General features: G+C 40.5%; 1 protein-coding gene and 1 long non-coding RNA gene across 3 annotated transcripts; one reads left to right on the top strand and one right to left on the bottom strand.

The window, feature by feature from the left end:
• Positions 1 to 1,852: 1,852 nt before the first annotated feature.
• LOC309874514 lies at positions 1,853 to 7,284 on the top strand. 2 transcript variants are annotated; one of them, XR_014316856.1, is made up of 3 exons: positions 1,853 to 1,939; positions 2,255 to 2,373; positions 6,908 to 7,284. It is a non-coding gene; the product is annotated as an uncharacterized lncRNA (long non-coding RNA). The 2 variants fall into 2 exon arrangements; XR_014316857.1 differs by lacking the exon at positions 6,908 to 7,284 and adding an exon at positions 2,994 to 3,282.
• A 17,750-nt stretch (positions 7,285 to 25,034) lies between these two features.
• MYL3 (myosin light chain 3) lies at positions 25,035 to 60,578 on the bottom strand. Its single transcript, XM_082753686.1, has 7 exons — positions 60,380 to 60,578; positions 38,784 to 38,811; positions 33,548 to 33,697; positions 32,224 to 32,397; positions 30,344 to 30,421; positions 28,668 to 28,703; positions 25,035 to 25,898 (listed from the first exon to the last, which is right to left on the bottom strand). The coding sequence occupies exons 1-6, from the start codon at positions 60,500 to 60,502 to the stop codon at positions 28,675 to 28,677; spliced, it is 582 nt and encodes a 193-aa protein (XP_082609812.1). The 5' UTR covers positions 60,503 to 60,578; the 3' UTR covers positions 25,035 to 25,898; positions 28,668 to 28,674.
• Between the last annotated feature and the right edge of the window lie 11,511 nt (positions 60,579 to 72,089).

The following is a 72,089-nucleotide window of genomic DNA, read 5'->3' as shown; positions in this document are numbered from 1 at the left end:
TGTACAACTGCATTCCAAGCTTTGGCCTGAGTTTGAAAAAAGGGTGAACCCAAAGCAAAGTACAGTATGCCAGTTTTGTGTGCTAGTGTATGCGGTTTGGAGAGGAAGAGGAGTTGTTATTACTATTACAATTCTTTTTTTTTAATTTATTTTAAGTACAAATATCTAGCTAAGATCCTCCAGGAAATGAATATGAATGAAAACAATTGAAATCACTGGAGAAACCATCGCTTACAATTTGGGAAGAAAAAAAAAAAAATACATACCAAAAATATTCATTTGGCATACACGTGCAGTTTTAGGGCATTCCTTCTTGACTGGTCCTAGCAAGATCATTTAGCTTAGTCAAATGTCTGAAGGAAATAACCAGCCAGATAGGCTAACATGGCTAAAGCATGTTGAATTACAGTGCCAGAAGTACACAAGGCAAGGATGTGGCTTGCTCCTGAGCCAATTATCACTAATCCCTCATAACAAATGTCTATCCATTATCAAGCCTGGTACAGAGAAGAGAAATCATGCCTTTCAGCACAATTCCTGAACGGGGCTGGAAGCTTTCAGATAAACAATTACTTTTTCTACAACCCTTTTCTTGTTTACCTGCAATCTTACCCTGTTTTTGCAAGACAATAACAGGATGTGTTGGTGACAATCCAGTTGCATTTGTGTGCAGCAGATGTTCTGAAGCATCTGCTTCCCAACGCAGAAGGAACTTCCAAAGCTCCCAAGAATGATAATTGCTTGTAAGAAATGTCTTTTTAATACAAGTTTTATTTTACCCAATCCTTTCAGTGGCAGCTTCCTGACACTGAGCTTTATTCTCATTCAATGAACAGAGTGTAAACATAAATAAATAAATAATAAAAAAAAAATGTTGAGGCCAAGTCTTACAAAGAAAAGGTCAAGTGCACAAAGGTGTGAAAGCTCCTGGAGGAGCCAAGGTATTACTGGCCACAGCAGCTCAGTGAGCCAAACTGAAAGCTAGCACGCAGACTTGACGTCATCCATTGACTCTTGGTATTTTGAAGGGACAGGATGAGCTAAAGAAATTAGTCTTGGTTATTTACCAGTCTGTAATTTATTAGGCTGTGTCATAGGCAGAGCTCCTCCTTTCAGAATGAGAGCTGGAAAGTTGATGTTTCTCATTTTGGATGCTTAGACTGGGTGTAGATACAGCTATGCAGTATTTCATTAAAAAAAAAAAAAAAAAAAAAAAAATTCCCGGGGAAGTGAAAGGCAGAATATGCACCCTTAAGACTGCAGTTTTGAGCCTTTAAGTGGATGTTCATTTAGGCAATTGGGGATTGGTTACTGGGGATAAGGAAACTTACTGGGCTGGAAAGAACTTCCAAATTCTGGAACATTAAAGTGATTTTTTATGTTTGTTTTGCTATGCCTTATTTTGTTTGCTTGTTTTGTTTTGTTTTAATTTTAATTCCTAATGATATGATAAAATATAATGAAAGAAACAAGTTCAAAAAATTCACAAATAACCCACAATGATTTGCTTTGCCAAGGACTATCTTTCCTGTCCTCTTACCATCACAAATTCATTTACAAACTGTGAGTGAGTAGAAAAAAACATTTCCAAGAACTGCTCTGACCTTTGTTCTCCAGATTCCTGGTAGAAACCTGTCTAAATCCTCCAGACCAAGGCAGGCTCCATCCCCCAGTGATGCTTACATAACATGAGGTGGAGTTCTGGCCCAAAACTTCAGCTTTTTTGCTATGGTCCCAGGGAAATCGATTCAGATCTTGAAGTCCAGCTGAACTCCACCCAAATGGCCTGTCGGTAAGTGAACCCACTGAAAGGCTGGAAAGTCAAAGGGTAAGTAGACGATACTTTCACATACACAGGTCCTACCTACCTGGCTAAACATCAGCAGTAACTCCTGGGAAATCATCACACCGATTCTGATTTGTCTTGCATGTATATGAGGTGGGTGTAATTGGAATTTGGAGCTGGTTGTGGCTTAGCTCAGCATACCCAGTGCTAAAACCTGCTTCAGCAGGGGACTCTCATGTTTCTATTTTGGACAGTTAACCTTAAATCAAAATAACTGGTTCAATTCCATGAATTCCCACTCTATCTGAAAGTTTGCTATGTTTGATCATTCTCTATGCAGAATTTCATACTAGAATGTTGCAAGTTTTACACAATTTCTTAATAGGTCTTGAAGTTTCCATCTCTACTCTTTCTTGGCTCGTTCCTTTTATTATTTCATTCAAAGTGAATGAAGAACTTGAAATGTAGTTTTCAGATATTTCGTTGATCCATGTCTGCACTGAGATTGCCAAAAGCATGAAGAATATAGATTACTGCTGAAATCTATATGGTGGAATCTACATAGTGGAACACACCGAAAATGTTGGGTAAGCTGAAAAATCCCATTTCTCTTCCTCTTCACCTATTTAATTTCCTTATAAAGCAAATCACCTCTTAACCCCATACTGAAAGGAGCAGGAACAATCTCTCAGACCAGAGCACACCAATGTCTGCAGACAGGACCACATTTCCTATGCACATGCTCTAAATTAACAGCTTGTGCTTCACATTCAGATATCGGAGAGACTTACAGACAATATTTTCTCAGTAGTTGAGAAGCTAAACCTTCTGAGCTGTGGAAGTATAGTGCTTCAGAGCACTCATCCTAAAGGAAGTTGGTCCTGTAAGAATGCCTTACTCATTGAGAACAAGAAATGGAAAATGCATTACAGAGAAAAAGAAAATTGTTCGCATATTTTTGTAGTGGCATTTATAGACTCTTGTCTACTACATCTCTAATATAACACAAAGAAGAAACAAGAAAAAAAAAGTGTATGGGATATAGTCAAATAGCATTTCCCTCTCACATTGCTTCCACAGGTCTGAGAACTTTTGAATTAATTCCCTAATGATGATCTTAAATCATAAAAAGTCACCCTCTTATAAAGTCTTCTGCATGCTGTTTACAACTCTTTAATAGTCAACACATTGTTCTGCTTTTCTTTAGGTAAAAGGAAATTAAACCAGAAATATTTTTGAGATGCTTTGTACTTGAGGCTGAGAATGTGCTGTGAGTGGCATAAGTACATCACTGGTACATGGATGACTATAGAGACTCTTACTTGTAAAAGGCCTGTCCAGCATCTTGCTGGCCACTATTCAGGGCAGAGTATTAAAACATGACATCCAGCATGATTCTGAAGAAATTTTTGCAGAACACTGAGAGTACAAAAACTGTTCTGGAGAGCCACCCATGGGAGTTAAGCTCATGTACACAGCGTGGGTAGCTTAGACACCATTATTTATTTATTTTGTAATTGTTGTTTTGTTTTTTGTTTTTTATAATCTTGAAATCACACTGTAAATACATGAAGACCCATGAATAAGGTACCCTCATCACTACAGTTCATCACATGCTGATTTAGAGCTGGGAAACTGAAGATTGAAGATTGAAGGTTGAAGAAAGTGAAAGATCTAAGTCCTGAATTTAAAGAACACTTGAGGAAGGAATTTGTCTAGATGTTGGGCTCTGAATTCCAGAAAAGGTCTCTGTTCATTGCCCGTGGGAATCTCCTCTTTGACATGAATTCAGTCCAAGAAAAAACAAAAACAAACAAACAAACAAAACTTATTAGGATTTATCTTTCATTATCTTATCATCAAATATAATACTTTAAATCTTTAAACGGATAACAGAGATTTATTTATTTTTTCCCCCAGTCTGGGCTGTCCTTGGCAGCAGATGGAAAATCTCTTACTTCTATCTCATATCTGACATTTCTCACCACACTGCTTTTCCTTTTTAGCCTCCTTGTTAAATGCAACTACCTAGCTGTAAATGCCACTGTATTTAAGGCAAGGTGAGCAGATACTCAAATTATAGAAGCAGCAGAGAGAAAATTGAACATATCTTGTTCTTTCTCCAATTTCCTCACCTGTAATCCACACTGTCTTTTGCAAGGCAATTTCATTGTGCACCTTTAGAAGTTATCACATCCCATAAAGAGGATTTCTACTGGACTCATCTCAGTGGGGTCGTTGTCCTGTCACTGGTCTTTTAAGTTTCTCCAGCACAGGGAGTGTTTGCATGCACACATGTGTGTGTAGGTTTTAGGTCTGGAACACTGCTGGATTCCTGTCATGCTCCATGATGACACCAAGTTGTCTAACTCTGCTTTGGAAACAGATAAATGTTATGAACTTAACCCAACTGGGACCAACACACAAGACTCCATGTCTATGCTATTAAATAATAGCATATTATTTAATAAGCCTGTTCTTGGTCCCTGGCTGATACAAATGAACTATCTCCCTCCCACGCCCTAAATAAGTGGCCACAGGCAATCTTCATGCTGGGAATAAGCTCATTTGTGCTATCCCCACTGTGCTCAAGCATTGTCTGGGCATTTGCTCTTGGACACAGGTCAAAGCAATGCTAGGGGCTATGTTAACAATGTAATAGTGTGAGTAGCTGTGGGACACTGCCCACATCCATGACTTGGCTCTGTTAACTTTCTATATAGACAGGCTGACTTCAGCACAAACAAAGTCTAGCTTCACAGGAATAATTTAGGTAGTATCCAGCTACAGTACAACTATCATGCAAGCAGGAGTCCTGGAGAATATTTCTTTTTTCTTGATTCCGTCTCTGTATTTTTCATAGATATAAGTGTGTATACAACTTCTGCAGAGGACTCAAGTGAAAAACAGTTTGTAGAATTTAGGTTTTCTTCTTGTCTTCTGTGCTATTTGATCAGTATCACTTTTAAATTTTTAGTCACACAACATTTAAATAATTATATAAATCATATAAATACTTATTTATAAATTATATAAATACTTATTTAAATAATTTATTCCATTAGGAGTTTCTGATGTGATTGAAACCATTTGAAAATCTTTTATACTGCAAGCTGTGATTCCTATTACAGTAGGTATAATGCAATGATTTGTTGCCATTACATAACAGTCAGTTCATCTCCCATTTTGTAAGGTCCCAACCCACAGAATTATCCTGTTGGTTTTAAACAGCTTTGCCTGAAGAACAACCTCACTGAAATTACGGTGACTTTGGTAAAGAAAGACCTGCAAAAAAAGACACAGAGCCCCAATATCTTACAGAGCAAGAACTTAATGAATTCCCTCTTGTTCTTAATGATGCAAGAACATCTGAAACCTCTATATGCTGTTGGGTCTGTTTCTTGTACAGGGAGATTGAAGTGCTCCAAATGAGGATGCATGGAGCTGGCTTGCTGAGCTTCCAGCTATGATAGATCAGCAGAAACACAGGGATAGTGCTGATTTGAGTCCTCAAAAATATTGAAACACGAAATTTCAGGCTGGTGGAAAATAAACTTCTTTTGTATCAGATTTATAGCTGGAAAATATCTCCTAAATTTCTGTACCTAATCTAATCCAACTGCATTCAGATGAAATGTAGATAAGGAAAGGACCTATATGAGGCCTGAACTGTTATATGGCACCTGATGAAGTAGGAACACATGTTTGCAGCAGTTCTGTAAAATCACGTCTGGTACAGCTGTAGACTTTCACAGCTCAAGTCTCTCAGGCACATCTTTGGAAGATGTGGATATTTCCAGAATTTAGGACCCAGCTGAGCATGCGTTTTGAAGGAGCTGTTTCACATCAAGCTGCTTACAGGGCTCACCAAACTTTTGTGTGCCCCCATTTCGAGCTCCATGTACACATTTTGATCTCCAGTCCCAGCTTCAGTCCCTAGAAAAAATCTTCATTTTACCTGTTGGTTTTCCTGTTGAGGAAGGAGAATATCTGTAGTGATGCCTTGAAAACACATATAGAGTCCCAGGACATGCTCCTGGTTTAGATTATCCCTAGTTTAGATTTTTCTCCCTAGCTTAGATTTTTGCTGGGACCAATAAATTAAAAGGTATGTTTAGCCTGAAAAAGAGAAGTCTCCAGGGTGATATCATTGCAGCTTTTCAATACTTAAAGGGGGCTTTAAAAAAGATGGTAAACAACTTTTCTCTTGGGCAGATACTGACAGGACAAAGGGAAATGTTTTAAAAGTAAAGGAGGAGAGATTTAGATTAAGAGTTAGGAGAAAAAAATCTTCACGCAGAGGGTGGTGAGGCACTGAAATAGGTTGCCCAGAGAAGTTGTGGATGCCCCATCCCTGGAGGTGTTCAAGGCCAGGTTGGACAATGACCCGGGCAACTTGATCTAGGGAATGGCATCCCTGTCTATGACAGGGGATTGGAGGAACTGGGTGATCTTTAAGGTCTCTCCCAGCTAAAGACATTCAATGATTCTGTGATTGTTTGTCCCCACCACAAAGAAAATAATTTTCAGGAACTTGCAGTTGCTCCTAGTTTAAATATATATATATATATATATAATACCTGTATATATATATATATATATATACCTGAATATATCTTATACCTTATACCTTATGCCTGAAGCTATACCTTCTTCCTTGAGATTATAATCAAATCAAATAAAAGGGGTACATCAGAACCTGTGCCATCTGCTCCTCATGGGTTATCTATGGATTTGGTATCTGAAATGTGTGCTTAAACCTCTATAAATTGGCTTGGGATACTGAGGCTTGGAAACTCATGGCTGGGTATGCATCTCAGCCTCCACCTTCTCCAAATTATATGCAATTACATTGCAAATGGTGGAAAAATATTCAATTCTTCATTAACATTGCACCTGTATTGTTGACTCCAAGTGAAGTACTGACAAAGGCAGTTGAAAGTTACAGTCTTCCAAGACTGTTTTGTTTGTTTTGTTGGTTGAAAATTTTTAATGCAGTGATTTTCCTAGCACAGCTCATCTTCTGATTTTTAAAGGAACTTACAAAACCTTTAACTGAAAATAATAAAATTTCTTAGTGCTTTGAAAATGTATTTTTTATTTCAGTTCCTCTTTTCCCAGGTTTTGCTGTCACTTGCTTCTTTTACTGTCATGGGAAGCATTTAGAGGATGAAAAAAAAAAAATGGAGAAAAGAAAAACAAATGGGGAAGAAAGACTCCATTTTTGCTTGAGATCAGAAGAAGAAATAAAGAAGGATTTGAATACAAAAATGCTGAAATATTCCCTTTTAAAGGAGGAGCATTTTCGTTTTTGAAGATGTTTGTAAGGAAGAAAAGCACATTAATTCTGGTGAGTGATGGCCATGTCCAAAAACAGTCTAAAACCAGTAGGTTATAAACCTCAGACTCTGCTCAAGGAAATCATAAATACACAGTCGCTCAATCACACTTGAACAAGAGCATCAATCTTTCCCTAGATGTTATGCAGTTTGCAACCTGCTCTCTTCCACCTCCTGCTTTGGTGGCCTATTTTGGTTCTTGACAGGCTGCCTGTCTGGTCAATTTATTCTTCAATTTCTCCATCCAACACCTGTTCTGAATCAAAACATGAAACTCCACAAACAAGCATGCCCAGACCAGACACAAGGAATACTCAGAATTAAAGTGAACGTTCTGCTCCATTAACTTTCATAAATGGACTATGTCCTTTGTTTTTGAACAATATTTGTAATGGCCCCTGTTAGGGACGAAACAATTTTGAATTGAGCTGTTAGTGATTCCCCATGTAATTTGTGTATATTAAAAACAATACAAAAGAAACAAACAACCAAAAACACCGTTTTTTGCTCTTTAGCTGTAAATTCAAGTCTGTCAAGTTACGCCTTTGGAAACAGTCTGTTTTAATTAATGTTGCTTGCTTGAAAGGTGCTTTAGGAGTCATTTGCCACCACAAAAGTGAATAAGTAAAATGTGGAAATAAAATGCTGGAAGAGAACATAAAACTCACCCAGCTGTGAGTGGGTATATGGGGTTTGCTTCATCACATGCTCAAAAGCAAATGCTGAGGCACTGTGTTGAATTTGGGTGACATGGTAGTGCACACTTTAAGTTTGCAGTAAGGGAAACAAAGCGATGCACTGAGAAAGATTCCTGAGCACATTCATATGACTGAAAGTGTTCATGTTTTTACTCACATTGCACTTAATTAACTTATCCCATGTCACTGACCCATGGTAAAAAGCATGCATGCTCATAATCTCTCCCAGCTCTGAAACAAAATGTTGCCTGACACTGTGCTAGTGTCTCTATTAGTGCTATGAAATTACTTAAGAGAAGGAAATTTACCCAAAGTTAGGGAGGTACAGGTTAGAAGTGTGTCTTGCAGGATACAGCAAAACTTCTGAGAAATGTTAACCACATGCACCAAATCACTGAACTCAGGGTACTTTCAGCTTGCAGATTCAAACTCAAGTTTTGTGTGAAAATATGCAAATGTCTGTATGAGAAAAGGTTGTGTAAGATCTCATCTCATTGGAAAAATGGTCGATGGATTCAGTGAAAGTTAGAGCGTGGTCCATCTGCAAAGCTAATAGGGATGTAATTCAGTTGTTGAAGTCTAAGTAATTATTTCCATCTAAAATGTCTTTCAGTATCCAAGACACTCATGCGGGGAGGGGGGGGCGAACATAGCACAGGTCCTGGCAGACACCTACCTGGAACAGAAACTTCAGATGGGACCCTCCTGAACATCTCAAATGAAGATTCTACATATCGATACAGATGCTTAAGCTGAGATCACAGACAGTGATGCCAATTTCCACACCTGTCCCACATATTGCCCCCTATATTTTGACACATGAATTTGCAAGATGAATTCCTGCCTGAAGGATTAATTCAATTCCCTGAGCAGAACGTATTAATTGTTACTGAAAATGACTTGGGTTCTCTTGCGTGACTTCCAGCTGCAGTTTGAGAAAGCACAGATCTCTTGTACATCCTGTGTCAGTATTGAAGACCAAAACTTTCTTTGTAAGAAAGCAAATATCTTCTTTTCCTTCACCCAGTGTGCTCAAAGAGCACTGGATTCTGAAAACTTTTATAGGAATATCTTTGGTATAGATCAGAAAACTGGTATATTCCTGCTTTTACTTTTTTCCCATTTTAATCTTTTTTTAACTGTTTAAGATATCAGAAGATGGGCTTCTTTCTGATGACTCTCAGGAGACCAAAAATAAGTTCAATATCCTGTGTGTATTGCACTTTTGTTTAATGATAGTCACCCATGGAACAATCTGGGAACCTAAAATTCTGTGTCTTGTGATATCTGAGGCACCTTTTGATACCCAAGATATCTACACAGGGCTAAAAGATGTGACACAAGACCAAGGGGAAACACATGATCATCTAAGTTTGTAACTGGAGACCAAGTGGGATAACTTTAGTCATCTAAAATATAATTAGATTTCTGTGACTAGATAGATGAGTCATTTCTGAGTAGATGAAGAAGTTTTTTATAGCCTGTGTTTTGCAGATGGAGAGGAAAGGCCAAGGGATATACCACATCCAGCATCAGCAATGAATTTTCTGGTAAAGTCAGGTGTCAAATACAGAGCACTGGAGTCTCTCAGTTGTGGTTTGGCCAAGGTTTTGAGGCTGAATTGTATATCCCAAGCACAAAAAAAGTTGTGCTCAGGTTACTGGCAATAGATCTTCATTCCTACTCAGAAAAAGGGTCATGTTCAGTCCGGTTCTGTAAGTGCCTTATGCCTCACCATAGTTTCCTCTGTTGGTTGTGCAGGGATCAGAGTCAGGGAAACTCATCTTGACATAGAGCCATGAATCCCTATCTAAAATCTAAGATATTATGACAGATGTCTAAATTTACCTTTGGTACTGTGGTGAGTGGCCTGAATAGGGATTACAGATCACAGCTTGACTAATGTATCCTACAGAAATGTTGATTATCTCCTTACAGAGATGTTCATGTGGGTCCCTACAATTTTGGGGTTAGGATTAACCTTCATCATGATATTCCCTGTAATTAGGATCCAATACATGTCTAGCCTCAGGAATATCTGGGAAATAGTGTGGTCAGAGTAATTGCAAAGGCATTTTTAGAGGTTTTAATAAGGACCACTGTATAAAACTTTCCTCTGTTGCTAATTTTGGCTTGCTATATTTTCTCAATTTCTTTATAAAGAAAGCAGTTCTAAATGGTTTATTTTCTGCCTTGCCTCCCTTTCCTGACCTCTCTCTTATTAAAATCTTATTAAAAATTAAAAAAATCTGCCTTGAAGAAACTCAAGTCTTCCACAAGTTTGGTGAGGTGTTTGCATAAGGGTTAGTTAAGGTATTAACTACCCAGTCAAACTTTATCTATGAGCAATGAGATACTATTATGATTTATTTCCCATTTAACATCTGTGGTTTTAATAGCTGTGAGAACCAAAGAGATACAGTGCAATAGAGAACACACATACACAAAGAAAAAAAAAAAAAAGAGAGAGACTAAAATGTACATATTCCACATATTCCATCATATTCTATGCACATTCCATGCAGCTTGACAGTAAAGTCTCAATTATAGTCAACAGAGGCTGAGACATACGGGCCTAAGGAAAACTTCCTTAAAAATGAAGTGAAGTTCTGGGTTTACACTCAAAAGCCCTGCCTGATTTTATGAAACTCAGACCTCTTAGCATGAGAATACTTCTGAGATAAAATAACTGCAACATTTTGGTATGCAAATTGTTGTCTCCTCAGAGCTCTACATGCACCAAGATGTTAATTTGAGGGTCATTTCAGGCACTCTGTATGCTAATGAACTGCCTAATAATATGTATTTCAAGGAAATCATCAGGAAGGTTCAGGATCATGCTGCTCCATTTTATTCCCAGGTAAATCATGCTTTGACCACCAGTAGACATCCAAATAGGCTTTCTTCTTAGCCTTACTCTTGATATTTTGGGGGGTGACTGGGACTTTAAAACATTCAGGTGATGTAAAAGGTTATTGACACCACCATGCAGATTCAATCACCTGGATTCAAATGACTATATTCAGTGTGTTTATACAAATGGGGTGTCTTGTATCCAGTTATGGTCTACATAGACCTGAGGTTAAAATCATTTGCCCAAATAGAGGCATCTATTGCCATTTCAGGCACACAGGTTTACCTGAAACTTTCTCTTGTCCCTTGTCATTGGTCCCCCAGGAGGCAGGATACTTGGCCTAGGGAATCTCAAATGGCTTCACATACCTGCACTGAGGAAACGGAACTGACCTTAGATCTTTCTTACACTGGGAGGGAAGGTAGGACACCTGGGGCAGACATGTGTAGGTGGGTCAGCATCTAGATTTGCATCTGACTCTAACCCAATATCTACATTAGGAACCTAATCTTCCTTTGCTCCCTCTATTATTAACAGAGAAAAAAAAAATGCCTTGAGAAGGCAATACAGAACAATTAATTGGATCCTTCCTCTAAACCACACTTTGAAAGAACCTGTCTGTCTCCACTGCCCACAAGGTAATATTGGAGTATCTAGGATCCTTCTGTTGCCATGATTTAGGCATCTGACTTTTATGGCATCAAAACTGTAGCAGTACATATCCCAGTTGATGCACATATGCTTAGAAAAATCTCTACCAGCTCTCTCCTCAGGGAATGGAAAGTTCTGTTCTTATTTTAGGTTCGTTCCCACCAGCTGCAAGGATGGGATATAAAGCTAAGTACATGTTTGGCTATAACCTTTGTGCTGACCAGGACCGATCCAAATCAATTTCATCAATTTCTAAGGCAGATTTGCCCTGTCCACGGTGGCCGTTGGATCAGCCCTACTAGATCAAAGATAAAGGGAAAAAGAGCCAAAGACAGATTTAGAAATAAAATCAACTAGCCATAGTTACATTCTCAATTAAATTGCTACAGGCCAACAGCTGCTCTTTAGGGAATTTCTAAACTCTAACACATGCCCCTATATTACAGTAGTAAAACCAAGGAATAATGTTGCTCAACAATAGCTTTCCTGTGTGTATTGAAATGGCCCAATATACTGTCATGCTTGAATTTTGTGGTTTAAGGATAAATATATAACTGTGAGGCTTTTTCTTTCTTTTTTATTTATTTACTTTTAATGTTTTATTTTTATTTTTCTGGTCTACCAACCATGATATCAAAGTAAAGGAAAATATTTTCTGAAAAACCCAAACAAGTCACAAAAAAAAAAAGACATTTCTCCTCATCCTCCTCACTGCCTTACTCCTTCAGGTGTGAAATCAAAAACACACCTTTTCTCCCACAAATACACTCCTCTAAATATGTCAGTACCACACACCTTAAACCAGAGCTGATGGAAGAGGCTCAGACGACAGCAATTTTAGAAGGATCTACCCACACTGAGTCTTGAGTGCCCTATCCATTCCAAAAGGGAGGGAGCCACAGCAAAGGAAGATCAAGTGAGGGAAGAAAAACTGAAAGGGCTCGTCAGGGCTCAGAAGATAACTTTTAAGTCTTCTGTGGTAACAGCACAAACACCGAGTGTGCTCATGACCCTACTGTGTTACAGGCCTCACCTCAGGAGGTCTCTAAACCTCAAGCTCAAAACAAGATCAGCTATGAGACCAGGCCAAGCTACTATGTCAAGTTTGATTCTGAACAACACAAAAGATGGAGAGTGTACAACCTTCCTTGAACAGCTTTTTCTACTGCTTGACTGTCCTCATGGTAAAAATATATATAAATTCCTCCTTGGAGCCAGTCTGAACAACCATAGTTTCACTTTCTGACTGTTATCTGTTGTCCTCCTGCCTTTGTCAATCTGCAAAGCCTGATTCCATACTCATGGTCAACTCCTCACAGGTACTGGCAGGCTGCTGGCTGGTCCCCACAAAGCTTTATCTTCTCCAGAGCACAGAAGCATAGATTCTTGAGCCTCTCCTCACTTCCCTAACCATCTTGGTTACTCTCTTGCTGAGCTTGCTCCACTCTATGTCTTTGCTATAAACGGGCCCCAAAACTGGGAGAGGTAGATGTATTCTACATTTTCACCTGAAACAACAGGCAAACAAAGCTGCTTCTTTCACTGAGTAGATAGATGTCTTCCACCCTTTCAAGATTTACTTGACCTAACTTTAGATGCCTGAGATACAAATGTCTAGTTACAAAGCTTTCCTTCACTTACATTTCTCTGCTACCTCCTCTCTGGTGATTTATCTGGACTGTTTCTCAATATCTTCAGATAAAATGAATCGATTAAAGCAGATTGTTTTTAGCTGTCTAGACCCCACTTATGTATCCCATATCTATAAACATTTAGGAAGAAGGAGAGGCCATTCACTGCTGCAATAAATGTTCTAGCCTCCACTAGAGGTTACCATACTGTCTACAGATAATGCTACCCTGCAATCCTATGACAAACTGAAAAGTCTGGAGACTTGCAGAAAAATATACTCACATGCCAACACCATGCAACTGTGAATGTGCTCTCAAATATGGATTCAGATTCATGCCTGACACACTCCTTCCCTTCCACAATTTCCCACTCAATGCCTTCTATAGAAAGCAGCAAAATTCAATGAATAAGAGATGAACTCCCCCAGAGCAACATACAGTACATTTGAACCCTCCTTTATGAAAGAGTTGGTTATTTTGTTTAGAGTGAAATAATGGAGGATTGGCTTTATTCCTATTGACAAATTTGCCTTTTACCAGATCGTAAAGTGCATACATATATTAGTGCAGATCTATGTGTGTGTGTCTAAAACAATGTTAAGCTTCAGTTACCGTTAAAAAAAAAAAAAAAAAAAAAAAAAAAAAAAAAAAAAAAAAGCAGAGTAAAATAGGAGAGTTATTCCTGGAGAGAAGCCAAAAAATACTGAGAAAATTATGGCATGCTCAGACACAGAGGTTTTTCAGAGGTCAAGTAGGTGAGCACTGGGTGGCCAAAGGCTGTGGAAATGTCTCAGCAGTTATGAGAGATCCAGCAAACCAGTTCAGCAATTTACACACAACCATGTTGCTCTGCCTTGCTTGAGAGAAGAGGTGATAATGTGGTGCAGAGACAGTGGGATAGAGTTTCATTCCCCCTGCTGCCCACATCATCCCAAGTCCCACCAGGGATGTGGCCCAGTGGGCAGAACCACCAAAAATTAGTCAGAAAGCAACCTAAGAGGTCAGCATGAACTAGCTGTAAATGACTTCTTCTGGCTGCTACCCATGGCTTTCTTTAACTGAGATCTACACCAGCTGCCAAACCCACCTGGCTTTGGGGGGATAAACATGCCCACATTAAGCTCTTAAATAGCAGCAGATGGAGAATGGAGCCGTAAGGTCTGCAGTGTCAAAAGTACAGCTGAGTTAGACTCTCTTTTTTCCCTCCTTTATATTTAGGAGAGACGAGTGGGGATTTTAGGGAATAATTCATCTGAACTACCTTCAGCAGAACCTTTAGGATGAGAAGACTCTTGCTTCAGTTTATTAACTGTATTGAGCAGAACACCTCTCTGACAACAATAAAAAGAATTCAAGGCATCTAGCGCAGGTGGAAATGTTGACTCGTAGTCACGTAAATCCCATAGCAAATACTGTATGACAGCTATTATGTACCGCTGTCCTACAGGATTCTGTCCAAGGACATTTGTTCTGTGCTTTGCCATCCTCAATCAGACCTGACAAATGAAATCTGCAGAGCATTAAAGGATATTATTCTCAGAAATTGCCACATTTGTGTGAGGGGAGATACATTGCCGCGTGTGTAGCAGGCAGAGCAGTACTTCAGCAATTTCTCATTACATCCCTGTTGTTCAGCCAATTGTTTGCAAGATGCCAATTATGATCCCTGTCTGTATCTTTCATTGTACTGCAGCAGATAATCAGGAATCACTGAAAAAATTATCAAGCCTCTAAATCAACCTGCAACTACTGGAGCTCAGAGAGGTGGGGGAGAAGCATGCTTGGAAAGAATATGGCAAAGGAAGACAGGAATATAAACTGGCTGTTCCTCAGACTTTTGTCAGTGTGTGTCCTTCATGAAAACCAGTAAGAAGTCACCAGTTTCAGTACTATCAATATGTATTTGCAATTAAGTCAGTAATGGTGTATATTTGAATTTCTATGTATAGGAGTGAGATGAAGCCTTTAGAAGACTTCATGGGTAGAAAGGGACTCATGGCATCTGATTACTGATGTCGGTCCAGATAAACACTCTTACAGATTTTGTGCTTGTCTGTTATAAATGGCTCAGGATTCAAATTAGGATTAAATAAAAAAATAGGATTTATTGAAAGAATATAAAGGAATAGAGGTAAGCAAACCTAATTTTCCCTTCCCTTCCCTTCCCTTCCCTTCCCTTCCCTTCCCTTCCCTTCCCTTCCCTTCCCTTCCCTTCCCTTCCCTTCCCTTCCCTTCCCTTCCCTTCCCTTCCCTTCCCTTCCCTTCCCTTCTCCTTCCCTTCCCTTCCTCCCCTGGAGAGGTTTTTGAGAGCTCATCCTCTGAGGAAGGGAAGGAGGGAGAGCAATGAACTGCCTTTTGTTTATGTAACCTCCAGGCAGGCTGGGGACAAGATGAGCATCTTGACCTCTTGGAAACAAACCCAGCCAAAATGGAGCCAACGTATGTTTAATGGTAGCACTGGGAGGGGGTGGTGGAGCATTTTTGGGTGTCTTTAGGATCTGTTGTCTTTGGCTATGCTGCTCTGTCGCTAGACACTTCCTGTCTCTCTGAGGTTTTGTTAGTTTATAGAGTATCTGTGTCTGACTTGAGGTTCACACTTCCTTCCCACCCGGGAAATTGGTTCTTGCCATAGTCAGCAAAAGAGAAGAGAAAGGAGAAAAAGAGTCTGAGGCTCCCTGACCTACTACCCCACCTCCATGTGAAGCCTTTAGAGCACTTTTTCCCCAGAACTGTTTCTGGAACTGATGTGCCTTATAGATTACAGACAAGTTATTTCCATTGGTTGGTTGTGAAGACTTCTCTGGGATCCAGCTGCCCTCTTTTCACTGGGCATCTTCTCTTTTACAGGAGGGAGGCCCTGGGACCTCCCAGTTGGTACAGACCAACTGTGTGAAATGGGAAAATAAGCCACGTGAGATGGAGATGGAGTTCAGGCTTTGCTGACCACCAAGGCTGGGCTGAATGTCCCTTATAACCTGTTCTGCTGTGCTACGTTTCAGAAATCACATCTTGCTCAGGATGTTCCTTGGGCACCATAAGCCTATGTTGGCTCTACCATCTCTCACCAACAAGGAAAATAGCAGCCTAACGAGGTGCATGCACACGTACCATACACATGGTTTTGTACCCTGAAAGCATGCTTGCCGTACTCATTAACAGGCTCTCAGCCCTGCCTGTACAGCTGCAAAAGGAGACACAGGCCTCTCTACTGAGAAATAGACAAAAAAGAACAGCAAAACCTGTCACATTCCCTCCCTTCCAAAACAGATTTTCACCCATAGATGGGAGCCAGACCCAGACACAGGCACACTGATGCAGATATGTGCAGAACTGGTTGCAAAGCCCCATGTGGCCATATACATGTGAGCACCTAATCCCAGTAAGCACAAGACGTGTGTGTGTCCATAATGGGTGTTTCTACTTCACCTCATATATTGACAACAGTTAAAAAGTGGTTCTCTAGAAAAATGAAGGACATTTCTATTGAAGAGCAGTTTTTTGATGCTAGTCTGCAAGCTGTGATTAACAGCTAATGTCCTAAAACAGCCCAATGGGGAGCTCATTCCTTATTCAGCCATCACAGGGTAGCAGGCAGTAAATGAAGCCAGCTAGTGAAGTCCCCAGTAAATTAATGTGGGGAAGGTCTACCACATGGTGAAGGGATACCTGACAACATCCCTCCCATCTTCCCTATTTTGGGATGGCAGAAATACCATCTTCTGTTCCCTGTGACACTATTCCTGGGAACAAAACGTCCTCCAACTTGGATTCCCCCTTTTATCCTGTACCTTCTCCCTGCAGGACTGATGAGCAGGAGCAGCTCACTACATCCATGGGGTGATCTTAGACAAAGCTGATCTACAAAACCATGCAGCTCAAATTATTCTGGTGCATTCCCATAAATCGTGGCTGTTTTCTAAACCTGATAGAATTTTATTTAGCTTTCTAGGTGGCTGCTCTATTTTAAGGGCTGTCTGGGAGTAGCGTGAAATTGCCACGCAGCCTGGGGCACACACTTTGCCACCCACAAATCAATATGCCCTGAACCAAATCTAACCTTGCAACTTCTTAAGACAGTGCTTTTGATTTATAATAGAAATAGAAAATAGTCCCCTGTGGCACATATTTTCAGTCTTCTTCTACATTTTTACATTTCAAAGCTTTGTTTTTACGGCAAACTGGGCACTGAGCAGAATTGGACATTTTTAAGTTATGTTCATATTATTTATTAATCTGAGTGCTTTTTTTTTCTTTTCTTTTTTTTTTTTTTTTTTTCCTTCCCCTTTTTCAGTGCTTGTGTAGAAAAACCTAGGGTCATTTGGACAGTAGTTAAGCAGTCATTATTTCTTAAAACTTTACCTTGGCTCTGAAGCAGACTCCAGCTTTGAGCTTGGAAAACATCACTTCAATGCACACACACACACACACACCCTGTTTTAAATAGCAGCAATTTGAAATTGGCTCGTGTGTGGTGTGTCAGTACCTTCTCACACGTGCTCCCTGGCTCCTAAACCCATTTATCATAAGCACTGTATTGTTAGCTGTGGAGGAAAGGTCCCTTTAGTAAAAACAGCCTGCCCCTTTAGGATGAGGAGAAGCAATGTGGTCTTAGGTGTCCTACAACAGAATCCTCCCAAGCTCTGCAGGCGTAAGCCACTTATTCCCTTCCCCAAAAGCTCCCCCTCAGTTGGTGAAGCTGGGCCATGAGTTCATCTCTGTGTGCAGACTGTACCAATAAATGAGAAGCAGTTTTGCCTGTGAAATGATCCTCACAGCTTCTGCTGGCAGAGCTGCACCACACAATGCTCACACTTACAAAAAGCATATATAAAGGGAGAAAAGTGAAGTATAAACAGTTTATTGCATCAGCTCTGGGTTTGAAGGAGTTCACTTTAGCTCCATGGTCATGCTCATTCTGGAGGCCAAAATTCTCCAGTATTTCACCTGCACAAAGTGTGAAAACCTTTAAGCATGAAATGCCTCTAAACAAGGACTTTGAGCATGTGTTTGAAGACCAGAAAGTTTCTAGCCTTTCGCGCAACATTTATTAGGGTGATAAAATGCTTTCACAACCAAAGCCCCCACACTTTGCTGCTGTGTGGGATGTGACAATGTGAGTCAACTGTAGTGTGAAGGCAGAAGAGGTGCAAAATGCCAGAAAGCAAAACATCAGTTTACGAGGGGTTTTGACAATGTTTCTCACACTCAAATTCATCTACGTTCTCCAAATCAGAAGTGGGAATTTACTCTGCCACTTATTAACAATTTGGACCCAGAAAGACATGAAAACTTGGGCTTTACTTTGAAGAATTTTTCCTCAGTCATTTTTCATACAGTTCCTGCACACCATAATGTTGCTTAAAATGGTATATATTTGTCAGTTACTCACTTCTCTGTGTAGTTGTGCCATGAATCACTGGGTAAGCATCATAAACATGCATTTTGATGAGAACAATAGCTTTAAAAGAAACTAGACTGTAAATTCTACAGTGCAGAAACTGTCTCTGTTCAGTTTTGTTCTGGCATCAAGTGCAGTGTGGTCCCAGTCAATGGCTGTAAACCTAGCCAAGAATCACGATTATTAGGAATTTTAAAGTTAATAGCCATTAATAATGAGAAGTAGCTGCTAATAGTTCAGTCTGGGATTTGCTCACCATACATGTGGTATTGGAACATATTAATATTTTGTATTTACTTGCTGCCTCCCGTATGCATTCATTTTTCTCACTCTACTTTCTTTTTTTCCAAAGGGTACAAAACTCCATTTGTGGGACAGCAAAAGTCCTTCCTGGCCTTTTTGGGAAGATGGCATTGCTGAACTGAAGAAGAGAAATTAATCTCAGAAGACTTGATGGGAGGCAGAGATCTCTGCAGTCCACTGCTGAGGGGTTTCCACTCCTTCACATCCCTTCACTCCAATCCACTTCCCATGGTGTCTGTGTTGGCATGTGTGTCCCAACTGGACAACCTGAAAGAAATTTCCAATGTCTCCATAGACCAGCACTATGCGTCCTTCAGTAAGATAAGGGTATGAGGATATGTTTGCATACAGGCATTTTGTTAACCTGGTAATATTATTGCCTACACTTCAGAAATGCCTGGCCATTCAGAAATTCACAGGCCACAGATATAACACCATACTATTTACATGCTACCAAGGCTACTCAGTTTATCCCAAGATCCACTCTTATGCAGAGCTACATCACTACTGTAAAATTTACCTTTAAAGTTGGGACCATGTACACAAGCTTCCAAGATCCAGTCTCCTCCCTGCAGCAAACACCACACCAGCCCAAGCATATCAAACAAGCATGTACTGTCTACAATGCGAAAAAGTCAGCAGAACAGCATTGGAACCCCCAGAATTTTTGTTTATGGGAATATGGAAGATTTTATGTATCTGGGACCTTGGAGAGATTTTATAAAAAATTATTCAAGGTCTGGATCTGGACAATGGTTTGCTTTGGATGGCTCTGCTCTGGAGACAGTAAATTAGTTGTCCAGACCAAACCTGGATTTTAGTTTCAAAATATCCAGTTTGGAAGTCCTCTTGCTCACTCCATTTCCACACATCATGCTATAGTGTTGCACAAGTGTGAGTCAGAGTGAACAATGATCCCAAGCAGCTCAGCATGATCATCCACTGATCCTCATTCAGTTCAGCAAAGGAATGATGTTCTAGGCAAGGACAAAAGAAACCAAATTTTATTTACTTTGGGGGAAAAAGGGGGGAAAAAAGTGGTGAACACATGCCATGTTTTCAAGGACCTGTCCTTTCAGATTGAGGTAATCAGAATGAAAACCATCTGATCAAATCTAGAGAAGTCTACATACCTGTGCTGTAAATTCCTTGGGGGAATTTAAGATCCAAAACTATTTCTGTGTTTTAAAAATATCTGCCTATGTGTTTCCTGTGGAGAAGACCCTACTACAATTCAAATCAGCAATGACACTTCAGAATTGGGTACACTGTGAGAAAAAATAAATGCCACTGGTAGCACAGAGACATGAGTCAGACAGAGACAATTCAAAAGATAACTGCATTGTTTTCTGCAAGCCATGAGTATTTCCATTCAAGAAATGCTTGGTTCTCAAAGACAGGTTTTGCATGGACTTACTCTGTGGATGTTAATTGTTGCCTGAAACTGTCATGTTCCAAATATCTTTGTTCCCATTATTTACCATCTCTCAGCATTAACAAATGTCAGTGGAGAAGAATTACTCATGAGTTCAGCACTTTCTGGGGAGTTTTTTTCTTCAGCTGAGTTGACTGGGATAGAGGTTTTGTTTTATTTGGCTTTTCTTCTTGCCTAAAAATTGCCTTTGGTAGGTGATATTCTAAAATACAGGCTGTCTGGTAGGAGGAAGGCATGACTGAGCATCATCAGATAATGAGTTCCTCAAAATCAAAACAATCAGCAGAAGCATCACTTTTTGTGAATTTATTCTGAATTTGGTGTGACCTCATGCAGCCAGAAGGTTTGCATGAAGTGTGAAGGGAGATGCCACATAAACAAGAGGTGCCTTCTTGAGCTGCAGCTACCAGAAAATTTTCAAGTAGTGCCTCAGTTTTTATATAGCACTGCATGCAGGCTGGAAGGGACTGAGTTTCTGCAGAAAGTTGCATGGATTTTCTTCCAGCCCAAACCTTCCTGAACAATTGCAATACTCTCACTCTGTCCAGCAGGCATGGTTTAGAGTTTGCGCTGAGTTTCTTCTCTAATACCAGCTTTACAGAAGCTACTAAAAGTTAACTTAAATTAAGCTAAATTAAATAATATTTAATTTCTGGATACCCAGCAAGAAGTTAGAATGAAAGAGAAAGGTGATTCTGTGATCCCTCACCTATAAGTCTGCCTAAACCAAGTGAATGTCAAAAGTTTTGAGGAAGTTTGAAGAAAAACAGGGAGTTTGCACTGAAACGGAACTTTGTGTTACATGATTATGGTATGTTTGATTTTATGGTATGGCTATGAGATTCTGGTATGTTTTATTTTATTTTACTTTTTTATCTGTTACTAGGCTCCCAAAAGCCTAGTACCATCAAACTAGAAACTTCATTCCAGAAATGTCAAATTACATCTTGAGATACTTTGATTCTGTGTTATCTGGATGTTTGCGTGCATGCACCTACACACCCATCAGTTCTACCTGGTGGGAGCAGAAGCCCAGCTGCAAATGCTAGTGCCATCCCAAATTAAATGACACACAGTTGCTTCAATTCAGCATAGGTCTACCTATACACATACGTACTTTTCTTTCTTCATTTCTCCTGTCTTTTATCTTTGGCATGCATCATAACTCTCCCATGGCACTTTTATTACAGGAAAGTGAAGGAATTCACAGAACAGCTAGTACAGAAACACAGGCATTTTTGGATGTATAAATGAAAACATTCATTTTGCTGTTCTGTTGGGCTTTTGACATATTTCAACAACTTTGCAAGATAAATGTGAGAAGAAGCCTAGATGGACACATAAGAAACTTTAGGGAATCCAAAGAATTTTCCATGTTAAATGAAACTGGGAAAAAATAGCTATGTTATATCACAAGGCACTTGGTGAATTCAGAGCTCACATGGTCTACGTTGTGAAGTGTAGTTGCATCTCTATGTATACACACATATATATATTTAAGATCAGCAGCATATAGTCGGATATTAATTCTACTTATAAGTTTGAATTTTCAGACCTCTTCACATCATTACCCCTCCAAGAATGTTGCTACTACAACCAAATAAATCAAATAAACCTATCACCCTAGCTTTATAGTGAGTGGTGGAGTGAGGAGGGGGTGAAGTAATATATAGGCAAAGTCTATGGAGAAACAATATTTGTAAGCAAATCAGTCAAGCTTAAAAGTTGAATAAGATAAGTCTCATCCATAATAATCACATATCAGAATACACAGAAGATATGCATATTTCTAAGGAACAGCTAGAGCCAGGAGGAATGGAAATGTTCTAGAGCATTGCAAATGACAAGACACACTCCTAATTAATCCACTGAAATTAATTCAAAAAGCCTGTTCCTGAAGTAGCTGTTTAGGATCACTTTATTCTCAGTGGAGGGAAAAAAAGGTATTTCTAAGTGGCAATAAATCTCATCATAAGAGCAAATCTATTAAAAATTCAAATGGGTCAGCTGTGAAAAACGAACCCCCAAAACAGTTCCAAGAAAAACTTCATAGTCTTTGGGCAATGGCAATATGGATGAAATTCATGCTTAAAATCAGGTGTAATTTTCACAACAGGAATGGCTGAAATAAAAATCAGGGTCAGAGAGAAAAATATTGAAAATAGAAAAATGTTTCATTTCAGAATGATACAGGTGGAACATTTTGATTTTTCACTACAAATAAGTAATTAACTAGATGAAGTTAAAAAAGAGTTTTTAGAGAGTGTCGAATATGTCAAAAACTGAGCTGAAATATATCACAAAGTAGTTTTATTTGATCCCCAAAATGAAATTGTTGATGTATTCATTTGTTTATTTGATTATGAACTTCACTGAAAAAATATATATATATTAGTATTAACTTTCTCTTTGGCTTCCTGATCAAAAACAGTCCATGCTTCATACCCCACTCTAATCCAAGCTTGGGTGGGTTTGAGGAGAGAGTAATGAAATGCCAGCCAATATCCTTGCTCCATCTGAAACCCCTTCTGCATGACTGGGTGTTGCAATGCAATTCGCTGCTGGAATGTACTATGTAATTCTGGCAAGAAGTCAATAGGCTCAAACTCCTCAAATAACCAAAGCATGGTACTAAGAAATCAGCAGAGCAGGCAGCAGCCCAGACAGCCAGTCCATTAGCAGCTTAACCACAGCAGATGTAAAGTCACCAACAAAACTCCCTAAGGAGACTCCCAAAGAGCCAGATGCTAGTGCTATAAAAAGATCTTCCAGAAACTTGGCATGTCTCCTGGCCACATTTTTTTAAAAGAAACATTCTCTAGATAGGAGGTTATTTTTTCTTAATTCAGGGTTGGGGAGTAGGGGAGAGAAGGAATGGAAGGGAAGGGGGAGATATTGCTTATTTATTCCGGTTTGCTTGTGAGTGAATCTTGTACTTGTGAAAACAAAATTCAGTGATAGCATGTCCTGGGATACAGTGGGCAGCAGGCACTGTTCCAGCCTTCTCCCACACACAGCTTTGCTTATGCACCTTGGGCTGACCTGCATATCCTTCCATGAAGAGCCCTGCCAATGCACTCAGTGAAACACGAGCTGTTATTTCACTCTGTTCTGCTTCACCAGGTTGCTGGCGTGCCCCAGGTGCTGTACTTGGGCAGTCCTCTTGCCTAGCATGCTCATGTGGTGCTCATTAACCCGAGTGGTTGTGCTTAGCCTGGTTGTTGTTGCCCCTCATTCTGCTCCATCAAAGGACTTGAATGCTCACATGCAGCACTGCCAGCCCTTGAAGCTTTCCTGGAATACCCGTGAGCATTGTGTAAGTCCCAGCTGCTGGATTCATGTGATTATATGGGTGTTTCACCTGTGATCAGCAACAACAAAGCCAGTAATAATATCTGACAATGTGTAGTCCTTATAGTACAGAAACGTCTATGCCACTAAGATAAGAATCGAATATAACACAAGCCTAGAACAGATAGACACATAACTCTATGTGTATCTGCACTTGTGTAGAGGAATGTCACCCCCATGCCCAGATGAAAAGCTCACTTGCATCTGTGGATGTGAACAGATGTCTTTTGGGGAATGTAGGGTGAAACATTGTGCAAGATTCAGGTATAATGTATCAAGGTCACTGCTTCATGGGAGTCTGAGAGGCAGGCAAGGTGTCCTAATTTTGACTGGCCCATCCCTAAACTAGGTGATGTAGGACTCTACTTAGTGGCAATAGCCCAGCTTGGAGATGAGTTTTGTAGACCATACAACAAAGGAGGGGAGGACAGAAAGGAGATGGTCAGAATGAGCTGATTCTTTTGTGTGGGCATCTGCTAGCAGAGTGTTTCCATTCTAAGCCCTGATGGTGCTCCTCAGCCTTACAAGTGCTAGAGCCCAAGGGTTCTCCAACCATCCCCTACCACTAATGTCACTACTAAACCACGTCCCTAAGCACCACATCCAACCTTTCCTTGAACACCCCCAGGAACAGTGACTCCCTGGGCAACCCATCCCAATGCCTGACTGCTCTTTCTGAGAATCAAAAACAGGAAAAAAAAAAGAAAAAGAAAACACAGGAGCCAATGATGAGAAGGGAAGTAGATGCCCACAAAGTGAGCCCCGAGGAGATGGCCCAGGGATGGTGGTGATTATCTCTGGTGTCTGTCCGCTGCACACTAAAGCACACCTGATGAGATACTGTTGTGATCTCATCAGTGGCCTGTTCAATGCATTTCTCTGTTTAGGACTGATGCTTCCAAGATAGATTCTCCAAAAACAGTCAGTCATGGTGATGTATTTTCTTGCCTCTTAGTTGCATCTTCATGTACAGTTAACACCTTTCTTTCCTTTTTATTTCCTAGGAACAGATTTCCACTTGTCAATCTCCACTAGAGTTTTGAATTCCCTTTAGCATTTTATTATTATTATCTTAATACTACATTTAATTTTCTAATTGCAGAATTGCTATCATGATTATTTATATGTACATTTTGTTACAGGTTGTGTATTATGTGTTTGATAATTTTGTGATCTCTCATACAAGTACTCTGGTCCTTTAGTAGTGTTCCAATGACTATCTTTCCTCCACTAAGTTTTCAAGATGTCTCTTTTAACAATACATCTTGCTTAAATGGAGTGTTGTTAATTTGGATTTTTTGTTATTTCCTAATGAACTGTACCAGCTTCAGTATTCTTTTATTTTTTCCCACCAAAGGACATAATGGTTGATTGTTGTTGTTGTTGTTGTTGTTGTTTTTCCTTTTCGAATGATTCTCCCCCAGAAAAATGAGCCAACTTATTCTGTTTTTTTGTTTGTTTGTTTGTTTGTTTGTTTGTTTTCATGCTTCTCAGTTTTCCTTTGCCTCTACTGAGGTTTTTCCCAAAAGCATTTTTTTCCTATTTCCCCTTTCCTCACACAGACGCAGAAACAACAATGAAACCAGGAGACAAATAATCCCATATTTTAATGCACGAAGCTACAGGACTGAGACGTATATCAGAACAATTTCCAGTTTGTATTGGGAAAGACATTTTACTCGTATCATAAGCCAGACTGTTGAAATGGGAAGATATCCTTGTGGAGAACAGAGAAGGGATCCATTTTAGCATACATTTCATACATCTTTGTTTTTTGTTGTTGTTGCTGTTGTTTTGTTTTGTTTTTCCTTTTACATCACACATATTAAAGGTGGTATTTTCCAAAGCTGAGAAACGTATGAAAAATTTTGCATTTGTTGCTGATTGATGGATATTCTATTTTTGCCACTTTTCACCAAAGGCCAAGAGTATTCCTTGCACTCATGAGATTTACACAGTTGTTCTAGTTTCTTTTCTCCCTTACTCTCTTACAGATGTTTTTTTTACAAATGCAATAAAAACAAAAAGAAAGGTCCAGTTGTTTTGGAAGGAAGAGAGGAAGGGAGAGAATGGTATAGAAGTGACAAATACATTTTTTGATTGACTTAGTGACAAAAATTTGCTCTCCCTTTTCTCCCCTCCCTCTTAAAAAAATTGCTGTTTATATTCCATAACAGAAAAAAAAAAAAAAAAAAAAAAAAAGACAATGCCCAGGTATTCAAGGTTCAGATTCCATGCTTCTGCAGTTTCCTGAGTGTATTGAATCTCCACAAAGGCCATCCTCTTCCCATGAAGAAACAAGACAAAACAAACAAAAAACATTTATCCAAATAACTTCAGGGACGGTACATTTTGTAGCTCTGTAATGGGAATCTGGGCTGAAAAATGAGAAGACATTCCAATACATCGAAATCCAAGGCCAGCATCTGGGGTTCTCAGTGCCTGTCTTGTCCTAAAATTGAAGTTATTTTTAAGCATCAGAGGAAGAAAGCGGAAACAAACACTATCATGAATCAGCCTCGGTCATCTTAACATATCTGTACTCAGCTTATAGGCAGCATGGCCTGCAGATGAGAGTCTCTGCCCTATGAAGATGCCAGCTGACCTCAGAGATCACACATGACAAAAAATCTATAGTCATTCCCAACCCTGCAGTCTTAACCTCAACATGCAAATGATGGATGAAACATGGGAAGCAGTAATATAGAAAGGTGATAGAAACGTGCCAGATGTGAGGCTAGGGTAAAGACTTAGGTTTACAAAAATAAATAAATAAATAAATAAATAAATAAACAAACAGTCCAGTTCCTGAGCCACTAGACAGTTTATCCTACTTCTATTTAGAATATCCCTACACAGAAGGGAAATATGCATTAGGCTCCATGGAAAATTTTCCTTCTTTGTACTGGCAGCTGGACTCAGCATCTATGTCTCGTGTTTGAATGAGGTGACTCACTCTGCATGCTCCATCTGACTGGATCTCCTTTAGGTCTGGAAACTGAGCCTTTCTGTAGGCATCCTAAGCTGATGGGAGCCAAGGAAGATGATGTCAGCCAGACAAATTCTGGCATATTCCAGGATTTCTCCTACAGTCACATGAGTTCAAGCCACAGAGCAAAATTCACGTCCCAACACCTTGGCACCTAGAGACTCCTGAGATATTCCAGAGTACCCTGCTTGGCCTCCAGTTGTTATTCCAGCAGACACAGATCTGTCGTGGGCTCTGAATCATATCTGTGAAGCCATGGGTATCTCAGACACTTGGAATATCTCAAACACCATGAACCTATAGGTGTGACACTAATTGAGCCACTGCGAACACAGTGTGGGCTGTCTCTCCACCTGTACTGCTCTGCTACTTGAGCTTACATGTTTAAAGTTAACTAGGGTATTTTTGCTGGTTGTATATAAGTAAAGTCAATACAGTGTAGTCACAATAACTATGCTCAGAAAATAAAGAAACAGAAAGACATAGTTCAGTTCTTATATTAGAATACAGATCTAACTTTCAACTAGTATGTGAAAAGACCTGGAAACATAAACCACTATATTATTGAACCGAGAACCATAGTCCGACTTAGTTCAAAGTCAGAGTTTTGGGATTTGTTTGTTATATGCTCTATGGCAAAGGCCATCAGCACTTCAAGGGTAAAGACTGCATTTATCTTCCTCTAAACATGCCAACAGCAACACAACAGGGAGTGGAAGGTGTCACCCCTGAAAGATGCTCATCATGGCTGATTGGCAAATCAGTGGCACATTGGTTCTCGATGAATCAGGGAGCCCTCAGCTTCCTCTCCAAACCCATCACAAGCCAAGACACTCTTTCTGGCCCCTGTTCTGCAGCTCCCAGCCTCTTGCCAACTTTAGAGCATAACACTGCTCACTTTTCTTCAGTGGCAGACACTGCCTTAGGTGATTTGGCATCATAATGGGAATACCCCATGGCAATGGATTTAGGAAAGGATTAAGGATTGAAAATATCTCTAAACAATAAGCAAGGATAATGCTAACTGTGGGAATACCCACTATGGCTGTGGGCCAGTCCAGAACTGAAAACTGGGATCTAATGCTGGAAAACTGTGTGTATGTTCAGAGAAGATAAATGTTTTTAAGAAAGAAAACTGGACCATAATAAGAAAAAGCAGTAAGCTTTTTAGACAGTTTACATTTTGGTCAATTATATCTTGGATCAAATGTCCCAAAGTCCTGGATTTGACTCTTACTTAACTCAGTTATGCCAGTGAGCATAATCAGAAGTCACCACACAGCAGACAGGTCTCAGTGGGATGGGATAATGTCAGCTCCAAAAGCAAAATAAAACCAGGCCTGGTCAAGACTGAGTAGAAAAATAAACCAAAGAAGAAGAAAAATAACCCAGAATGAATCTAGAGGAAGCCACTGCCTTTTCCACTTTATCAGACACTTTGCAGAATAGATAGAGTTGGTTAACTCTCAGGTCAGCCCTTCCCCAAGAGCTAAACCGAGGTAAACAGTGGCAAATGCCATTTCAAAACAGCTGGCACCTTTTCCAGGAATACAAAAATAAACGGTGACCAGACAATACTGGAAATGAAGTTCAGCTCATTTGCAATGGTGAGACTGAGATACCCTTAATGGCACTGTGGTTTGGAGAACACTACTGAATAAAGTCAGAAGATATGCTGGACAAAGCTCTTGTCTTTTCCTGGAAAACCAATCCATTTGCCAGGAGAGATTGGGAGCCAGATTTATGGAAGACCAATAATTATCCTCCAAGAGTAGGCTCAGAGACATAGGCATGCATTACTGCTTATCTATTTGTCTTCATATTTTTTGCCCACTCTTTCTCTAGTCAGCTCGGTTCTATCCCATTGCATTTTTAGGAAAAGTCTAGGAGCAGATCCTTGTAAGTGGACATCAAAATGCAAATCCTTTAAAGTTTCTGGTTAATCATCAGGGAATGGGCATTTTTCTTTGGAAATCAAATCCTTTTAGGATATATTATGTTGAACTTCTAAAACAAAGGTGTCCAGATTCACCAGACAATTTCATAAAGTTTACTGATTTGCTGTGCACTTGATAGGATGAAGAAGCTCTTCTATTTTTCTTGATCTACTTCCTTATAGTACATGTTGAAAATATTCACACTCCTGGATTAATCATTTACGCATTCCCCCAGCCTATCTCAGATGCCAAAACCAAAATAATAGGATATGAAAACAGTACAGAAGAGACTTACCTGGTATTCAGTTAGCCATGATATGTTTCACAAAAGCTGGAAACAAGAGAAAGAGCAGGATCATATATCAACTCCCCTTCATTAAACCCATTAAGGTCCCACATATATCAGTTAAGTCATTATTTAAATTCATTCTTCTTGCTTCCTCTGATGTAATGAAGACATCATCACTTTGTAAATAACACTCCAGATACCTTGGTGCTAAATGATTTGTAAATCCTTAAGATAATATATATTACAGTGCAGGGTAGTCAGCACTAAGTAGCCAGTGAAAAGGAACATTTGTCAACCCATAGCTTGCTTAATCCCTTAGCTCTGGCTGCAGTATGGTACTGTATTTCCAAAGTATACAACCATGAGAAATTTTGGGTCATCATCTTGCAAGGTTTCAGCACATTAATACTAGGGCAGGGGGCACTGAAAGTAGCTCTGGAGTGAACTTTCAGAACACACAATAGGTCACCTAGTTAGGTATTGTGACTATACCTCTGCAAGTGAATTCAGGCTTAGAAACAAACAAGTCATTTCAAAGCCAAATGGAATTGTTTTGTGATTGTTTGTTGTTGATGTTTGGTTGTGTGCTTTTTTTTTTTTTTTTTTTTGCTGGTGGTGGTGTTTTTTGGTGTTTTTGTTTTTTTTTTTTTTGCAAAAGGTTTTGGGTTTGGGTTTGATTTTTTTGCATTTTGAAAAAGCATTCATCATTAAAAAAGTACTCATGACTTTGAAATTCAAAAGGAAAGAGAGAAACACTTACTGCAGCATATTTTTTTCCTTCCCAATAATCTGGCTCTACAATTAATTTCTCTGAATTTGCCATAAGTTCACGGGTCATTTGGGTTGGCTAAATCTACAGATATCTACTTATTGGCTACTTATAAGAAAGGTTTCCCTTAGATCAGATCACTAGCATCTGTAAAACAAAGGAGAGCACCAAGCAAAAACATAACAGACACCATGAAGATGACAGACCAGTTGAATCACCAGACAATACAGCATTCAGTCACTAGGTAACCTTCAAAGAAGGACTCAAAAGTGTACAGTAACATGAAGATCATGTGTTCATGATCTTTACTAGAATATTGTATTGTAATGAAGAGCCTGAAGCAAGTATACTTGCAAGATGCATGAGAGAAACATGGTCCATTTACTCATGAACAAATCCTTTCATTCAGGTTTTCTACAAGCAGTGAAATAAACTGAAAGGTCTTTGGAAGGTCTTGTAGAATTCCTAGGTCAGAGGACCAATGAAGATCCTTGGATATATAAATATATATATATATATTATTTTATTTTATTTTATTTTTTGCTGAGATTTTGAAAGAAAATTTAATGATTTTCTGTAGGGAGCTCTCAACAGAGTACCTGATTTTGAGAAGACAAGGAAATATTGGGTGTAGGTATTAAAAATAGGGAAGAAAAAAAAAATAAATCAAAATAAGACCTATGCCTGCTTCCTGAAAAGGCCTTGGCTATTCAGCTATGGAAAATGCAAGTAAACTTACTACAGATACAACACATCAGGTGAACTATAGAGTCTCAATTAATCTAAAATCTGGAAAAGCATGCATACTTATTATGGGAGCAAGATTTTCCTTGGATTTAAGTCTTCACAGAAAAAATTGCAACAAAACCTTCTAGTACATGACCACTGTTCAGACCAGACTGGTTTTACCTACCTTCATAGTTGATACAACCATTGGCATCTTCCTGACCAGCCATTAGTTTATCAACTTCCTCTTCAGTCAACCTTTCACCTGGGGGGAAAGCAAAATGACTCTTGAGTACCTCTGAGCCCTTCTAAAGCATTTCTAAAGAACAGTTCAAAGAACCAGAGAATACAAAAGAGTGAGACAGAAATATGGGAGAAATTCTCTTCAGCTAATTTGTGGTGCTGACTGCTAGGAAAGCTTCTTTTGAAATTGCAAACTGAGAAAATTAGATCTGAAAACAGACAGAATAAGTATGGAAACCCACATACTCTTTCTTCTAAGAATAGGCTTTCTCTAAGTGCCAAATCCTTAAGGCTTTTGTCAGTCCTTAACCAAGTCCTCACTAAACAAATTCTCAGTAAAGTCACTCTCTAGTATGCCTATGAGTTTGAGGTTCTGTGATTCTGTGATTCAGGAATATTCCAAGATCAGTTTGGGGATCTCTGAATTGAATGAATGATCCATTTAATTTAATTTAATTATCTAAATATTAGGCACGTATTTACCCATAAGGCTTCATTCTGCTTGAACAGAGGAATCAATCCAATAGAACTCTCTATTCTGATATTAAGCACTGACAAGATCAAATGACTTCTAAAAAGGCATGGGAAACATTTTAAGGTAATATCAGCTGAAATATTAGAAATGAAAATAAAGTTCATTGGATGTGTCCTACTACTTATGTTTTGCTTTTACATCATTGATCTCTGCCACAGAGGAACAAGACCTCAGCTGATGTAAACCTCTGAAAATTCAACTGATTTGTTCAAAATCAAACAGAAAAACATGCAAATTTACAGAATACTTGGTTGTGCCTAGGATTTGAGCAATACTAAAAAATACCATTCTAAATATAATTGTCTTTCAGATTGAAATACTTCCTAAAAATGTTGGAAAATCAGATATTGCCACATTATTCTGGATTATTGGAAACAGAAGGACAACTTCAAAGTCATTTCTTTTAGTGCAGTGAAACTATCAAAACTGCCAAGAATGGTTACATTGCCTAATGTAAGCTTAGGTAGGATATCAGTCCTGACTTTTTGTTGTTATTGTTGTTGTTGCTGTAGGTGGTGGTGAGGATTTCTTGTTGTTGTCTTGTTTTTCTTTCTTTCTTTTTTTTTTTTTTTTTTTTTGGTCATCACTGAATTTGATTCCCAAAATGATTCAAAAGTATCAGTGATGAAAATGAATATAACATTACTTTTTATAGCATTATTATTACATATGTAAACAAAGAAACATGTGTCATGGAATGGAAATCCCTGAGCATAAAAGATTTGTCTTTTTGAATCAATATCCCAGGTCAAAAATGATTGCTGAAATCCTTTTATCTAAGTCAAATCTCTTTTAAAATAGGTCATCCTTTTTTAAAAATAGTGGACAAACCCTACTAGAAAAGGCTGATCTTGAGAAATGCTTACTGAATTCAGATGACAACATTTAAGTGCCTTCTAATCCAAATTTGAAACCTGTCATTAAGTTACATTAAATTTTCTGACTGTTATTCATGCTGTTTTCGTCACTATTCATGAAAAACAGAGTTTCTGAAGTCAGGATTTGAGAAGACAGTGAAATACTGATTCCTCCTTTAAAAACAGAGCTTTTGAATTTCAGAGACAATTCTGTTAAATACATGACAGTTTAAAAAGGTGCAGAAAAATGGAGACATATATTGTAAGAATAGATGGGTTTTCCATTGTTTGGATAATTTTATTTTTATTTTTGTCTTTATGTCTGAGGACAATATAATGACTGAAGTCTTGCCCAGTCATTTTGAGCAGAAAAATCGCCACAAGCTGTATGGGAAAGACCTGGGTGATGAAATTGGATAAGGTTCACCTTACCCAGAGTAGCTAAAACGTGGCGGAGTTCAGCTCCCATCACTGTTCCATTTCCCTCCTTGTCGAACACACGCAGACCTTCCACAAAGTCCTCATAGGTGCCCGTGTCTTTTGTCTTGGCAATATGCTGGAGCATGGGCAGGAAGGTTTCAAAGTCAATCATCTTGGAGTTCATGTCTAGAAAGACACAGATGGAAATTAAAGTTTTGGAGGATTCTGGGAGAGCTGGGGCATACACCATGGGCAGGTAACAGGAGTAGGAGAATCATGGCAATAAATTCTGGCTAAATTTTCTGGCTAAAAGTGAGAGAAGCACATAGGAATATTATAAGTACAGATGGAGTAACGGATAGTCAGAGATGGAAAAAGAGTTCCGGCAAGGACAAAAATATGTTTTTAACAGACCAATAAATGGATATCTCCTAGTATCTGACATATGTAAATGGCAAGGACAGAAAGTGGAGTTAGAATTTTAAAGCTTTTAATGCAACATAAAAATATGAACCTAAGCAAAAGACAATAAAAGAGGAGGCCAATCCTGATATGAAATCATCTTTGCTTTACATCTCTGTAAAACAGAGGTGTTTAAAACCATACTGGGACAGGAACTTCAGAGTGAATAGAGGATGGCAGGACTGGGTCTGTGAGTCCTGTTTTCCTGATTCTTTGCCTTTCAAGAGCATCACTGGATGTTATAGTCCCTTTTGACTGCTTGTCCCACCCGCCACTGTGCCATTTCCATATCCTGATACATGCCAGTTGTTGAATATGGGCCTAATTGTCAGTTCCCACTAACCTCAGCAAAAAGAAGAGATGGAGAAGTCATCTAGAATATGCCTGAATGTGGATATGGTCCAGGAGAGATTTCCTTTGCTCTGAACACATATCCTGTGCATGGTGAATGTTGAAGAGAGATATAATCGCAGTCATTACAGTGCATCTAACATATACTTTGCTAGAACAAACTGTGTCCTTACTTTCAATCTATCCTTTTGTTTCTTTAGATGTCTTCAAAGTATCTGAGTTTTTAGTAAAAACAAGTGAATGTCTGTCAGCAAAGCAATTTCAAAAGGTGAAAATATGTAATTGTAAAATGTATTAACACACATTGGCCATCAAATGAATTCAGTCTCCTACAATGAGACAATTATATTGACAGACAGATCTATTTTTTCCTTCACTACTTTTCTGCTACAGATTTTTAGAAGCTGTTCCATACCCTTCAGTGTTTCACATTTAATCTTTCCATTAAAAAAAGAAGACCTCATCAGCTTCATTATTAATTCTTGGAAAGATCTTTTTCAAAATGAAGACAGAGGACACCAACCTTCTGGTTTGGGTCTGCCAAGCACTTTCATGACCTCAGCCTGGGTTGGATTCTGCCCCAAAGCTCTCAAGACATCTCCGCACTGTGCGTATGTGATTTTCATCTCAGATTTGGGAGTCCGGTCAAAGAGTGAGAAGGCTTCCTTAAATTCTGAAAGACAAAAAGATAGAAAGAAATGCATGCCATGTTCTGTCAGATTAAGTCAAAGCAAGCCTAGACCTTCCCCCTAATTAACTCAGTGTAACCCCTTTATTTTGCAATTTGGGAACAAGTTTGATGAGCTTTGCTGTCACTGTTATCAGCAATGTTTGTGTTCCTCCTCCCCTGCATTTTCCGGTTCAACCAGAGAATGGAATCAGAGAGGTCAAATGCTTTTCTCATGGTATTTCCGTCCTAGTGAACATCAGAAAGTGCAGAAAACCTCACAGAGATGGTTGGCCTTGAGATCTTTCCAGTTCAGCAGGAGCAGTGAGGATGGCACAGAATTCAGTAGCAGTTCTGCTCTTGAGCTAACTGGATATTGTATTCAGCATTACACACTTGGAGAGTACTGACAGCCCACAGATGAAGGAGCACCTACATTAGCAGGTAACATGATATGCCATGATCAATTAGTGGAATAATCACACAACGGTATGTTGTTGGTGGGGGAAGGTGAATGTATATTGAAAACTTGTAATTGGTCGCTTATGTTTAATAATGCCAAGGAACAGATCTCAAAGAATCCTCTGATTTTTCTTTCTCCCAGCACCAGATCCAATTGTGTCTGGAAAATTCGGGTTTGGTTGTCAGCTACTGAGCCCAGGCCAGATCTCATATGTGGAAATGCAATCTTTCTCTCCAGTGCTTTCACACTTGCCTGCTTCCCGTTTTGTGCCCAAGCAGAGCCCTTCCCTTGAAAGACAGCCAGATCTCCTCTGCTACATCTTTGTGGGCATATCCTCGTCTCTTCTACCCAAAGACTGAGTCCTTTACCCCTGCAAGCAGAAATACCCTGACAAGAGCAGTGGCATGGGAGAGGATCCCTGTTCTTCCACTAATTAATGGGGCAGGCAGGGTGCCAGGGTAGACCCTCAGACACTCGAGTTGCCCAGGTCTGCCTCTCCCTTCTGGAGCTGCAGACACGTTGCAGACAGGAGCAGCTCAGGGTGCAAGCTGCTGTCCTTTACCAAACACACTGCATGGTGCGTGGTCTATGAGTGATCACAAATATCCCTTTGGATTTAAGCTGGGAATCCCTGAATCTGCACCTTGTCCTGCTGTTACTCTTCTGAATTTTTCCTCCCACTCTCTGAACACAAGGCTATCTTTCTTTCCTAGATCTTGACTAATTCATTTATTCAGCCACTTATTCTGCACACTGGATTTTCTCCATCTTTCTCTTCTCAATTCCTTATCCTCTTGATTATTCCCTTCTCCCTGTTCTTTCTTTATCTTCTTATTTCCCTTTCTCCTCCTTTCTTCCAATGCTGCTGTTTTTCCTCCCTCCCTCCTTCCTCCCTTCTTTTTCATTTTTATCATTCCATTCATATCCTATTCATTTCCTTCCTCATCCAATACTTTCAAGGAGGTATCCAATCTTCTCATTTCAGATTAATCAACACTCCCCTTGTTTTCTTTGCATTCTGCTCTCTGCTTTCCCTTGTTTTCTCTCCCTGCCCCTCTCTCAGAGGATCTTGGCCTCCCCTGTCCCCAGCTGGAGCCCAGGTCCCACCAGCAGCCCTCACTCCAGCAGAGGGCAATAGTGGATTTTCATGGGCTCCTTGCTGACAGGAGAAGGGGGACAGAGCCCACTCTGAGCAATCTCATTTCCTTGGGGGTCTCAGCAGCCAAGGTGGATGGGAAACACAGTAGTTACTCATCTGCCTGCCACCTACCTAATCCAGGATCCCAGCTGCCTGAGCACCCTTTGCTCCACCTCCCAAAGGCTCACAGTTCCTCACAGTCACTGACAGCTCACGTCTCTCTCTCAATTTAAATTCAGACGTAATCATCTCTGACCAGAGCATTGGCCTGTGGGCTTGGAAACTCCATTTTGTCAACATGCAGAAGCCTTTCTGCTTTTATTTTTTTATTTGCTTTTGCATTTGCTGGCTTAATGCAAGTTTCCATCAAAGCAATGAAACCAGCACAGCTATGGTCTCCTTTGTCCTCTCTCTAGCCATTAAACCACTGGCAGGAGCAGTTTATATTTTCATATGCCTAATTACTACCTATCTTCTCAGTTGAATAGCTCATATTCTTCTCTTTTCAGAAGAGGCCAGGAATTCAGTTTAATAAATATACATTGCCAGAACCACTGAACCTCACTGGCAGGGTAGGCAGGAGGAAATGTAAGGATGGATATGTAACACGTGGCTTCACCCAAAGACCATCCTTCCTCCTCTGATGGTAACATCTGGGGGGTTACCCTAGCACTGACTCCTTGCAGCGAAATAAGTCTGGCACAGCAGCATCTTTTCCTTAGCAAAAGAAACAGGTTCACAGTATCCTAGAGGGTACAGATTGGAAAGGCCTTAAAAAAGTGTGTTATCTCTTTGTTCTCCACCATGGAATCAGCAATATCTAATATATAGTGTGGATTTCATATTGAGCTAATTTCAACTGACTAACGGGTAAGTATCTAGTCCTAGTGAGACAGCTAGATCCCCATCTGGTAAACAGAGAGATAATGTTATTATACAGTAGAGGGTTAAAAAGAAAAAGAAATTATTATTATTATTATTGTTGTTGTTATTATTATTATTATTATTATTATCATTATCATTATCATTATCATTATCATTATCATTATCATTATCATTATTATCATCATTATCATCATTATTATCATTATTATCATTATTAATAAACACCATAAAGGTATGATAGGTGACTTTGACCTGATGACTTTCTCCAAAAAGTTTGACAGACCTAAAAGTGCAATACAGATCTGAAAATGAACTCAGTACAAAAATATTGCAAGTGAAATGTAGAAGAAAGGGAGAGATAGAGATATTGTAAGTCTGAGAAAGGAGAGAATGGGGAGGAGAAAACAAATTGAAAAGGCAATAATCTAGAGCTCCCATGAGTCCCACTTCTCAAGTCTGGCCAGCAGCCAGTATAACAGCTATATATTATGGCAAGTGGTGTTTGTTTCCTGACCTGTGTTTTTAACACAAAATAAAACAGTCTCAAGAACTGGGATGATGATTGCCCACTTCGTAAAACTGGTAGCTCACTTCCTGACAAGGTTTTCAAAGGTGCACACCAGCATAGAGGACAGTGCATGCTAGGGACAACCTGGGAGCAGCTGTGGGCCATGCCACAGATATAATGCCACACCTGAAGCATCTGAACTCTATCTAGGAGTGAGTATCTGTCTATCTTCAAGCAATCTTTGTGTCTCCTCCTCCTGTATGAACCCAAGAACTTTCTAAAGGTCAAGCTAAGGAGAGGAGAGAAAAAAAAAAAAAAAAAGAAAAAAAAAGGAAAAAAAAAAAAAAAGAAAAAAAAAAAGAACCAGAAGAGACAGAGAGGAAAGGCATTGAGGAACTGACAGATAAGTAGTGCTTTTCAGCTCATTCCCCAGGTGACATTCAGACCGTTAAGCACTCTTTCCAGTGATTCACGGCAGAACTGATGAAACATCTGTGGGGTTAACTGTAGGTGTGTTTAGTGTCATTCCCTGGTGCTAGTACACAATATAACTTTCTGTTATCCTGCTGTGGCTGACATGCAGGTCTCCCCGCATTTTTCACACGGATGATGTTATCTGCTTCCTGCCTCATGGCTTTCCCTTTGATGCTACAAGGATATCCTATTTCACAAATCCCAGATTCCCAGCTTTGCTCAGTGTGTACAGATACATCACACGGCAGCAGAGGCTGCTCTAAAGAAAGCAAATGCACATTTCTGTTTCTAGAGATATTCTACATCTGCTCCAGACTTTCTACCTTCTATGGCAGCCCTGGAATTGTTCCAGATTTGCCTTTTCCAAGCCATTTCAATGAGCTGATAGCTGATTGCTTTTTTTTTTTTTTTCCCCAGAATTGTCCTATTATTTTCAGAGTTTCTGATTGAGCCTCTAGAGCTTATTCTCCTCAGGGGAGGAGAAATAAAGTATAGACACTAGGAGGGTCCTATCCAATCCCCAAGGCATTGTCTGATCAGCAATCCAGCTGTTCTGTGATGCTGGAATAGCTCAAAGGTCCGTGGCTCAGAACTAGGCCTCTCCTGTCATTCTCCCATGATTTTGGGACTGGAAAAGGGGAAGTTTCCTCAAAACTAGTAGTTGCCTTCAATCATGAGTTATTTTTGACCTGTTGTTAGAAGATCAGAACTAAAGTCATGAAGTGGGGATTGAAAATCCCAAGGTAATATTGGAAGTTTGTAGCAAAGCCTCAGTCTCTGAGGCATTAAGACATTTGGTTCCAGTTCAAAAAATCCTTCCTTCTATATCTCCTTTCTCTGAATCAACCTGACTGGATGGTCTGTGATTTTTTTTTTCATTTGTTCTCATTAATTCATTTTCTGATACCATCTTTCATAGGCTCTACCAAGCTCTTCCAAGGGTTTAGAGACCAAAGCAAAACTCTGCCAGATGTTTGACTCCATCTATCAATTATCCTTTAAGTAACAAGCGGATTGGTAGTTGAGGGAAAAGAGGACAGCTGCAGCAAATAGTGTTCCCAGGACTTCATGCATGAGGTTTCAGTATCATTTTCTTGGGCTGGGGCAAAGGGTTCAGAAACTAATGCTGATGTTTTCCTTTGAAAGAAAAACCATCATCACTGTCATTATTTGATGGTTTCTGGAGAGCTGTCACAAAACTGTAACAAATTAAATTCTGATTGAATACAGGGAAAAGTTCTCAAAAGCATGGTCAGGAGACTTTCTCTTGAAAGTACTTATATTTTATTGGTGGGTTTTCTTAACTAAAAAGCATATCTTTGGACTGAGGTTTGGAGGGGTGAATTGTTTATTTCATTTTTGAGTTTGCCTCCTTGGCAGAGGAGCTGATGTTTCCTTTAGTGAAATAAGTGCCTAATTTGCACGGAGCATGACTTTCCTCCTTTTCCTTTGACCAACATAACAGAGGATTTGGAGGAGGGACAGGATAGGGACAGAACCATGAGTTAAAGCACAGCTATCTCAAGGGAGCTCCAATACCCACACCCATGTACTTCCCAGTGCACTTCAGCACCTCCCAATGATGGCATTTACTCTGCATAGAAGAGAAACAAATCTTCCTCACCTTCAATCTGATCAGGGGTGAATTCAACCTGAAAGAGACAGATGAAACAAGCAGATGAAACAAGCAGATGAAAACAGAAAAATGAAGCAAATAAGGAGAGCCCTTGCTTAATATCCCTGTACGGATGCTTGAAATGACGGAGGCATAAATCCAATAAAATAATTTTATAGAACCTGTAGATATCTCTTCTTTCCTCTTCTATTTTTCCTTACCAATCAGCCCCACCTTTAGCACAAAACAGCTGCAGATACCCTTTTTCCATTCTTTTCCTTCTCCTGTGTTTCTTCTGTAACCTCTTTCCCCTATCCTTACTTACTCCCCTACCACTGATGTCCTCTCCAGAGTCCATTGCTATAACCAGTCTGCTGCTGACAGATGTGACAAGGCACAGTTTACCACATATAATTACAATAAATTGCATAAGATGGCTGGAAAGAAAAAATAAAACCCAGACATTAACACCCTAAAGGGAAGGATGGTGCCCTTGGATGCACCCCTTCTGATCAATTCCTTGCTTGTGGATGTGGTCTTAACTTTTTAATATAATATTTACATTATATATTTATATTTTTATATTATATATTATATATTTTTATATATTTATATAACTTGTGCAGTTTTTACCTCCTTCCAAATAACTTTGTCAGAGAAACAGGGAGATTGATGCTCTAAAAGAAAAGCTCCACTCCCCCCAGTAAATATTTTTTTCTGCCTACAGGGAGTCAGCTACACCTGTCTCTTGTGGAATATCAACATAATTGGCATCTATGTTGATGGGGATATTCCTGTAAAGCAAGAAGACTGACAGAATGACTTTATGGTAAATACATAGATGAAGAGAAACTGTATTTTGATATGCACAAATTTGCATGGAAATATACACATATAAATATATTGGGGATCTACTTTTCTTTTTGGAGCTGTCCACCTCTCATTGTTTAATACCATATTTTATTCTTTGCCAGCAAAGCAGCCAGCATCGGAGTATAAATTTCATTCTTCACTCAGAGTGAAAACAACGTGACACAACCCTTCATCATCTAGTTGGGATTTCTCACTATAAAGGGTGGAACTGCTGTAGCTCTCTATCCCTGCTGCCAGGACATCCATGACATGGCATGGCAACACCAATTCTAAATCAGGATATTCTATGATTCTATTATTCTGTTATTTCTTTCTTCCACTAGGCTCTCTGTGGACAGCTCCCAGGTGGTTTTCTGTCTCCAGATACCCTGAGCCGCACAAGGAGCTCTAGCAATTATAGGATAGGACAAAATGAGTATCTACCGGGCAGCTGCAGACAGCCCCAAACTCACTCTACCCATACATAACATTACCCAGTGAGTAACTCTGTGCTGATGGGGATCTCCTTCCAGGCAGCTCTGCTTTTTTTGTCATGATTGGTGGCTGAGAAGGTCCCTGACCCTCTTGCACGGTATCCTGCATCAGCTGCTGGAGTAGCTGGAGATGGCCACTATTGAAGACAGACAGGGTCTTTGGTGCAGAGAGATTTACTGATTTCATCTGTCTTGGTATAAAATGGCAGAAGACAATTACTTAGGTAACTCATTTAAGCACTGAAACAGTTCTAATCCCTGGACCTATGCATATTCCCTCCCAGCCCTGCCTATCTCTCCATGCCATAGTGTTTCTGAGCATATTCTGGTTCAGGAGAAGAAAAACAAGAAAACATCTGGTGGTCTTGGAAGAAAAGACTCATGACTAATCCTGCAATTGTTGAAAACCAGACCACTGCTTTTGTGCCTGCCCCGTTCTGTCCTTATCTGAACTAGCTCATTCAGGGGATTATCACTTTGTTTGCAATTCTCAGTCACAATTTACCTTGAACAAAATCCAATTAATAACATAGTTGCCTAAGAAGCAGCCAGGAGGCTGTCTGGAAGGAAGCATTTAGGAAACACTAGTAAGGAGTCCCCAAAAGAACAGTGATGCTCTTTCTTTTTCTAACACACACATGGATCCACACAATTATTTTTTTTTTCATGAAGATTATAATCACCTATCCCAAGTCTACACACCTCATTTTAATTATAAGTAAATGCCCATTTGGAAACACATTTATACATGTGCATTGTCAGCAGATGGCCTTGCAATCAGTGTGTCTAATTATATAAATCTTTGAGAATTTGACTGAATCTAATTGCATATTGAGTTTATTTAGGCATCAATAGCCCTTGTGGGTAAAACAAGGCCAGAGCTGTTGGCAATTCATATTTAAATCACTGTGATGGATTGTTTCTGGGGAAGAATTCATCTCAGCTGCACTTAGATGTAGTCAGAGAGAAGTATCAGCCATCTCAAGTTCCATTTATACCAGCAGAGAGTAATGGAGACTTCAAGGGGGTTATCAGACTTGCTTTAGGTGTGTGTTTGGGGAGGAGATGGATCATGCCCTCATTTTCTCTGAGCGGATCAATCAGTTCTACAACAAGGACAAAAAGAGCACAGAGGGAGATGTCCTTTCCTGATCTGGTGAATCCCACCCAGAAAGCATGAGCTGGCCCTTTGGCAGGCTGCAAGCTAAGAGAAACTGCCAGAGTGGAAAAATAAATAAATAAATAAAATAAATGCCTGCAAATTCGCATGGCTGGATCAAAGGGAAGGGTTGAGCTGAAAGGCTGAGCATGCCTCACCTCTAATCACAGCCCCTAGCAAAACACCACTCAGAGCTGGAGGACCATGCGTGACAGCTGACAGGGCAGTGGCAAAGAGTTTGACCAGACCTACCACCCAGGCATGGCTTCCTCTCAAGAAAGCTGCAGAGATGTGTGGGTGGTGGCTGCTGCTATTTTCTCCTCTCTCAGCACATACCACCATGGAGTTGAAGGGAAAGGCAAGTCTTCATTTAGCTGGCCACAAGGTATCATTGAGAATGGATGGAATGAACTCAGGCTATATTTAGATTGAAGATGGTTTGGTTTTCCCTCTCCTCTCCCTCAGAATGGAGTGGAGCACACAAGACCAAAGCCATCTCCATGCAGTAACAGCAAAGGCTCTTATGTATGCAAGACCACTGCCCAAAGACCCCAGACAAGAGACATCCAGAAGACAGGCTGTAAAAATGGGGTCAGATTTAGATAATCAGTGGACAAAGGACCCCCAGTGCGTTGCAGCCACAGACAGTGGCCCCATATCCCTGCTCAGAGGCAGTTCTGCTTCTGCTGGTCTATTGCAGCAGGCATGCTATCTGGTGAAAGACCCCACCAATAGCTCTGATGCCCAGACCCACCCATCTCCCCAGGCATGTACCCAGCTTCACAGCAGCTCAGACAACAGCATATCCCTCTTCACCCAAAGCTGGAGGCTGCAAAAGACTAAGTGTGACTTCGCTTTCCCAGATAGGCTTCATATTTTCCAGTTCATTGGAGGAAAACTAGGATGACCGCCCTTGGGGGCTTGATTGTTTGTTTGTTTGCTTGCTTTTAAAATGCTGACACTACAGAAGAGTTAAGTTTCCTCTGTTTTTTTTTTTGTTTTTTTTTTCTGTTGGCCACTGTGGTTTTAGGGCAAAGACATTCTAAATGAATGCCAAGCACCCACACCATCAGCGGCAGAGCTGCTGACTGCTGGCCTCTTTCCTCTTGTCCCCTGCCCTGATCTGGGGACTGTGTTTCATGTTCCATGCAGACACCAGGCAGCTGAATTAAATCCTTTTCATACCAATTGTTATGCCAGCTTCCCTGATGTTTTACCAATCTTGGCTTCATTACCTGGTCACCAGTGGCATCAGTTATGGCCTTAATGCTCCTGTCCCCTTTGCTTAAACAATGACATTAAGCTGTTTTTGTCCCAGAGAGACCAAGAAGGATAAGTGCACCCCTTGGCGCCACGAACGTCATTCACAGCTTCTTATCTCGGGGACTTTTTTTATAAACCCACAGTATCTCAATCAAACACATAACTCTGTGCATGACAAGCCAGTAATAGCAAAGTTTGAAAGAAGTCCTATTAATAAAACCATTGCTAACCAACATCCGAGAGGTTATCTGGGGAGAGGTATTTAGACAATGCAAGAAAAGAGCCCCTCCAGAAAAATAAAGCAATGTTCTTCTTGTTTCATGGCACTCTGAGGAATCCCAATACAAACAGAAAGGTTTGTACTTAGCTGTGGCAGAGCTACTTTTGGATAAGGAAAAGTGTTCTTTTTTTTTTTTTTTTTTTTTTTGATTTATTTATTTTTATTATTATTATTGTGCTTTTGGGAGGCCGATTTAGGAAGCAGAAATGCAGCAGATGGAAAGAGGCCCAGAAGACCATCAAGATCAGTATCATTGTGTTGAGATTGCATTTGTATTTCATAAGCATGTGGGTTTTTTTCCACTAAGACCTTTTAAACCTATTAATACACATCATCTCCATTGTACTCTCTCCCGTCACTTATGCATAGAGCAATTACAACGTACATAAACTCCTCCACTGTCCATGGACAAACCTTGACACATGGTCAAGTCTCATTCCTTTGCTTTTTTTTTCTAGCCACTCCTGATTTCTCATCATCTCTGGCTTCTGAAACTCTTTTGGTACGTCTACATTTAGTTCACGGGCTTCCCAAGGACTTTTTTGTTTGTTTCTTTTCTGCTTATGTTCTGGTGGGTAAGAATGCATCACACAGCATAGACACTTGATCAGGACATGAGCTGTGACCCTGGGCAGTACCAGATCCACTTGGCCTCCATGGGGGAGGGTTAACATTGAAAGTTTTGCAGGATAGAAGCCCAGACATAAAATTCTACCCACACTCTCTGCAGTTCTGTGGTTGGTCCCCAATGCTTTCAGAAGAGAAATAGCTTCAGGTTGACCTGAAATTACAATTGTTGTTTTTTGTTTGTTTGTTTGTTTTTGTTTTGTTTTTGAATGTCAGAAAATATATTTTTTGGAGTTCAAGAGCTGAACAGTTGACCTTTTATAATATCTAGCTACACTGATAATGAAAATGAAGTTAGGATAGAAATTAACCTTTATCTGTAGCTGCATAGGTAAAGATTTTCAATCAAAAAAAGTATATTATTTACTTCAAGATCAGGAAAAATGAGTGAAAGTCTTAATCAAGGTCATGCAGAGGATGATGCCACATAAGGAAGTGCAAAACCACATTTGTCTCCAGCACACACTTTTATCTGACAGAATATGGTTACCTCGAATCTTTCTTTTATCTGGGTTTCCTAAGAGCTGAAAAAATAGAGCGTTATACCACAACTTTTGCTACTATATCTTCAGCAGACTTTATGGCTTCAAGGTCCCTATTTCAGCCTGAAATAAATCTGGATGAGGTCTGCCATGGTTTTTTATTACCTCTGGAAGTGTATATAGAGGCCTTGTGTGAGGAGCAGTGTCTGGTTTGGGATTAGGAAACACTGGTTTGGGTCTCGGAGTCACTCCATGAGATGTTCAGAGCTGTTACAGAGTTGGAGAAGGGAAGCTGAGGTAAGTGCGTGACACTAAAAGTGATGTGAGGCTGAAGGATTACGGAGAGACAAGAGATCAGCAGTGCAGCCATGCTGAGAGGTCGATTTGGGGAACCCATGTGGCTCCTCCATGAGGAAGGAATTACAACACAACCCTGAACTTCTATAGCTCACACTAAATCTACTCTGCCAAAGTGTGGTGCTCTGAATCCCTGCTGAGTGAGGAACCACAGCCTGAGATGTCTGCAGAGCACGGGTTCAGCTTTGTCCCATGCAGTGACTCAGAGCAGCCTTCCCTTTGGTGCTGATACCCTGTGTCCTCTGCCTGAGCCAGAGCTCTGGGTGACAGTCCCCTCTCAGGACATCATATCCTCCTCATTTCTTTGTTTCCTGTAAATACCTTTTTGGGTTTAATGAACAGGGCACTTTCCAGCCACCGTTCTCTTCCAAATCTGGCAGCAGCCTATAAACTGATAGTTCCTTTTTTTTTCTTTTTTTTTTTTTTGGATGGGGAATGCGTTGCCACAGTTTTCCAGAGCACAAGGGGAAATTCCAGAGCCTCAACAAGAGAATGACACAGATGCTCTGGAGAACAGAGACAGCTTCTGGCAACCGGCAACACCAGAAATATAAAACATTTTGTAGACTGACTGTTCTCCCTGTAGCTCCACGGTTTTGGATTCTCCAGCCATTTACTGACAGCTGGCCTCCCGCCTTCTCTGCAGCCCCCCCTTCACCAGCCTCACCAGCAGATGTTTGTTCAGATGTTCTCAACTGTATAAGAAATTATAAAAGCTAAAAAATACCCTCTGTTAAATCCTGGAGGGGAGCTTGGGGTGTAAGAGAGGTCAGACTTTGCCTGCACTGTCTGCTTGCAGTAGACAGTAGCTCTTGGGTTGGGTCTCTAATGGGGAAGAGAAAAGTCCCAAGGATGCAGCTTGTGGACATCATTACAACAATTCCTGGGGGCTTCAGACCCTCAAACCTCCTTGGCAATGAGGAAATAGGCCCATCTCCCAACCCAACAGGCATGGAGACAGGTAGATTCCTCCATTCCACACTTAATTCTGGGTCAGCACTGCATTTGTACCCCTTACAGTAAAAGCACCTTAAGATGGAAGGTCTCAGAGAGGGCAAGTAAAAGCAGTCAACAGACAATTTATTTGGTGGATACGATAGGTTGCAAAAATGTCCAGGAAGAGTCAAAAACTTCTGTATTTAGTTTGGTAAACAGCTTAAGTAAGAAAAAAAAAAAAAAAAAAAAGAGAGAGAGAAAAAAAAAAAAAAAAAGGAAGCATTATTATTATTATTATTATTACTCTTATTAATTTAAGATAAAAGCCTTTTTCCTTGGCTTTCATTCCCAAATCAAATGTTTTTCTCTTGTAAATACTGGCAGGTTTTTCTTTTCCTTTTCTTTTTTTAATTCAAGCATTTTTACATTGAAGTGGCATATTTCATGTAAAACTGAATCCCAGTCCCCCTCACTAGATTACTCCAGGCCCTACCAAAACAATTCTTTTCAGGCTGAACAAACTCATTGCGAGTTGCCAAATGAGAATTTTTGTGGGTTTTTCTTGTGTCACTGAAATCTCCTCCTGAAAATCCAAGCTGTTTTCTTCTAATATTTTAATTCCCCCACCAAGCCTGCAAACAAGCACCCTTTGCTGAACCAGTTTTCCTCTCAGATGACACGGTTGTGTAAGCCCTCGGCATTGCTGATTGACACACCAGTCATGCTTGTAGTGGATGAGGCCACGGGAGGCGTTCTGCTGGCCTAAATGAAAGGATCTTGATGGGTTTAGGACAAGAAGTAGCAGAAAGGCGCCTTCAAGGCAAAGTCTCCTGGAAGCCCAGGAGTCGGGCTTGGAGGTGGAAGCTGAAACCCTTCCTCTTCAGACATAAATAGCCTTGGCAAAGTACCTCCACCAGCAGCACCGGCCACCACAACCATCTACCATGTTTTTCATCCTCCAAGGTCTTGTCTGGCAGGCTTTGGCAGCCCAGTGGCACATGCAGAAAAGCCTTGGTGTCTTGGGTAGCAAATATTGAGGTTTCCCTTGACATAGCCTGACACCACCATACCACGCTCGTACTAATGCTCCAGCTCATACAGCAATACGTTGCAAACAATGCTCAGCCCCAGAGCTCATTGCTTGAGCTCTCCAGGTGTCATTTTTTCCCCTGTTATTGGCACTGCAGCCGTCACCACCCCAAGCCATCCCAGGGATGGGATGCCACCAGCCTCCAGCTCCCAGCAAATGCAGTCCATCCCCATATACTTGCAGCTCCTGCAAAGTCAAACGGCAGCTGGACCCTTTTAAAACATCACACTCCTTGCCCTGAAACTGTCCTGAAAAAAATAGGATTAAGCCACCTCTGCCAGACACTCATTGCGATAACACACTGGCAGTGGGGAGAGTTCAGCTTTTGTTTCTCGAAGCTGGCAGGCGCAGCATGCATACTGCTCCCAAAATAATCACACTGTAACTCAGCCCCAGTTTCAAATGGGCCCAAAGTTCCCCGTAGCAAATCCATGAGTGCAAACTAATCTGTCAGTGGGATCCACTTGGTTTCATGCTGGGGGTGGAGGGAGTTGTTTTTCTCTCGCTCTTTTTTTTTTTTTTTCTTTAAATTATTTTCTGAAACAGGACATTATTCATTGTGAGATGAAAAAAATATAAATCATAGCATGCTCTGATCTCGCGGTGCAACCGCAGCCGTACTGGATGTTCCTGCCCGACCCCAGCATCGCCAGGGAGCTCCAGTCTGAAAAGCTGAGCCCCAGCTGGGGGCTGGTCAAGAGGATGGAAATTTTGAAGCCTGACCTTCCATCGAAATTTGAAATTCTGATTGAAAAAAGGAAGAGGGAGAAACCCTTCCCTTCTCCCTCTCATCACCACGAGTTGTTTTCTTTTCAATTCACTGCAGTCTGCTGGGGTCCTTTGCTTGATTTAGAGGTTTATTAACTTACACAGAAAGAAGCCAAGTCTGAAATTTCCTACAACCACAGTTGGAGCTGATGTTTCAAAAGTTTTGTTTTGTTTTTTTTTTTTTTTTTTTTAGTCCACTTGCAGCAGTGTCAAGGTCCAAGATCTGATTGCATTAACAAGTGCTCTGACCCATGGCTGTTTTCTTGGGGCTTTGCAGCAGAGTTTCACTCAAGACCCATGAGACCTGTGAAGGTTCCCCAGCCTCAGACCCAGATGCCCTTTGGGACCCATTGCAGCCACCTCTTGCCTGGTGGAGGAGGCGATGACGTTGGATGCAGTCAAGCCTGTGCTCAAGAGGCAGTGTTTATAAGGTGCTGTCACCAAGCAGCATGGCACACAATGACATTTAATTTACAGACAGATGGGGGGGCGATTTGGGGTAGTTTCTTTGTGCAATCATTAAATCATAGAGAAACAGCATTTCTACCCCTTGCCAGGCTATGACTGTTACCTACCAGTCAGCACCAGCCACAAACAGTGAAAAGTTATTTTCCTTACCAACATTTTTTTTTTTTTTCTCAAACATTCAGTGGTTATTGTCAGGCTGCTCTTAACCATAGCTGGGTTCTTGGTGAGCCTGTTTTTATCTCCTTGCTCCCCGGTGCTGTTTTGTTAAGGCTGGGTGGCTCATAACCCAGTTTGTTTTTCTAAGGCTGTTCACAGGAACAGGCTTCTCGCAGGAGATATTTCACCCACGTCTGCCCAGTGGCTGGGATGTTCTGCTGCTTCCCAGAAAACACAATTGATGGATTGTTTCTGTTTCTATTCTGGGCTTTGGATGCATTAATTTGCTGGAGCAAACAGCTTTCACAGGATGGATCAGACCCAGGGGTATGGCTCTCCTACACCTGTTGGAGGGCAAGAGAGGGGGCACTGGTCTCCAAACTGGCCATGCAGGCACCTTGCAGGTATGGTTTGCGCTTACACATGGAATGGGCATTTGGATAAAGAATATGAATTGCACAGGGGCATAAATGGATGTAAACATCTGCTCTTCTACATATATGTTTGCATATATGTACATATCAATTTATACATACTTATGAATACACAAAGGCATATATATGCACACCCTCATTTCTGTCATGTATATATGCTTATGCATACATGCATATAGCATGTATGTATATACATACATACCACATGCAAGTAAAGTATGCACAACTCACATTCACAACCAGACGCATACATTAACTCCTGAGCCACCAGAGAAAAACAGAAGTGAGGGATGATCATTTATAAGGGACCACCATAAATCCAGAGGCGAGGATCTCCCTTGGCAAGTGTTTTTTCCAGCTATGCTTCAAAAGTAAATAAATAAATAAATAAATAAAAATGCCCAATCTCTCAGTAGAAGCCAACATAGATTTTTCAAAAAGTAAAACCCAGGTATTGATCTGGGATAAATCAGCACAGGACGTGGGTGGCTGGAGGGGTCTATGCTGATTGACCTCCACTGGGAATCAGTCCATAATGGGAACAGCATTCACAAGCAAAAGCCACCAAAACCCTTCCATATCCTTATCATTAGTGGCAATAATGCACCATTCCCTGGCTAGGGCAGGGGTTCTGGGAAGCAGCTATCTCATCAAAGGGAGTTGGGCTGCGTGCTGACCACATACCCTGAGCCCAGCACGATGCTTTCAGTTTAAATTTAGTTGAGTCCTTCTTCTCCCCGGCTGTTTTTTTTCTTTTAGGATTCAGATTGCAGATAGGATAGGGGAGGGAACAATGCCATGTAAGATGAATGCGTACAATGTAATGTGAAATTAAGTTCAAGAAGGAAATTTGCTAAAGAGTAAAAAAAAAATGCTGGCGATTATATTGGCATTGCCCCTCTACTAATATTACATCTATTTCCTTTCCCATATTTCTTTCCACTTCTTTCTACTGCCAGCTTATGATAATTTTATACATATATATATAAAATGAAATATTGTTAGGAAATATGCTTTGACATTGCTTTGTTATTGCTGTTTTTAATAATACCTGAGCTTTAACCAATCCTTTTGCTATTTGGAAACCTTACAGCAAAGTCTAAGCAAACAAACTAGTCCAGGAGCTGTGGGAGGAAAGAGGATGAAGGTGGAGGAGCTTGCTATTAGTCTGACATCAGAAAGCTCCATAGTTTGAATCCATTCCGAGCCACTACAGCTTTTAGAGGGGGCTGGGGTGCTTTGGGACCCAAAGTGCCAGTGCCTGTGCAGCGAGGTGGGCGCTGCCTTCGGCTGAAGCCATGTGCATGGAGAAGCAGAATTTCCTATGCTTCTGGGCTTTGTGTAGAGCTAATTGGTCTCCCCACTTTGGGCTAGTCCAGATCAGGCACTGAGTGCATGCCTCTGATGCAAAATCAGTGTAGATACACTGCCTTGTCCTGCTGCCATGGGGAAGAGCTCTGTATCAGCTTTTAGGTATTTGCATCACCTGCACTCTTCTAACACCTCCAAGCCCTTCACAGAAATCCGTCTCAGAGCTGTAATTATCACTATCTCCATTAGCTGCTGGAGCATAGAAGTGAAGGGATAGGTCTCTATCCAAGGTGACTGCTCCCAGGGGCACCGCTGGGGCATACACAATGATTTTTAAGGGCTCTTCAATCAGGGAGCTGCATTTCAGCCACCCACACTAGGAGTGTTTGGCTAAGGCTCTTTGTAGGCATCTTTAGAGACTCGTTGCCCTTGGCCAGCATGGTAGGGACTTCATGACACTTTGGGAACAGTGCAGTCACCAGCCTGCCCCTGGGAAGGGACGGGTGCAGGACCAGGAGGGAAGGCATCCACTCATCACTTAGTCATGTCCTCAGCCCATCTCATGACTTGTGAGGCTTCACTTCCTGCAGGGAATGATATTTTTTTGGTCACTAATGGTGTTTTCCATCCTATCAGCACTGACACCAGGGCAAAGTCCACCTGGGCACTGCTGCCTGAATGCTAACATCCTCGCAAAAGTTAAGAGAAAACCAAAGTTTTTGTTAAGAGCTACTCTCCTCCCTGCCTCCACCCCAGCTACTCTTAACATTTTTCTCCCTTCTCCAAGTTAAGATTTAGCTGGTTTACGAGAGAAATAAATAATCTGTCTCTACAGTCCAGCTTTCCAGCAACTTGGGAAAAGTTAGCACTTTGGCCAGGGCCTTCTCCATGCTCTGAGCTGTGCATTTAATTTAAATTTAATAGTTATTGCACGTTACACAAATGGTGATTAAAACCATATTGATTGAGGTTTAGCAGTTATGTGAGAAATGCAGATCTTATTACAGAGCTGCTCCGTATCCAGAGTGTGCTTTTAATAAATCCCTGCTATCCAGGGGCAGATTGGAGAGAGGAAAAGGACCAGAGAGAAAAAGGCAAAGCTGGGAGGCACCGTTGGGAGGGATGATGGCCAGGCTGCTGGGTAGGGTGGTTCTCCCCCTTTTCCCACCGTGGGCAAACACCCAGAGCACAAGACCTGCACAGCTATAGACTGTGCAAACAATCTCACAGAGCCCTTATCCACGCCACGTGCTGGAGAAACAGACAAACACCCTGGCTGAGATCTCAGAAGATAAATTTCTGTGGCAGGATGCATTGCCACGAGGGCTTTCTAGGTCAGGACCTGCTACAGAAACACTTGAAAACCCCAGAAGCTGTCCAAACAGGGCTTATTTATTATTCTCCCAACCCATCCTTTCGAGAAGCTGCAAAGTACATTTGGTGGCAAATTAGAAATAAACAGCTCTCGTGTTCTAGTTGGTCTGAGATAATGACTGAAAAGACAAAGCGACCCAGAAAAATAGTAACTGCATTTAAACCACCCTGCTGAGGGCAGTGCAAAGCCTTTCAAACCTGCTCTTGGCTTGGCGCAGTTCTGAGGGGCATTTGCATGCCTAAAGGCTGGGGAATGCTGCGGGGAGACCAGGGGCGCACAGACATGAGGAGAGCACAGACAGAGAGAAATGCAACATGCCGGGTACACGGGGAAATGTGAAGGGAGGTGAGAAAAAAACACCTCTAGCCACGTTTGCAGAAAAGCTTACTTTTAGTTTTTGGTGGCTAACACCCTCTACAAAAATCATCTTCTTTTCACGAGATAAAAAAAAGCCATGTTCAAAAAATTCTACTGTGCTCCTGGCACTCAGCGATCCAGATACAAACTCAGAAAGCTGCACGTTTTACTGCTAAGGCCCAGAGATTCACTAATGCTGCAACTCTGAGTTACTTCAAATTTTAAAAAGAGTATATGAAACTTGACAGGTTTTCATCTGAATATCCCTTAGATAAGGCCAAGCTGTTTACAGGTTTGGATTTGTACGTCTCTCTGCCACAGACTTCAGACATTGCAGAAAAATTATTGTTTGGCAGCTGCACAACAAAGACTTGGAAGAGGAAACTGCCCAGAATCATTATTTTTATTTTTTTTTTTTAATCATACTACTATGTATTTTAGGGTGCCACTGAGCAATTTCCAATTTTTCAGGGAAAAATTCTTTTTCATTAAGAATGAAAACAGCTTTTGGTTTTGTGTTTTACTTGATGACAGTTTTAGTTGGAAATGAGGGAGAAAAAAATATTCCAGATTGGTCAAAATGTTCCCTTTTGCCCAAATTGTAGTAATTTCAACCATTAAAAATTTCTGGGTATTTTTTTATATATATACAAAGGAAAGAACCCTCTAAAATTAGTAGCTGCTTCAGATCAAAAGAATCTAAACAGAGGATTAACTAAAAAAGCTGAAACTGGTAATTTTCTTGATCCTTTTCATATTCTTTTGAAAACCCTTTGCAAAAATCTGTGTGTTTGCAAAACACTCCAGTGTCACCAAACTGCACTTGCCAAATCTCCCCGAAAAACATTTTTACGAGAAACGTCGCCCAGCTCTGCGAACAAGAGAGATACACAGAGATAGCCAGACTTTCACTGGCCCAGAAAATCCATCTGGAAAGCAACTTCAATTTCCAGAGCTGTTTGGTTTTGGCCTTAAGAATGAGTGGAATACACCACAAAGAAACCCTTTTGCTGCATACGAGTGCATGCTTCCTCAATGTCTATTTCTTCACCCTTCTAGTTCAAGACAGCATTTTGCTAGCAGCTGGTGAGGAACGTCTCCTGTTTACAGGCTGAAAAACCAGAAGGGACAAAATATGATCATCATCCTCCATTTCTCTCCAGGGGAACCAAGGCACAAGCAGGTATTTGATGAGTGAGCCATGGTCTGCCTTGGTCTGCAAGAAAGACAGAGGATGAACCAAGGCTCTATCCTCCAGATCACCTTCCCTCTCCACTTGCTGATCTCACAGTCTCTTTTACCACCTGATCTGATTCCCTTTCCCTTGTTTTCCCATCACAGCCCTTCAAAACCTGCCATTGCACAGTTCTGCACCCTGTCCTCTGGGGATGCCCCCAGCCACAGGGACTTGAGTCATCCCCCATCCTGCCATCCAATGCAACATTTCACCAGATCAAGGCCACAAATTGTTTCCTAATGTTGAAATACCCCGTTTGCCTTTCAGGCACTGCTGCACTTCTGCAAAGCAAGCTGCCAAATTCATGTCAACCTGGGCCAGCTGCTCCAAAGGGAGGGACAGAAGGGAGAAAGGTGCTGTCTGTGATATTAAAAGCTGCCCCACAATGGCAAGTCTGGCTGGGAATGTCCCATGCTTCCAGAGTGACAGACTGTGATAAATAAAGGAGAGAATAAAAGAGCAGAGCTGTCTTTAGAAGTGTGCTATGGCAGCATGGCATTTTAACTATGCTTATCACTGGGGTCCATCCAGGAGAGCTTAAAGAAATTGCTACTGGAGCATTATAAGCATGAACAGCACCTGGTTTTGTGTACACGGCAGGGTGTCTCAGCCACTGACTCTTGAGAAAAGGCTTGAAGTAGCTGCATCCAACAGACCCTCACAGCTAAGGAGGTTCTGGAGAGGGAACAAAGGCTGCTGACAGTCCTGACAGCAACCTCTGGCTGAGCTTCAGCTCCTCGTGCATCACCAATGGCACACCTCTGAACCTCCTGCTATGCAGCAGGAACAAGGCAGGATGAGAGAAAGTGTCATTTATAGAGGGAAAGTCCCATGCCATGGACCTCAGCTGTCCCAGAGGAGAGGAAACCCCTCCAGGAGGATGATCCCCTTCCAGTTCCCACCTGCAGGAACTGCTGTCCAATGTGAGCTGAAGTCCCCAGCTCAGATCTTTCCTAGGAAGAACCACTGGTACTGAAATTGGATTCCCCACAGCTTCATAGGGATGATAGATTGGGAGGATGTGGGATTTTCTTTCAGACATGGTAAAGAGAGTTCAGGATCCTGAGGATCTCATTCTTTCCTGGGCAGCCCAGAGACAGTATTTTGGAGTTGGTCCATCATTTCTTTTGGAGCAGAGACTCGGGTAGAACAGCGAACATTCAGCAGCCAAAGTCTATACAATGGAAAAGTTCCCAAACCTGCAGAAAACCAAATCTGCTGAGCTATATGGTGTTATAGATGCCACACAGTTTTACCGGTTTGTGACTGGCACAGCCCATGTCTGTCAGTGGGCTAGTGATGAGCCCAAAAGTTTGCAGCTCTCTTGAGGCAGGGCACAAATATGAGATGGCAGGACTCCTTAGCTGCCACCCAAACATGACTCAAGTGTCCCTACCCTTCTATGGGCCCTCTTTACCACCACCTTATTTGATCTACCTAAAATGCTAATTTTAGGGTGAAATTAATGAACTTCTGTAAATGTCTCTTTCTCTTTAATGGGAGCCTGAAGAAACTAGCTCCGTCTTGTATATTTAACTTGTAGATGCCTGAAATATGGCAGAAGAATGCACCTTTTTAAACTTTCTTTCTTATTGGACTCAAAATGCTTTCCCCTAACCAAAATCTTTGGGCTCAGTAGAGCACATCCAGATCAAAATCAGAATACAGAATGTCAAATCAGATCATTAAATAATCTTAAACTCTATAAATTATCTAACTATATAACTAAAGTAGATAGCTATATAACTAGATACACTCAGTGACATTAAATGCTAAAAGGTCATGTCAGAACCTTTGGCCTTCCTCACTCACCCTCATATTTCCATTTGGTATAAGCTGAGCAGGACAGAACACCCTGCCCAGCTGGGGTTTGAGTAGAGTTGAGTAGAATTTATTCTTTTCTCATTCTTGTGCCCATCACAAAGATATCTGGGCACTCTGGTTCCTTAATGTTCTTGTGCAAGAGGGAAATAAGGGTACCTGTTAGTTAGTCATGGAAAATTTTTAACGACTCAATCACATTTTCCAGTGACTCTCTGCACGTACATGAATTGTTTATTAAGCTCCTGTGTTTAAGATAGTAACTCAAACTTATGCAGCCAAAGCTTTCAGGCTGGAGCTCTTTTTTCGTCACTATAACCAGCTGAGAGATATCTCATCTATGCTAAAAGTCCAGATTTCCTCACTAGAAGTCAGACTTGACTTCAATTTTCAAATAAAGACTCATTCTATCCTAAGAAAAATATCTGTTATTTACAATAAGTGGCATGTGAAATATTATTCTAGAGTTAGGGGAGTTTGTGTTATTGTTATGCTGAAAAGGAGTTTGTCTCTCTGTGTCTGAAGATATCTGCCAGATCAATGCAATTTTAGAGCACATGCCTAGGAGGCATTTGCAGCACACTAAATTAAAAATAAATCACAATAAACTTGCAAAAGTTCTCACACCTTGCCAGAGCACTGGTCCACAGCAAGAACAGTGAGTCAGAGGAAAATCCCATAAAAAATTGAAAGTAAAAACTTCCCACTGACTCCCAGGAGTTTGCAATGGGGTCTTTTGTCTTTGCTGAACTTTCAGTCATTTTGGCCTGGGGCCTCCTCAAAGCTCACTGCTCAAATTTCTCTGTGCTTGAAAGGCTCAGAAGAAACCACTGGGAGAGAAAGAGGCCCAGCATGGGCTAAGTTTAGCCTGGCAGGTGTCTGCCCGCTTCAGAAACCTTCAAATATGCGAGCACAGGAGGGAAATTGCTCTCTAAAAGTAGTTCTACTGAGATGCACTGCAGGCCAATAATAACAGTGGTGATGACAATGGGAATATGTAACACCTGTGAGGAATGAAACCGAGGGGAAAAATAGGTTGGAGAGCGAGAAAGATGAGAGGGTGTTGGGAGGTAGAGCCCATGTGGAGGCCACGTACAGCTGACTCAATGCCTGATCTTGGAGGCTCAGGCATGCACATGGACAGAGTTCCTACTTCTTTCTCCAGAAAAACGTGACCAAATTCCCAATGCGATCTTCAGACATCCTGAAAGGTTTCAAAGTGACCAAGACTGCATCTTCCCTGTGTCTTACTATAACATAACATTATTTCACCTTACAGTCTGGACATGGTACAGGTACGTTATGTGGGATATCCAGGCAGATTTTCTTCTGAATCAGATGTGTCTTTATTAGTTGGATGCCTTCATTATGTCTCAGAGCATCATTTCCTCAAAGACTATGAGAAATGGGCCCCACAGTGATTGCTGTGCTACACGGGTGGCTCAGGGACAGCAGAGGGAAGAGGTTCATCAATATGCTAAAATTTTAATCATGCCTGTCTTACCTTGGGCCCAATATTTTTATTTTTTATTTTTTCTAGCAAGAAAAGGCCCCCCCTTTCCAGTGCAAGCCCTGTTGTATCATGCTTTCCAAGGATCTGTGTTACAAAGCACCCTGCACTCCTGCCACCAGTCAGCCATGAGTTTACCTGTTGCTGAGCCTCATACAGAAATTGGAGACTCTTATTTACACACAAAAAATCCTTCTTCCTCCAGAGCTACACTCAAAACCACTCTTAAACTATATAAATTCAGAAAATCAGGGCATGTGCATCACAACTGCTGATTGCACACACAAATGCCCCAAAAACATACCTACAAAACCTGTGTCTCAGGCGTGCCGCAACACAAAGGTGTCACATGCAGCACTGCCTTCACTGTTGTCACATTCAGATATTCAGTAATTCAGATATTACTCCCATAAACTGAATTTCTTTAATACAGCCACATTTTAAAGAGAGTCATTTGTTTTCTTTCTCTTGCACATCAATGCAACATATTTACCCCACAAACAAAATCCTTTTTAGACACAAAGTAACTCTTGCTTTTTAATTCCCCCCATCTCTAAGCCCTTCTCACACATATGTTCAATGCTAACTCATAAATTTCTCCTATGTTCATACTTACTCTGGAATATAGTCCTTGCAGTCACTTTAGCCCCAAACAGATTCTTCAGCCATGTACACAAACTGTTCTGACAATCCCACCTAGAGGGCATTTGTTGTTGAAATGCCATTTGCCTGCTTATTTCCCTTCTGGTTGCTCCCATCCCAGATGCCCTTACATTTTTTCTTGCAGAAAAAGACACTTTTATTTTTGACTGTCCCTGCAGATGTTTGGAAGCCTGCAGAGCTTCTCGAAGGGACCAGGTTTCACAAGGCTCCAAGACCAATGCTCCACAAAAATAAGCTCTGACTGTTTTTTCCCCAGGCACCCATATTACTGCATGCTGCTACAATAAGCATATCAAGTAATGGCACAGGACAACGTGGCTATTAAGGTTAACTCTATATAGCAAGCTGTGCTCCTTCCAGATTCTCACACAGGCCAGCTGTCTCTGTGTGACCTTTTTGTACCCAGAACTTTGGGAACATTTCACCTCAGCTAACTTTGGTTGCTGAAATGTTGGCACCCAGCTACCTGTTTCATCCCCTTCTTTAATGGATCACCATCTCCTGAAGCTGATCCAATCCATACCTATATAGGTGCTGAGCATGAAGGCAAACAACAAGCCTTTAGAGAGTTTTTCTCTGCTGGTTATAGATGACATTTAGGGTCAATGACCTACTTTGCAATGGTCTTTCCCATTTTTTGTGTTCATTGCGTTAAAAGATTTTTCCAGTTTTGTGTTAGCCTAATTGTTTTCAGGAGAGAAGAATTTAGTTCTGGCAACATGTGCCCCCCTAGACAGCTTTCAGTTGGGAATGAAGGATACCTATATGGAAACGACAATCCTCTTGCTACATAATCTCCCAAGGACAATCTGTTCTCCAAAGTGAAGCTCAGAGGCTGTTCTAGTTAAACACTTTCTTAAAAAAAGCATTCCCACAAATTCAGCCAAACTCTTACAGAAAAACAAACAAATGGAAAACCAAACAAACAAATAAACAAACAAATAAATCCACTTTTCTGTGAGTTTCGAGCAACATTTAATCACATCCCATCTATTAAAAAAATTGTAAGTATTTAATCAAGTCCTATGGAGATGTTAAGTTAAAATCTTTACAATAAAACTTTAGAATAATTCTACTTACTTAAAGGTACCCCACATCTAGGTTAATTCAGATCCCCATACAGACCCTAATCTTGACCAAGAAACACCAAAAGAAAAGATGAGAGAATCTTATATGATTCTGGAGTGCAAAATCAGGCCGATGGACCATTGTCATGACAGCATATTGCAAAAGTGAGGTAAAATTAAATGAGAATTATTTAACACTTCCATGGAAATATTATAGTTTTGAGACTTTTTAGTCTCTAAAATCAATTAAAAAAAAAAAAAAAAGTTTAAAACTCCAAAAATAAAATTGCAAAATAGTGTCTGAGAACGAATATTGATAATTGAGACCTTTGCATCAAAACACAGATTTTGATCACTTTTGACATAAGTTTGTTTCTCTTTATGTTTTTTAGTGATAGATTGACTTGAACTGGTTTCACTCTGGAATGCAGAAATGGGATATTTGGAGAACTTCAAATCTCATTAATTCTTTTTTTTTTTTTTCAAATATTGTACAATGATCTAGGGAGGTATTCTGATCTACACCAGATGGCCTGAGCTCCACCAGAGCTAGGTTTATGGAACAGGAAGCAGTGTATTTGCCAGACCCAGCCCCAGTGAGCAAAAAGCTTCAATTTTAACAAAAGCATTTTTGATGAAAAAAAAAAAAAAAACAATTGAAAATTCCCATGAAAATTTCTTTAGAGAATATCATCTCCCCTTGCTATGAGTTTTGGGAAAAAAAATACCCCAACCCCAGACCATGAATCTGCTAATGTGTTCCCTGGTCTGAGTATGTATATTCTAGGTAATAGCATACTCTCCACAAAGATGAAGAGATATTATCAAGGGAGCACTGGATTTACTTATTTTTTAGAAAATCTATACATATTTTTTAGTGCTTTAGAAACCATTAAGAGAGTCCATAGTTTCAAATTGTACTGGAGGGAAAAATAATAATTTGGATGGATAATTGTAGAATGAGTAGTATTTTTAAAAAAAAAAAAAAACACAGACGTGGATTGATTTCAAATCCTATTTGGATGAAAATGTATTTGATGATTTTTAAATTGCTGTGAATACAAAGATGAATATCTATTTTTTGTGTGTGATCTTTTTTATTCCTTTTTTTTTTTTTAATTTATTACAGCTCAACTCTTTACTGGACTTAGCTGCCCTTCATACCACAGCGTCATAGTATCCTATGTGAATATTGCCATAAAGTCATGGTATTCCAGCTGAAGGTGTCAATGTCCTTTAAGAGAAGTTATTGCAGTTGCCCCCTCCTCCTTTTACAGTGCAGGAATGTTAAGCACAGGGACAGTAACAAAGATCTGCATACCACCATGTACAATTTGTCCAAGGTCATAGTGAAAGTCCTGCTCACAGCCCACAGATGCTGATGCCAAGACTCCAAAAACTTGCCCAAAACTGAATTCCTGGTAGTGAGACTTCTTCTTTCTGGTTTTTACTTAAATATTTATAAATATTTAAACTGAAAGGTTTGCAAGGTCCTTATGATTTACATGCAGACATCACCAGGCATGAGAAAGAAACCTGTGAGATGCTGCAGAGCTCCCCTTAATTTCTCCAACTTTAAGGATTTCTTTTGCTTTGCAAAGAAATCTTACCGTGCTTCACAGTGTCTATCTGCCACATGGTATTTACTGTGCAAATAGTATGGGAAAGCCATTCCTAAAGATATGCACAGGGGTTTCTGATATTCTCTGTGAATGTGTGTGGTGCACAAGAAGCAATGGGGAACTAGTTATTTTTAGATCTTTATTTGCTTATTTCATTGTTATAAATCAAGATGTCATTTTTCGATGGTCCATTTCATGGTTATTTTCACAAGAATATGCTACATTTTTTCCTTGTCATTCTTTGAGGGAAACCTCTTTTTTTACACACACAAAAAAAGTGTCTCTGACTTACCTGTTGAAGAGACAATTATTATGGTTAAAAATAGCTGAAAGGGAAACAGCTCTCCAGCCTCATTTCAATGGAATTACCTAATTCACAACTTCAAAACCTGGGAAGTTTCCTACATTTTGGCAGTTCCCTGTCAAAGGGGTAAGTCACTGAAAAGGCAAAGTGATGTTAGACAGGCAGCCCAGAGACTGATTTCCACGGACTAAAGTAGTGGCCTAAATACTGTCAAAAACCTGTTTCAGAAATGCCCTTGCAAACATAATCTTGCCACTACATGTTAGCAAGAGTTCTGGAAGCCCTGCTGAGATCAGCAGTGGCTCTTTCCAGTACAGACTGCACTAAAAGAGGGGGAGAAGGAGAAGGTTCATGTCCTTTGGGGGAATCCTTGGGACAGGCCCTGCAAACAACAGATCATTTGGGAAATCTGTTATTTTACTCGAGTTTCTCTGACTTCCAAAACACATACACACACACACAAACACTGAGGAAGCCTCAGGTTGGTGATGTCTACCAAAGCGAAGGACTGCAGGAAGGCAGCAATGAATCCAGAGAATGTTCTGAGCCCGCTCCAAGTGGCCTTGGCCAGTGGCTAACCAATGGCCAGCCCTGAGTACAGTCAAATTTTCTTGGCACCTACCCATAATATTCCCTGCAGATGAACGTTAGGTTCCCCATTAAGGCCGTCAAAACTTGCAAGCAATTAAATTTTCTACTTTGTGTATTAGAAGGGACAAACAGGTCTGGACATCCTCACAACAAACAAAATTCAGCTTTTGGGCTCTCCGTTTAGCAGAGCCCTCAGTGAATTTGCTCCAACTCCTTCTCTACCTGTGGCAATCACCTTTACTGTTCACCTTCTGCCCAAAACCAAGCACTACTTTGGGTGAATGTCATCTCATAGCACTGAATGCACCATCAGCATCACCACCAACCCAAGCCCCACCAGCCCTGGCTGCTTCCTCCCCTACCAGGTTAAAAGATACATACTTTGATAGAAGCTGGGTTAAATTCAACTTCTTTTTTGGGTTCTGGTTCTGCTGGTTTAGGTGCTGGTTTGGGCTCTTCCTTCTTAGGTTCAGCCTTCTTAGGTTCAGGCTTCTTTGGGGGCATGCTGGCTTGCTGGTGGGCTGCTTTAGGAAGGGAGAGAAGGAGACAGACAGGAAAGGGGTGGCTGCTGCAGGATAAATCACCAGTGCACACAGGTCTTTATCTCTGTCCAGTCTCCTGCAGTCACACATTGTATCGCTCTCAGACCTGTCACATGCCAGAGCTTACAATAGGGCCCCTGCTATAAAAGGACAAGACATTTACCCAGCTATTTTAGAGCCATCCGATAGGGCATTGTAATGAATTAGCACTTAAATGGAAAGAGTTGGGGGATTTTAGGGCTGAGGCTGGCACTGGCTCAAGTATTTTTGGTGTGCGTTTGCACACGTGTACGTGTGCAAGGGGGAGGTTGGGTTGCGGTCCCATTCCCAGTGATGGGTTTTGGCCTCCCCAGGGCTGTGCTGATGCCTTCTCAGCTCACCTGCTGCAGACTATCACTCTTTTTAAGGCTGGATGGCTCCCCTGGCTTTTGTTGTGCCGTGGTCCATCAAAAGGCAAGCCCTGGCTTATATTTAGATATGAGGATGGAACAATATGGGATATTGACCATCATCATAACAGCTGCAGGGAAGAGTTCATGTCCCAGATCACACAATGGTCTTTTCCAGGCAAGGTGCAAAGAATCAGTATTGCTTATAGCAAAATGCATGTGACAAGCAGGGATATGCACACACACATGCACACACAGTCTGGGAAAAATAACACTGGGTGTCTGTAAGTATAGCCTCATGGCTGAGATTTTCCAAACTATTTTAGGGACTTGAATGCCAAATTCCCATTAAAATAACTAAGATAAGGGTATCCATTCAAAGCTTTCCTAACCCCAGCCTTACTTAAATAACCCTTTCAGAGCCAGCTGGAGTTAACAGTTTTCAGATCGGTGTTTGTTTATGTCATTTTTCTAAATCAGAATATCGCTCTCAGAGAATTCATTTCACATCACTTCTATATTGTGCAGATTTTTTTTCTCCCTCCTCAAACAAGACAACTGCCTTCCAAAATGCAAATCATTTGAAATGGGGCTCTCTGCTGGTCTTTCAAGTAAATATGAGTTGAATCATAAATGTCTCTCCTTTACCAAATTGTTATGTTATCCTGGTAATCTACCACTCATGCCCCTTTGAGACCTGCCTGTCCCAACACCGCAGTCAGCTTGACCCCCCCAATGCCCGCCCTCCTTCACACCTTGATTCTCTGGATGGCTCTGCTGGAGGAGCACATGGGCTTTATCCTGCCCAGCAGCTCACAAATCATGGCACTTCCATTACTAGCAGCACACAAGCAGCTTTTTAGTGTGTGACATGGGTACTACACAGAATGTTGCCACCCCATGAAGTTGTTGTCTCCACCACAGCTTCACCAAGAACATTTGGAGAACACCAGGGAGTCTGAGGAAGGGTTGCTCTTTGGGTCTGAATACCACGGAGTACACTTCCAGGCACATTGACTATTGACAAAAGCCCTCGGGAGCAAGCTGGAGAGGTGTTTTGGTGGTTTGGTGTTTCAGGGACAGCCTGGAGAATGGTATTTTCCCCTGCAGCCTGTCACATTCCAGGGAACTTGATTCTGGTCCCCTCTGTAGAGCTGGTCATAGAGAAAGGATGTCTCTCCACAAGAAGCTGTGCAGAGCTCTGGCTCTGTCCTCTGCCAGACTGTAGTCCTGCCAGATCTCTTCACCACAGTCAAGTCCCCACCCTGATAGACCCCAACAGTCCTGATCCACATGTTTGCATGGTCACCTGGGGAAGGATTTTCTGACATTAATTTATCAACCTATTGATCTCCTAAAACTCAGTGCAGCCAGGGGAGTGGTTCAGCTTCCCTATGCTAAAAACCTACATTTGGTCCCTGGGTTTGTTTGGAGATGCAACAGAGATGCACCAGCTGATCCCACCCAGCCTTCAACTGCCATTGCAGGTGACATTTGTCTCCCATGGGGTTTTCACCAAACTGTACACCTGCCAGTCCCATACACATCTCAGATGACAGAGTAGATACCAGAAAAGGCTGAACCCCTATGTAAGCTGTAAGCAAATTAATCCCATCCCTTGTGACTTACTGAACTACAGGACACCCACACCCTCTTTGAGAGGCCACTGTAGAGTGATGCATCTCAAACGATGCCAGCTACTTGCATTTAAGTGGTGACTAGGGATAGAACAAGAGGCAATGAGCACAAACTGAAGCACAGCTAAACATGAGGGGGCACTGGGGCACTTCTTTCCTGGGAGGGTAACAGAGCATGGGGACAGGTTGCCCAGAGAGGCTGTGGGGTCTCCTTCTCAGGAGCCATCTGGACACATTAATGCCCTCTAGGGGACCTGGTTTGAGCAGGGAGGTTGGACTAGATGATCTGCAGATGTTCCAACCTCAACCACTCTGTGATTCTGTAAAAGGTTTTTGTTGCATTTATTTCTACAGTGAATTCAATCATGGCTGGAGGAAAGTAAGAGTTTTCTATCCAAGGAAACACCAGGGAGTAACTTCACCATGTTTCCAATACAGATTTCTTGATTGTCCTTGCAGAAGACAGCACAACCCTAGGAAATTCTGCACTCTTCTAATTCAAAGCAGCAGAACAGCAATGCAAGTTAGCTTGTGCCCTTGGAGCACACAACTACCAGAAACACCAGAAGAGCATCTGAGCAGGCACCAGCTTAAGCTCACAAGTGTGTTTTACACATGTGAAAAAACTACCAGGTCTTAATCCTGAACCAAAAAAAAAAAAAAAAAAAAAAAAAAAAAAAGGCACTGGAAAATATCAGACAATTAAGATGTCAGCAGCAGTTCAACAGCAGCACGGGATCTTGTCACCTCCACCTCTGCAAGATAAGAAGAAGCTGAAGAAGCTATATTAACAAGGAAGGTCATATTCCACTTTCTTTTCTGAATTCCACACATCAGCCATGGCTTGTTAGGTTGGATTTTATTTGTTTGTTTGACATTTGTTGGTGTTTGCTTGTTTGTTTGTTTTGTGGGTTTTTTTCCCCTTCAGCTGTTCTCAATGAAAAACATATTAGGGACATTGGTAAGGAAGACCCAGAAAGGTGGCTGAAAAAACACCACAGTCTGATTCACAGACAAAGCTTGTAAAATTCAGTAGTCTTACAGTCATACAAAGATTACCTGAATATGTTTTGCATATATTCAATATAAAGTATATTCACGATATAGATGGCTCAACACTGCTCAGGAAAAAAAATAAAAAAATAATAAAAAAAAAAGCATCTTGCACTTCTGTCAAAATCAAAACTATTGGAGCATCATTTGCCACCTATTGTAAATTGTCAGTTCTTTTTTTGAGGGGACATTTTTGGTAATGCAAAGAATTCCCAATTAATTATTCGGATTTTCATTCATTACCCTGTCTGTGTGTTCTTCTTCTAGACCCATGGTACTTGCCATCCTAGCTTTTGGTTTGTTTATTCATATAAGCCTATCAATTACCCAGATACTCTCACCAATTACACTATTTCTCACACCTCAAGGTATCTTTTTGCTTTGTTTCTTCATCACAGTGTAGTGTAGATGGAAGGCGATAGCTTAATCTTTGTGATTTCTGCATATATGAATGCATTTAAATATACAATGACAAGGCAAAGTAGGGAGGTGTTGTGAGTTTTAAGTACCTGTAGGCCTGGCAAACCACTGCTGGAAGGGTGTTTTGGATCAATTCCATAAATTAAAGACACTCCAATGCCCTGCAAATCCTTCTGTAAACAGCCAGATCAATGCAACTAATCCTGTCCTAAATAGCCGATTTATCTCTTCCATGAGGGATCCCAAGAGTCCCAGCAGCTGGAAGACAAAAAGACAAAAAAAAAAAAAAAAAAAAAAAAAAAAAAAAAGACCAAATATTCCTCTTCCTATTAATAGGTTTTGAAGGGAAGAGGGGTGGAATGTGCTTTTCAATTTTTCAGTCATGATCACAACAGATGTTAGTGGCAAATCTCAGTGCCAAAAAGCTGTTTTAAAGTTGCCATGGAGTCCTACATAAGAGGCTGGGCTAGCTGTGAATTTTCTGAGATTGTCTTGATCGTCAAGATATGATAAGTTTCTCCTGAGAAATGGACTGGGATCTTCTTCAAAGAGAGCAGAGCTCATCAAGAAATTTCCCACAGAATAAATAAATAAATAAATAAAAAGACTTATGAACAAAAAGAAAAAAAGAAATATATATACATGAAAATGAAATATTCTGTTCAAAATACAAATCATTTAAATTTGGGAATGTCGCCACATCACCTTATGATTCACTTGTCCTTGATATGTCTGTCCCTCAGGTCTTAATGCATTTACTGCAATTTGCCACACTCCCCCTCAAATCAAGCAGAGGAGATTGTACAGACAGTGTGAACCGCCTCTTCCTGAGAAAAATTAGGACCTGAGAAAAGTTAACAGTTTTCATAAAATATTCTTGTAGAATGTTTGAACTGAACTATTTAGGGCCAAAGAGTATTAACTTTCAGATATTTATCTTCTCAACAAAATTAAATCTTCCTTCCCCCCTCCCGGTTGTTATTTTCCCCCCTTAAAAATAAAAATAAAATAAATCTTTGGGTTTAATCTTCAATTCTGTCTTGAAAAATAACCATTAGTGGAAACCCTCCAGACATCTTTAAGTAAGAGGTTGAGAGCACGTCAATGATGTTCTCACTCGAACCAAAAGCTGTTGTGCAACTTTTCCCAATATGGAATGTTGTCCCTAGAGTTGTAAGACAGCCACGGCTTGAATGGCATCCCCAGAGAACAGAGGAAAAGTGTTTTTAGAATATTTGAGATGAGAAAACAATTTATTTTTCTGCTTCTTCAGTCCCCTGCTCAGCAGATACATTGTCAATTCTTGGACAAAGAAAGAAAACTGAACCACATCTGCTCATATGCTACTAAATCTCTGTACTTTAGTTTATATAAGTTATAAATAAGAAGTCAGATATTTTCAAATAGCAATGACATTTTAAAGATAGCTAGGAATAATAATTAAAAGAAAAAAAAAAAAATGAACAGGGAATTTTAAAGAAATGTCCTTTTCTCTCCCTATTTTTGGTCAATTGTACAGCTGTTCAATTTTTCCACCTGTGCCTTAAGACCTGGGAGGTTAAAGCAAGATAAGATGCTGGAACGAAGAGCAGAATGGGTTCTGTTTGTGTGGAGAGAGAAGGATCTGATGGGCTAACTGAGAGAGTGTTTACTTGATGGGAAGCTGATGAGAGTAAAGGTGATGGAGTATGGAAATTAAGGTAAAAGTGATTTAATTTTTTATTTTTTTTCCTGTGATTTCTGCTGTTGCTCTCATAATTCTAGGATGAATCATCTGACCTATATTTCTGCTGGTCCCTATAGGAACATCAGCTTGAGAGACAAGCAAAGGCCTGCCTTTGGACCAACTCTTCAGCTGCTATAAATCAGTGAGTTCCACTGACTTCAAGGGAGCTATGCTGATTTATACCAGCTGTGGATATGGACCAGAATAGTAGATTGTCTGGCAGCAACCATCATTTACTTTTTGACTATTGGGATCAGGAGAACACATGTTTGCTGTTCATCATTAAAAAGACAAACAAAAAAAAAAAAAAAAAGGAAAAAAGAAAAAAAAAAAAAAAAAGAAAGAGAAAGATAGAACAAAAAAGAAAAACTATAAAAAAACTGCATCTATGTAACACTGAAGATACCAACACTGGTAACACAAAGCTCAATGAGAATGTGCTCTTGCTCCTGAAGAGTTATGGGATTTTATGGTAAATCGGTGTATATTGTATCCTATTTGAGTACCACAAGACATGGAGGAGAAAGAAAAAGCTTTGTACATTACACCTTCAGCAAACTGAAAGTCTTGCTGAAAAACCTGTAAAATGCTGCAAAAATCAACAGAATCCTTTAGGTCTTTGTTGAAAGGAAAAAAAGTGTTAATTGTTATTTAAAAGGACTATTAAACAGTCATTTTGCTGGCTTCATGATAGCCCACTTCTTTAAGCTATAGTTATCTTCAGAAGATCATTTAGTTCTTATTAGAAACATTGTGGGACAGTGATGTCATTTAACTTTAGCATCAGTGAAATTCCTACCTTTTAAATGAGCGATGAGCTATGCCTTTTCTTCATCAAAATGAAGAAGTACTCCCAGACAATGATTCTTTCCAAATTTTGGTCTATAAAACACGTAATATGAGTGTCCTTCTGGAATTGTCTCTCTATATATATATTGGCAAAGGAAGTTTCATGAGTTCAGAATGGAGCCTTAGTTTTCAGATGTTTAAAGTGAAGAAATTCCACATTTCCATACTCTTACAGCCCATTTCTTGCCCAGGAGGATATTGCAATTTTCAATTTTATTTTGGGAAAGGTATAAAAATAATGCATTCGTTAATTTCTAAAGGGAAAAAATACCTACCCCCAGCCTCCATCCATCATAGGTTTTTCTGCACTTGTTTCTGGGGCTAAAAAAAAAAAAAAAAAAAACATAAATATTCTGAGAACTGTTCTTGTTTGAATAATTATGAGCTACAAGCAAGTCAACTGATGTTCTTCTCAAGGACAAAGTAAAACATCAGAGACTGACAGGTTGAGAACAGGTTTCTACCCATACTACTATCACTGTTTACTTAGGATACAATTGACCTTGCCCTAAAATCCTAGAGTGGATGCTGAAAGCAGAAAAGGTAGATGCAAATCAATTTATCCACAAGTCTCTTCCACCACAACTATTTCAACTTTTTTTTTTTTCAACTTTACAAAATCCATTATAAGGAAAATCAGATACATGCAGCTGATTTCAGTGGGGCTGTGGCATTTTACTCTCATCCTTTCTGATCTTTTGCTCTCTCTTTTTTGGTACTGGATGAGATCAGCAGCTCATATGGCACTGCGACTATTTTTACTGCCTTTGACTGTCCCCACTTGTACTGTAGTGTGGCTGCTGTAAATTTCAAAGCTGAGTGTTTCAAGTTGTTACTAAACCACTACTAGAGACAGCTGCAGTACAAAGGGTGGACAAAGGTGGATTTCTTCCTTTCTCCCTGGCTGTGCTGTTTTTTGTGACATTAGCTGGAAAACGGTCTCAGGGACCATTAAGTAGATGCTACTCTCTTCTAGCAACCTGGAATGATTTCACAGTGATCTAGCTCTGTACTAGGAAAATGACCCCAAAGATTCAAGTGTTACATGGGGGGGGGGGAAAAAAGGAAAAAAAAAAAAAAAAGAAAGAAAAAAAAAAAGTGAATTCACAATAACGTCTGAGAAGAGGTCATCCACAGAGTCTGGCCACTGTTATCAACCTCGTGTGATTAAGACTGTGGTTTTCAAGTTTGTAAAAAAACTGGTCGGGGCTGAAATTGAGTGTTTCCTTGTTTGAAGGAAGACACAAAATGGCAGCAGGTTGTTACGAAAGCCAAGTTTGCTTTTGCTTCCACACAGGATCTACAAGTGACCTTTTCCTCCCTCCCCCAAATACACACACTCATTAGTATTATCTTCCATTAGGTTCCTCTTTAGGAACTAATAGAAAGACTACAATGGAAAAAGGGCAAACTACCACACACTCTCGGAAATTTGTCTTAATCACTTTTCAAAGGCTCTTTGAATCTTCCCTCTCTCCAATTGCTAGACAAGAAACCTGAAAGACTAATCAGGATATACAGATATAAGGAATGAGCTCCAGCCAAATAAAATTATAATTCAGGCTGTGAAGTTGTAGTAATTGCTTCAGTATTGCTGTATGTTCAAAACCTCTAGGATTAGGAAGGCTCCCAGACTGAGTTTGAAACTCCAATAACCCTGTTCCAGTGCTCTCAGAGTGACTGCAGAAGTGATATGCATGATTTTCTGGGGCTCTTTCTATCCCACTCATTACCAATACCCCATCCCAGAGTCCATTGGGGAAGTTTCCTGGAATTACACAATGTTTCCTGGACATACACATCAAGCATAGCTTTGGGAAGCTCTGAGCTTTTCTTATCTCTTGATGTGATGGGAGATGGAAATGTCACATCACAAGAAACAGACTTCAGCAAGCCGTGCCTCTGTTGGAACCTTCTGTGCAACACCAAAGACAAACATTTCTGGCTTATCTCATTTATAGTTCCCATTGGCCAAATCCTGTTTAGAGAGGGGCACTATCAACTGCAAATGCACCATAAAGACATGTGATCAGTCTTGTCACTCATTTCTTTTTTTTCATTACCAGAATAACTTAAATTATGGACCATAACAAAAAAGGAAACTTTTGCAGCATTGATTAAAATAATTTATAATTTTTCATTACAAATTCAGTCATGGGATCTGTAACCTATTGTTTTAGTCTCAGATCTTGAAATCCTAGCATAAACCAGTCCCAGAAAGTTACTTACAGACATGGAGAACAGAAGTGTATAGAAATATTAAATAAAACATAGAAATAAAAATATCAAAAATTCAGATAAAGAGGGTTTGTTTGTTTGTTTGTTTGTTTGTTTGGTGTGTGCTTGTGTGTGTGCATGTAAGGATGGATGATGTGACCAGAGCAAAACAAAAACAGAGAATCTGTGATAGAAGTAGGAAAGATAATTCTTGAGGAGTTTCCATGATTTAATATAAATCCTGGGAGCAGAATACAGTTGCTGCAGAAGGCACAGCATCTATGTGATGGGGACATACTCACGAAATCTTTCATATTTTTTACAGTGGGTAATTTCATTGTTGTCGATACTCTTTTTCTGTTTGTTTTACTAAGTAGATGGGGTATCAAAAGGGAACATGGAGTCCTTTTTTGTGATGTCACACATGTAACATTAATGCCACTTCCCAAAATACTCAGCTTCGGTTTTTATGCAGTGGAATTTCTGGCCTGGTTGTGAAATTCAACCCACCCCATGAAGGGCTGTAACCCAATCCGAATAGACAGCTTGGGAACAATAGCCACATGGTGACGGGCTAGCAGAGGAATTAGAGGAATGTCCTGGGCTGAAGGACTCAAGGGCCAGCTCTGCTCTGAGCTCTCAAAGCCCTGGGGACCCTCCATGAGGCACTGCTTGCCTGCTGAAGCCACGGAGGTGTGAAAGGAGAGCTGAAATCTGGCAGCCGAGTTGGTGCTCAAGTATGTGCAGAGCACGTGGAGTTTCAGATCTGTGTGATATGTAGACACATCTCAGCCCATGAACAAGGAATATGATCCCATGCTAAACCCCCAAGCATTCATACCCAGGACTTGCCCTGTATTTCTAATTACGTTTCTTTCTCTGCCTTAGTTGTCATCTTAGCCTCTCATTTTTTTACTTTGTTAATCAGCTGGCACATTTCTTAAGGAGCTTGAGATATTTTTTAAAAAGGTATCCACCAAGCATAGGTCTTGACATATACTTGAACTTTCATTATAATAAATAAATAAAATTCCTTGTACTTTTCTTTCTTTTTCCACCAGTTTTTTGATTTCACCAAGAGATTTCCCACATACAGACCAAAGAAGCTAGAATAAGATTTGTGCAGATACCCAATGATTAAAGACTGAACAAGCTCTGTGGTTGGCCAGTTGATTCTCTGCTAACATTCACTGAATCTTATCTGAGATAACTGAGGCAGAGATTTTGGGTCTGGAAATCTCTGTGTCATGAGACAGTTCTATTTAATATGCGTTTTTTCACTGGCCAGGCTGGTACATATCACTGGCCTCTCAAGTGTTCAGACTGATTTTGTTTTCCTTTGACACTATTCTCTGCTGATCACAGAGAAGGTCTAATGATGAATACCCTTCTACGTGGGCAGTACACGCACAAAACTCTTTTCCCCTCTCACCAAAATCCTCATACACTTCTCCAAAGTGTCTTGAGTGTGTTGACCTACCAGGCATCTGCCAAGCCCACCTATCTGATTTTGCCAAAAAAAGAGACTAAAATTAGACTACTTTGTAGTGGGAAGACAAATGTAGGTGGATTGCATGTTGCAGTCATCCTATGACCGGTTTGTTAGACGACACGAGAGAAACACAGTTGGTGTTGTGGTCTTAGCTTTTCTTAATCCTTTAACTTTCTGTTTAAAGAGATGCTGAGGAAACTTGGTGCTTGTGGGATTACACTGTTTGTGTAGGATGTATTTAATTGCCAAAACTTCCCCCTAAGACACAGCCTATTTGAAGTGTATCTATGAAGCTGGCAAAATCTGAAAATTAAAACAAGAAAGCCCACCCCCACAGAGAACATCCCAGATCTCTGTAGAAATTGTTGATATCAGCAAATAAAAGGACAGGAAATAGATGACAGCCTGATCCTGCCTGTTTTCAGTTCCAAGAGTTCTTCCAGAGATGCTCTTGTGGTTTAACCCCAGCAGGCTACTAAGTACCACCCAGCCACTCACTAACTCTCCCCAGGTGGGATGGGGAAGAAAATTGGGAAGGTAAAAGCATGAAAGAGATAAAGACAGATGAGATACAGACAGCTAAGTAGGTAAAGTGAAAACTATGTGTACAAGTAAAGCAAATAAAGGAATTCATTCTCTACTTCCCATCAGCAGGTACGTGTTCCATTTCTCTTGATGTGTAATAGTTTATTGGAAAGACAAACACCATGACTCTAGATGTGCTCCCCTTCCTCCTTCTTTACCCCAGTTTTATTGCTGATCATGATGCCACATGGTACAGGGTAAAGGACATCCCTTTGGTCAGTCCTGGCCAGCTGTCCTGCCTGCGTCCCCACCCAACTTCCCATGCACTCCCTGTTGGCATTGCAGTGTAAGAAGTACAAAAGTCCTTGACTCTGTATAAGCACTTCTCTGCAAAAACTAAACATCTGTGTGTTATCACTGCTATTTTCATCAAAAATCCAAAACACAGCATCATATAAGTCTCTACAAAGGAAAAAACAAAACAAAACTTTAACCCAGCTGAAACCATGACATTATATTGTACAGAAGAAGACAAAAAAATGTCATGGGAAGAGATTGTGTGCAATATGAAGTCGAACTTGAGCTACTCCAAGGAGACAGTGAGATATGTCCCTCTTTGTGTCTGATTCTCACAGTAGATATCATTCTACTTCAGAAACAACTCATGAGCAATGGCCCATGAGTGCTGCCCATTGGAAATCCTGCCCACAGCACATAGAAAGACAATCCCTTCTGCCCTAGAAAACAACAACGTATTGCCAGGGGAAAGCACTTCATAGCAACTGAAGACATGTTGGGTATCCCTGTCAGGATCTCAAAGGGGTGTTTGAGTGCACATCAAAGCCTATGTATGCTGAGACAGAGCACACAAGCAGACCTTGGGCTCCAGCTCATGGGATAAGAGACATGTGATCCCCAGGAGCCCAAGCCAGTCACATCTTGGTTTTACCGCAAGGACGTAACAGAACAAGATGGTTCCTGGAAAGAATGCCTCCGATTCATTCTTCTTGACGTCAATAAGCCAGAGATATGCTTGACCATTTAAAAGTATTTCCAAAACCCAAAGTGGTTCTGTAAGAATGTTCTGAGGTTCTGAGGTTCTGATATCAAAGCACATTTTCTTGCTGTCTGAATTGTTAAACTGACTTATCTGGAGCTGAAATATATAAATCTGTGCACTTGCATTGCCACACACAGGCCTATGAACACATGTAAGTTACTGTGTAAATACATACACATGT

This window comes from Aythya marila, assembly GCF_965140915.1.
Source record: "Aythya marila genome assembly, chromosome: 2".
Classification (NCBI taxonomy): Eukaryota; Metazoa; Chordata; class Aves; order Anseriformes; family Anatidae; genus Aythya; species Aythya marila.
This window is presented reverse-complemented; position numbering and strand designations above follow the sequence as displayed.

Coding starts and splice junctions, on each gene's coding strand:
- MYL3 (XM_082753686.1), bottom strand. CDS start 60,502: ATGCCCCCAAAGAAGCCTGAACCTAAGAAGGCTGAACCTAAGAAGGAA. Junction 32,398..33,547: donor TGGCAGACCCAAACCAGAAG/GTTGGTGTCCTC, acceptor GTGTCTTTCTAG/ACATGAACTCCAAGATGATT. Junction 30,422..32,223: donor CCACGTTTTAGCTACTCTGG/GTAAGGTGAACC, acceptor CTTTCCCCCCAG/GTGAAAGGTTGACTGAAGAG.